The sequence below is a fragment of the Nesoenas mayeri genome, assembly GCF_963082525.1.
Source record: "Nesoenas mayeri genome assembly, chromosome: 11".
NCBI classification, from domain to species: domain Eukaryota; kingdom Metazoa; phylum Chordata; class Aves; order Columbiformes; family Columbidae; genus Nesoenas; species Nesoenas mayeri.
Window position 1 is genome coordinate 4,675,512 of NC_137563.1, and position 59,926 is coordinate 4,735,437.

Genomic DNA, 59,926 nt, shown 5'->3' on the forward strand with positions numbered 1-59,926 from the left:
GGAAGTTTACTGATCAAGTCAATTTGATTAACAATAGCTGCTCAACATTGGTAGTCACCTAAATTACTTTAATTCACACCACTATATTTCTATGACTTTTTCCTTTTGTAGAAACACTGACAATGTTTCCTTACAATATGACTATAATAGCACTGTCTTGTCATTTAAGTATCAGAGGCAAAACTTCCAGTACAAAACAGTATATAAGAATGGACAGTGGGTGGATAAACATGTTCCATAATTTCAAAGCACAGTGAAAATGTGTCATAGTTGCACCAGGAACCCATGGTGCATGTGCTACATTGAAAGATATGACATTCAGCATGTTCTCAGAGATAAGCTTAGCTGCATTCATATAAACGTAGAGAATTTTTGTACCATGCTTAGTAGAGCTGTCATATTTATAAAGAAAAATATCTTACTGTAAGTGATGTCCAAAATGTGCCACATACATAGTCAATTCTTTCCAACTACAAAAGAAAGGACATTTTCTTCCTTTCCTATTATTCAATGGTAGACTTTCTCACAGTGTCAACTACTCAGATATGCTGCATAATAATTATTTTATTCATATGTATGAAAGAAGATCTCTTAGAATCTTCATCATACATATCTACTTTGAACATTAAGATTGAATTTAATTGGGATTTTCAGATATATTCTTAGACAATCCAACAACAAAATGAATATGCCTTTATTTGCTTCTATCACTTCTCACCAAGGGCAATTGCTCAATACTGTGCAATAGCTACAATTCAGAATATTTTCTTTGCCACAGTGACTCTCTTTGCTTTCCACACCCACACCAGCCCCCAGAACCTACTGTGCGTAAAAGCAGTGCAGTAGTATTCAAGGAGGATTAAAGGACTAAGATCAAGTACTTCCTAAATACTGCTGCCAGAACTGTGGTTTTAACAGAGCAAAAATAATGAACTTGCCTTTTCCAAGTGCTGTTCAAAAGGTATATTTATGCATCCAAAACCCATCCAGAGTTAGAAAGATCGCGCTCTACACTTTGCACAGTACTTTTAAAGCGCACCCGTAAGGCAGTTTGACCTACAGAAGGTGCAGAAGAACTGATCCATGATTCCTCCACCTCCCATATCAGGCTCCTTAAAGCTTTAGGCCAGAATTCTGGTATCTGGCTTTTTAAAGGATAATTCAATACACTGAACTTTAAGGCTGTGAAAACACACATCCTAATAAACCTGATGGTCAGTGTCAGACTGAAATTCAAAGATCCGATTTTCACTGAAACATCTGAAGGAAACTCCAAATGCTGTGTGCTCATTTCTGAATCTTCATGACTTAGTTCGTGGAACCTTTAATGATCTTTTCATCCCTTTTGAACATAACTACAAAGGCAACGGCATGTGAACTGAACAAGGGTTTGCTTGAACAATAGCTGCAGAGGCACACACCTTTTCTCAGCAGTAATTTAGCATTTACATTTCAAATCTATTTTGCCTAGCCCTGGCAAAACTGAGCCTCTGGGGGTCCTATCCACAGATACTCAGAATTCATAGTAGTCAGCCAGAGATATTCCAGACAGGAAGAACATCATCTCCCCAGTGTCAGTCAGTACTTTGTTCAGAGGGAAAGATGAGGAAACAAGACAGAAGGCTGCTGAAAACACAGATGCTCACATTTCTTCCCCTGGAAACAGAATAAAGTATTCCTTTCTTTTTATCATAAATCACAGATTTTCCTTATTGCTTTGCTTTAGACTTTCAATCAGCACCAATGACTGTAAAGAACCACATGCTCAAGCAAATCTAAATTACCTGGTGGAAAAGCCTCACCTTTCTCTCCTTGCCCTGTCTGATTGATTTCATGATTACTGGAGAATTTGCTGCATCACACATTCGGTTTGTATTATAAACTGGTCTAAAGTAGCTCATGTCACCCATCCAACTTTTGTTTCCATATTCAAATTCAAGCTCCCACTCCCTCTGTCAGCATCACCAATTTATCTATGAGTTCTTACCAAACAACTGTGCCACATCATATGTTGCAGAATTGTTCTGGATTTTCACCAGCTTAGTTTAAAATTCAGCCCTCAGTCTGAGCATAATTCAGCTAGAAGGAGATATAGTAATACATCATTTTTTCTGCCTCACTTGGAGGCATTAACTGTTTGTCACATTGAGTCTTGACATATTGATTTCTTTACCTCCACTATAAAAATGAAGCATCTGCTCCATGGGGCTGCCCAAGTCATTTTGTGATCCTTGTGCTTTCTTGGTGGGGAAAATTTTTGGGAAAGAACATGTCATATCAATAGAGTGGCTGAGCAGCCCTTGCCCACTTTCAGCAGTGATTTTTTTAAAAGCCTGATGGGATCCATGAACCATAAGCCTCAGACACTATGAAAAGCAGCAGGACTGAAGAGGAAGCCTTGGCTTTCAACACATGAGGAGCCAATTTTTGTCAGGAAAGTGTATCCCATTACTAGAAGTCCAAATAGTGATAAATCACAACTACTTGAAGCCATGAAACTTGGATAAACCAAACCAAAAAGAATGAACTCTGAAAAAATAAACACTGCATTCTTCTTGTTTTGCAGATTCTTCAGGATTCATTCTTTAAAACTTAAATCTATGAGCATGTGAGAGAATTTTAGAAAAAAACTTGAGATCCTTGCATAGAAACCTCACTGGAGCTTCAAAAAACATCACTGCATATGAAAATCATACAAGCTTAAAACTTAGATAACCCCTATATTTAGAAGCATAATTTTACAAAATATTGATATTTATTTGTTTTGTTTGTTACAGTTTCACATGCCTGTCTTGGTGTCTTACAGACATTGCAAATGCTTCCTAGGAAGAGAAATGGATGGATTTTCTACTGACCCCATCTGCAAAACACCAGAAAATATTGTTTTCTGAATCGTATCCATTTTTGTGAGCTGGACACAAAAGGCAGCCGGAAAGGAAATACATAAAGCTAATCCAATCCTTGCTCAGCTGCAAAAGTATTCAGAAAGATCTCTCCTTTCTCTTTTCAGGTGCTGTGTTTGCTCAGCACACCGAAGATGACTGGCATTATATTCTCTGTCACACCATTGCAGCATTTACAGTTCTCATCTTCATGTTCACTGTGGGTATTTTCTGGAAAGAAGCAGATTCTCTTGTTCAGAAAACACCTGCTGTCACTTCATATCATTCTCCTTCTGCCAGATGTTAGTAATGAGATCTTTTAAGAGCTGCCTGGAGAATGGGAACAGGTTGGTAATAGCAAGGAAAAAAACCCAAGCGTAACCCATAATTGTATCTGTAAAGGAGTTTCTCCCCAGCTGCCTTCTGCTTTGGGTCTTGATCCCAGATCTGTGGAAGTCAATAAGGAGACTCCCACTGACTTTGGATCAGAAACTAAGAGACTTCTGTGAAAGGTATATCGAGAATATTTTGGTAATCTACAGCTTCTTGCATTTGCAAAAGTTACTCTGCTTGTGGTGCAGAAAAACAGAAGTGCAAGAGATCCTGACCTTGCAAACACTCGCCTTTGTGCGCAACCCTCTCCTGAGTAAACAGGCAGCCTTTCATCACTGGCTCTATTTGCCTAAGTCCTTGCACATACATTAAAGATTTATAGCGGGACCATTATAGACAATGAAGTTATGTACCATCCTGTTGTTTTCTAATAGTGGCTTGATTTAAATTAGACGTGGAACAAAGGAAATAACATTTTAAAAGAGGAATGAAAGCATAATACAAGCACAAATAAAATTTGGTTACAGATGGAATATCTTATGAAGAAATACTGCACCTAGGGAAAATGTTTTGTGTAGTGCTCCATAGCCTGGGATTTGATTTAAATTGCCCTTTAGACATCCTTAGATCTCAAAATGTAGCCCACCGGACAAAACCAAAACCAGCAAGGGAGTGTCCTTTTTTTTTAAAGCATTTACTTAATATGATCCTTATAAAACTGAGATTTTCCTAAAAAATAGTATAGTAAGTGCATAAAAATGAAGCAATATGTCTGAAAAAAATAAAAACAAAAGCCCTTAATGGATCAAGATCTGGAAAGGAAATGAAAGCAGCATATATTCTATGGGAAAGTTTCCTTAAACAGTATGTAGCACTACAGCATTTGCTCTTTTTAAAAGAAAATGCAATGTGTCACCTGAACGGGTGCCAGCTGGATACACCTCTCTCTTTTGACCAAAGCAGCTTCATTTCCAGCTTACTGGACGGGACCTGTACAGCCCACACTCACCCAAATGGCTGATATTAGTATTTGTTTCCAAAACTACCCTCTGATACCACGACTTATTCAAAAGGATACTGTCTAGCTGTTAGGAAGCACAACGCATGCAGAAACCATCCCCGTCCATGAGAGCAAGAGGTTGAATAACAGTAAAATGCAGAGAGGGCGTTTTATATATAGCTGTGCACACACATGCAAACCTTAGGGTTCATCTTTGGGGTTTCCACCAGCTGCCCATTAAAAGGGCTGCTATGAAGGACTCAAGACCCCCTGCAGCCCACAAACAACAATTTTTGTAGCTTTTATCCACAGTATGAAAGAAATATCCTGAGATTTTTAATAAAACAAAGAACACAAAATTTTACCATTCTTTTTTTTCTCTTCCCTCTTTGAGGTTCCTGCCTTGAGCTGTTAGACCTGGAGAAACAGCACATTAGGAGCATTGCTCCCTACCCCTGCCTGCAGGTGAGGGAAGCACAGATTAAATACAGCAGAGATTGGGCTAAAACATGTCACCTGAGTCAACAGAACAGCTTTATTTTGGTTCCCCTGCAGCTATGATCTTGCTCTAAAAGTGAAGTTATGTTTTGAGGTGATATTTAATCAGACACTTGTAAGAAAACACCTGAACTGACTGCTAGGCTATTCTGGGTTAGTGCTAAAGCATAAATGTACCAAGCATGGAACAAACTCTTCAGTGATATTTCCCTGGGTTCCAAGTATCTGGATCTGATATATGTGTAGTGGCTGAGACCTATCAGCCTCCACATCACACCATTTGTATACAAGAGAATTACCATTACTATTGTAGCAATCTGATCCCATGGATTCAAAATTGAAATGTGTATGTACACACGCTGCCCTCAAAACCATTTATATACGCTCCAGCAACTTCACTGGGCAGTGTGGTTACAGATAAACTCTTCTTAGTTAAAATTCACCGAGGTTACAGTTTAAAACTGAGTTTGTGAAGTTGTTTATATAAGGGAACCACAGATGCAATCAGCCAGGCTGAGCTTTTTTATTAAGTCTGTGATTTAGTGGTTTAAATTTACTTGGTTTTCTGAGATGGACTAAAAGCACATGGACAGTCTATCATTCTGTCTTAGCTGACAAGGGGTAACTTCTAAAGACACATTACCTCACTTGCTTACTGTCTTGAAAATATAATCCTACCATGTTCCAAGTATTATGCTAATAAAATGTTTGCTACCCTACCTGCAGTTATTGCTGGTTTATGTGTTATGTGACAGTAATAACTGAAAGACATCAACATGAACTATGCTAGATATAGCTCTACCACAGCTTTGAGAGCCACTTTTTCAGGTGAACGAGGTAAAGAGAAACTTTTCATCTCCAGGAAACATAAGACTTTCTAGTGCACTTCAAATCCTTGGCCAACTGGAAGCAAACGCTATAGCAAACTGCTGTAGAGTCCATTTGGAAGCTGACTGTAGCACAGGAATCTAAAGAAATAAATTTGGCATCCAAAAGGAGGTTTTTTGGAGTCAACACTTTCTAAGCAGAGGACACAGAGAGACTTGGCAAGGTTGGTGCATATATTATTGACATTTTGTGTCACAAAGGGGTAATCCAAGATCTAACTCTAAGCCAGCTGGGTTTACAGTGGTCTTGAAGCCCACCCTTCTCAGGTGTGTGACTTTGCAATGCTGGTGAGACTGTCAGAAAACACATACAAAAAAAACCCAAACAAAACAAACACCACCAACAAACCCCAAAACAAACAACAACACCACCCAAAACCAAACCAACCAACACCATCCCCCCCAAAACAAACAACACAACCATAAAACCAGCCCACAACCACCCACCTGCTTTTGCACTAACATGGGATTCTCTACTTTCCCTCCTACCTGCTACCAAAGATAAAGCTTTTATGTGGATAGTTGTCAGAGAATTAGCATGGGAGTGTTGAGGAAGGGAATAATTGTGCCTGCTTTAGGTTGTTCAAATTGAAACACTTTTCTAAAGGAATCATTAAAAAATGGAAATCAATGATGGTTGGCATCATACTCAGAACGTTCCCTTGGGACACTGAAGTGCAGAAATGCTTTGCTGATATTTTGGACAGAGTGCAAAAGAATTTTCCAAGTTGTTTTCCACCTCACAGCAAGAAAAATATTGCATTTTCTTATTTATATTATTTGTAGCTTAAGCAAGCATCTGCAAAATATTAATGCCTATAGCAGTTTTTTAAAATTAATAACAGAGAAGGAAATAACACTGGCACTTTTAGCAGAATTTTATCTCTGGGGTTTGATAAGAAGAGGATACTCTGTATAAACAGAGTCTTGTTTCCTTATTTGCCTAGGGATCACAACAGTTGTCTTTAGCTCTCTTTTCTCCTGACAAATCATTCCTGTAATCTCCTTATGCTCCCACATTAAAACCTTTGGCTAAATTGAGAGGTCACTTAACTGACAGCTTAATAGTTAATAATTAGGATACATAACAGGAGGCAATGGAGCAGGTCATAAAAAAAGAAAGAAAAACAACAGGAATCTGTACTAACTCACATACTACTTTTTATTCCTCTTTTTAAAACAAAACCTCTGTTTCTTGCTATGCTCGCTTGCTTCCTTCCTCCCCTTGGAGATTACATCTGCTTACACTGATTTCATGAAATGTAAAGCAGTTTACGCTACCGTTAGGTCTCTTCTGAGGAGATACTTGATATTAATATTTAACAGTGGTGAGGATGTGAACCCCATGCAGAACTGCACGACCAGAGGGTGCTGAGAGTCTGTGCACACCCAGGATAGCAAAGTACCAAGGCAGAGATTTCAGATGGGCCAAGTGACCTTGTTTTCAGTTTATTTTGGGGAATCCTACTTGACTCAAAACATCTTTTCAAGTGCAAGGCAGATGATCTTACAAAACCTTAACTGAGAAATCACACAACAGGTAATTCTAGGTAACTCCTCAGAAATGGGGACACACAAGATGGGGTCGCTGTTTAGATGGGACAGAAGTGACTGCGGGTGACAGCAGTGGCTTGTCTGAAGCACTGACCAGGGAGGGTGTCCTGGGCACCCTCAGACACCCAAGAAGAAGCAGGTCCCACCAGGTGCTCACCTTGGGGCACAGACAGCTGTGAGGGGATGGAGAAACCGCTGGAAGCAGCATTCAGCTACAGGGGAAAAAAAAGTCAATAAATGATTTTTCGTGACAACTGGGGCAATGCAATGCATAGAGTCCAGCTATTTTCACTCCAGGGAAGCCAACTATGGAATAATTTCCCAAAGACTATCACGCAACACAAGTGCCTGATCATCCCAAAGAACTGTTGCAGAATTATTCTCTCTTCTTACAAAGGATATTCAGTGCAAATTGTTCTACTATGGCATTACTATCACACCCGATTAGAACCTCAAGGAAATAATCACCACCCCAAATTCTTGTTTCAGTCAGAGTTGTGATCCCACAGGCAGAGAAATTCTGGGAACCTCTTGAAGGGCTTGGCCATCGCTGTTTTTCTGGGCAAAGATCATGGACAGGAACCAATGCAATTAGTATGGCATTTCAAATCTGTTTTCTGCAAGAACCCGACCTGGCCTCTAAACAGATAGTATGGAGAACAAAACCAAAGAAGTCTGTGGGTTTTTTTTTAAAAAAAAAAAGGTTAAAAAACATTAAGTATTTTGTCTTTTGCTAGGAACAAAATATCTTTTCTTAATAGATACCAATTACTAGAGCTTTTTTGTTTTAAATCTTGTCTCCTTCTAGCAGAGCAAACCCAGGATTGCCGCACCCTGGAGCAAGAGAGGAAGGGGCTGCATTGGCAGGAATGCTTCTGAAGCACCAAACCTCTGCCCTTACATCTTCCTCACTTTTTCCCCCCTCTTCATCACCTGATCCAACATAGTTTCTTGCCCATCCAATGTCCAGAAAATTTATTTTGATTAAGAAAAGAGAAGTTTCTCCACCAGCTCTATTAAACTCGCTAGCTTTCCTGAGAGAAGAGTGCACAGTATAGATGTATATGGTTGCCGACAGACAATTTTATCACACAACTGCCCAATAGCACTTTTCTGAAATATCTGGAAGTTCGGCTGTGCAGAGAAAGTCAGCATTTTTTAGAGCAGTTTAAGCCATAAAACATAGTAGTAACTGTCAGGGGAAAATAAGAATAGCTGTTCCTTCAAAATCTGAGTGATTAGACTAATTTCCAACCTTTCCTCTATATGATCTATTATTTAATATCTCACCTTACTTCATAACAGCAAACAACATCTTTCAATTCTAAATTTTTGGTTTTCCTCCATTATTGATGCTTTTCTTTCCAAAATAAGAGATTCTTGCAAAATGCTTCTGTAAGAGAGTTCAGAAACCAGGAACAGCTGCAAACAAGTGCCACGTCACTGCTGCTATTTAGCATTTTTCTCACCTTGGAATCCAAATCAAAGAGAATTTTAAAGCAAGGAATAAAATTAGAAGACCAAATATGTCAGGTTGAGGAAAGCCAGATCTGATCCAGTACTGGCTTGGATAAGCGAAATAAGAATTAAGCTATTTTTTCAAGGTTTTTTCCTCTATTTATATTACCATGAAATAAAAATCAGTAAATGCTCCAACTACAACCTCATGCCAGAGAAAAAAGGAGGGGGACAGCCAAATTTCTACAATTCTTTGGCTTTTGTCATATGACATACAGACTATTTCTTTTTTCCCCACTTGATCTCTTTGTAATATTATCTTAATGAGTTTCCCCCCCCTTATAGGAAGAACTGACTACAAAGATTGAACTCCATTTCTAAACAGAGTTTATGGGCAAATTTTTCTGATTTCTATTCTTTTGGTTCCTTCTGGTCGTGTTAGCTTTGTTTTTCCTTTTTCCACACAGCTCTGGCTAATATAACCTGTCATTCAGTGAGCCCATAAACAAAATGTCATTCAGGGTATTAAATAACTAGTAAAGTTCTTGTGAAAACACTTTTAGCAAGCGAGAATGCACTTGAATGAATAGTAGCCACATCTTCAAAACAGTAAGGAAAATTATGCAAATCTCTTTTTTAGATCTCAGTAACTTTCTGAGAAGCTGCTGTTTAAAAACATGACAGTAGCACGAGCACAGAACATAAAATCTGGGGTCATGTACTTTAATTCCTTCGCAAATATGCAGTATTTGCTTTTACAGCAGAACAGCTACAGGGACTCTGAAGGGGTGCTGGAAAAATCACTGCTCCATAAACTACTTGCTGATTACTGTTTAGAAAAAGAATAAAAGCACTTTTTCAATAGATTACAAGAAAAAAAACCATACAGAGTTCTCCTTTGCAAGAGGAAGGAATGATGAGCAGAAGGCCTCAAGAAAGTTCTTCTATGTGAGGAAAGATTTGTATATAATCAACTTCTTTTTGCCAAATAGTTGTTTCTGACATATTTCCATGCAAGCCAATGTTGTCTTCCCTACTTAAGTGGCATGGCAGTAATTAATACATTTATTATTCATTACATGACAAAGTACTTTAAATGCCTCAGCATTTCTGAACAGCAATCAAATCTCAGCAATACAACCCCCTTCTCTCCTAATTTACTGTATTAACAGCCAAATATTCAAGTTTGCAGCTTAAACTTCCTGAATGCTGGAAGGGGGAGGTTAATTTTCTTCAGCATGTGTTGCAGGTGAGGTAGGACAGGAGGGCTGGTGTTGGCAGAACAGGAGCTCATCTTGCTGAAGCATAAGACCAAACATTTCCAGGCAGTATGGGGAATCTCTTAGGTATCCATAGTCAAATCCTTAAAAAAGCACCTTTCTCTTATTTAAAAAAAAAGGGGAGGTGTAGAGGAGGAAAGGAGGGGTGAGTTTGGCCTTATATACAGCTCAGTTCTCCCGTATCTATATTTTAAAATAGGATTTATAAAATTCATCAAACTCAGAGCAGGTGAAATGTGGAAAAAGACATTTCAAAAATAAAGGGAAATCCATAGATAGATGCTCTAGTATCTGTGTGCATTGTTTTGTGTGAGGGGTTGGGTTCTTTTTAATATACACAGAAAAAATAAGAAAGGAAGGAGAAATCAAGACGACTTACTATTGTGGCTTCCTCTGCTCGCTGTTCAGAAGCAAGTCCTCCCATTGCTGACTTAACTAGCCACAGGGTCCTAGCTTACATTTGCATGACCGAGAGCTCTGCATAACATTTCCCTGAGTGCCACTGCATGCCGGAGTATATGGAAGATGATTTATGGATTTCATTGTTTATGGGGTTAATCGAGGACAGAATTATGCATAGTTCACTGTGTCACAAATAATTCCTTGAGGTTATAAAGTCTGCACAGTGCTGTCTTACCATAGGTTTATGCCAGCATAAAAATCAAAATAACAGGAAGTGAACTGCTGAAGCAGAATGCATAGGGAACATAGCAAAGCACATAGTGCTATGGGAGTTGCATTTATCTATAAGTGAACCATATCAGCCATGGAGAAGAACCAAGTTTTATTCTCAGTGCTTCCAGTGAAACGCTCACGGATCCCGTTATTGTCAGTAAGCTCAGCATTTGGCAAACTGTATGTACAAATAGAGTCCTGCAATGCTTAGGGCACAGGCAAATGAATCTGAAAGCTAAATAGCTTTTCTTCTTAAAAGATCAGCACTTGAAACATCTAACATCAGTTACCAATATTGTGTCCTGTTAAATACAAACAGACAAATAATTAATTTATCTAAAAGCAGGCTGAAATACAGTGGACAAGCAGGCTGAAATACAGTGAACAGTAAGAGTGGGATACTCTTTAAATAGCAGGGAGATGACTGCTGCTATTCCTGCAGAGCATTAGAGGCACTATAGATATGATCCTATGTGACTGAAGCTGGCAGTAACATCTCACTGAGGTGCAAAATAAGGCTGAAAGTGAATATGCAAGTCCATTGGTATTGATGCTATTTGCTGCATGCCTGGCAAATAAGAATAAGGAACTCCATGTTTTTAAAGGATGATTCCCAGCTTGTACTGTCATCAAAGCCCTGACAGTGACAGAACTGCCATTCATGAATTTCAGCACATCCCAGGAGCTAAGGCTGGTTTTATAATGTGTTAACATCACTGCAGTTTGAAACTTAAAATGGAACACAAATCTACTTGTAACTCTGGCCAAAGCCTTATTCCAAGGAGTTCTCTTTCTGGTATATTAACTCCTGTTTTCATGGTTGCGTAATAAGATCAGGTGTTGAAAAAACTAGCTGGTGTTTGGGGCAAATGCTGCTGAAGTGGTCATATGAGGTTGAGGTCTCAGTGAATGTGGGATAGGATTTAGTTCTAAAATGGAAAAGTCCAACATTTGTAAATTAAATGCTCTGGAAAGATTCTGTGCAGGAAAAAAAAGCCTTCCAATATAGATTTCTATCTACTTGGTCCAAGTCTGCAGCTTTTCAACATTTCTGCAAGCAGTAATGCTGTCCTGCAAGACAAACACCCATTGATTTGAGTTTCTAATGACTGCTAGGTCAGGATTGCTGTATATTAACTTAATTTCTCTGACCTTCCTTCCAGTTAATACTCAGGATGACAAACTTCCATTTTACCAGCTGTGTGGATGTTAGTATGAAGCACATATAATGTCAAATGCTTTGTATTAATTTACTAAACAAGTTATTTCCAGCCATTTTGTTTGCATATATGCCTAGTCAGCATAGATTTATGATTTTCTTTCAACTCAGCCTGATATCATTTGTCACATGGACTTGAATTAATGCAAACACATTGACCTACTGGAAGGAGATCATTACTGCTTCTTGAAATATGAGAAAATAACCTGAATTCTAGGGAGGATTTCAGAGAAATGTATTAATTTTTAGAGTCAGAAAGGTCCTCACTACTTGTAATTAGCAATGCTTCAATTTTCTGCCTTAACATTCAATACTAGTGGTGGAGATTGGAAAGAGAAGTACCACATCAATACAAAGACAGCAGTGTACAGGGTATTCTATAACAAGTGCTATCCAGCAAACTATGCAGATACTTACAGCATGAATTCAAGCCCAGCAGTATTAGTTGGACTTAGGTTAAAAGTCAAAGGCATAGGAACAGATTGGCTCCCAAATCCTGCCTAAGAACCCCTGTTCTCATTAAAGTCTATGAGAATTTAAGAACCCAAATGCAATTAGGTATCTTGGTCTTACTGCTTTACTTTTCAGGGCTGCCCTAAGCACATATTTAAAGTTAGGCACGTGCTTAAACTCTTATGTGAAAATTGCATTCAGATAAGCGATCTAAAATTAAAATGTCAGCCTGAACCGTTGTATACTTGCAAATCAAATTTATTTTGACAACAAGTTAACATAAGACACAGCAGAGACATAGCCTAGAGCTAGAGGGATTGTATGATTTAATGCTCTGCAATTAAAAAACAAAGCCCTGAGATGCTGCCTTTCAAATGTGCGCCTTAAAGTTCTGCCAGGATTCTGTTGTCTGCCTGCATGCCAGTGACCTGGAGCAGTCACCATGCTATTTTGTGGAAAACTATTTAGTAAATCAAAGATTTATTAAGTTTGTTTGCAGAAGGCAGAATAAAACACTTGGGTCATACTGCCATGATGATTATGCTATTATTTTTTCTTTTTTTAATTAATATTGAACAACCTGTACTGCAGCCAACTTCAAGACACTTCAGAAGTGCACTTCTCATTCTCTGGCTGGAGCACAAAAGCCTTCATTCTAGACAAGGATAAGATAAATAATATTGTCATTCCAGGAGCCTACAGAAAGCCACTTTTCCTAGAAACTTCCACGCACAGGCAGAAGAAACAGGCTCTTGATTTTACTGTCTCACCTGAAGAGGTGAGATATTAACTTTTTTTTCCCCTTTCTGAAAAATTAAATATAAGCCAACCTTGCATCAGAGCGGATGGAGTCCTAGGTCTGAAGATCCCAGAGAGAAATTCCTACCTCCATGCCTCTGTAACTCAATGTGCTGTCCACCAGGATAAAGCCAGACATGGCCTTCCTCACCCTGCTGACCTGGGATAAATGATTCTTTCCACCTGTCTATCCAAAACCACCCATCACTCTTCTCTTCCTGATAGACCCACTGTAGTTTACCAGCACAACTGCCCTCGTGGTCACTCCCAGACCTGCTCTGTGTTATTAAAGGGGAAGTTTTTTAACACTTTTGACAGAGGTAAAACAACACAGAATTTTATACCAGAGATTGGCATTGGAGTAGAGGGAAAGGAAAGAAAGTAAAGAGCAGCTGGACACAATACCCTCAGCTCAGCATGTCTGACCACCAACCTCTACCTTGTTCTTGCAGCTGAACTTCATACAACCACTGGAAGAGACTTCTTCAGCTCTCATGGGAGACAGCTGGGATTTTGGTGCTAAAAACCCCCAATATATTGCTGTTATCCCACCATTGAGGCCAGTGGGCAGAGGCCTGTGACTGTCAGTACTGAGTGACAGTATCTGAACTGTGGAAAACCATATTAGTTGGAAGCTGCCTGACCCAAAGAAAAGAGATGTAGATAACAGCAAACCCATCCTGGTGCATTGGTATAACACTATGTTGTGTTAAATCCTTAATAGAAACAGTCTTCAGAAGCTATTTTAATAAATTAAGAACAGTTGGATCCTTTAGCACATGGTTACTATTGTCTACTTATTATGTATTTAAAATGCAATTATGGACAAGAAGAATAATGTTCATTTCCTCTTGACCTCTTTTTACTCAAGTGAATTAAATCTACTTTCTCATCTGCATTCAAAGTCCCAGCTGCTTCCTGACTGAAACAGATCCTGTAGGCTTTTTATATCCAGTAGCGATGCAGCGATGCCATATGTAAGACAAGGGTTTGTGGGGGAGCTGGGATGTCTCCTGGCTCCTGAATTATCAGACTGTTCCAAGTCCCACTGCAGAATCATTCCCAGGATGGTGATTCATGAGGCAGGAAAGAACATAGATCCAGTTCCCAAGCTGAGCTTTCAGAGTTAGAAAAGCAATCTTGCTTCTCAAGCTTTAAAAGAAAAAAGTTATAAGTGTCACTTTCTGTAATAGAGCAGATCTTTGAAATTATTAGTTTCCCAACAGACAAAGCGTAAAGTGAAAACTGTGAATGCATAGTAAAGGAATTTTCTTATATATAAATAGCAAACATTCACACTTCCACTGGAAGAAGAAAATTTGCAGGAGGAACAAGTAACTACACTTTGAAATGGCTTCACACATGGTTTCCACAACTGAGAAAGCACATCTGAAATTCAGGACAACACAAGAACTCGAGAAAACACAAATGCTCCTATTTCTTAAATTATATTGATGCAAGTTGGTTGCTACCATAATGAGTTTTGTCAGAAGACCTTAAATAGAAAGGAATGGAGGGGAGTCCCTGCAACACAAACCAGCTGGTACATGTACCACAGTGGTGTGTGGTAAGGATGTCCCTAATTTCTTAAAAGCAGGTCTTCATTCATTGTTAAACACCGCTCATTTGATGCACAGATATGCGTAGGCTAATTAGATTGCTAATACAGTTTCAAGGTTATATTGATAAGAAACCTAGCAAACACTTTAGCTGGTATCCACTGCAGTAGGTCACCAAGGAAAAAAACCCAACAACAAAACTCACACCCACAAAAACAACCAAACAACCCACCCCAAACAAACACACACACACCAAACCCACCACCCCAGTATAGCATTCAGGAAACTACTTCATAAGCTTAGAGAAGTTTTAAGTTGGGACAAAACAGCCTATCAGATTTAAGGCTTCTGTGAAGACTTGTTGCTTTAAACTATACCTTCATTAGATGCCAAAGGAGTAATTTGAACACCATTCTTTGTGGTCAAGCTTAGGTTTTTATGCTGCTATTATAATATACAAATACTTCCTACTAGAAGTTGCACATAAATAGCCATGTCAAATACCAGATAATTGCCAGCATTTATTTTTCAAAGTCATACTTCTGCTTGGACTTCCCTTTGAGAATATGAGGGTTTTTATTAGTTGGCAGAGAAGGGGAAGTGATACCAAGAGGAATTGGGCTTGGGAATCCAGAGTTCCAGTTGCAGCATCCTTTTTGGCAGAAAGGATTCCCTCAGACAAAGCTCAGCGGAGTTTCCTGAGACTGCTCAGCTCTCAGACCTGGTTTTAGTGAGGCCTCAGAAGATGTCGTGATGGTGCTTTCAGACAGATGGACTCACCACCAATGCACAAAACCCACCACCTTGCTCACTGCATAGTCAGTAGTGAGTCAGTGTGGCACTTGTGGGAGAAAAAAAAGCTGAGGGAGAGAAGGGCTAAAGTTTGTGCTTGTCATAGTGCTGCATCATATGGGAAATGCCAAGTGTAGGCTGTCAGCCTATATGGCCCCCTAGTTTATTATAGGTAGCTTGGAGACACAGACTTTACTCAGTCTGAACTTCACATGGGGCCTTTCTCTCCTCTAACCTGACCAACCACATGTCCATGTGAACAATGCACCCTATATCTCAGGACATCATTGCCCTTTCTTTTCATGCTCATCAGGGACATTTGCCAGAAAGATGACGACATTTGTCAGGCATTTGTGTTTTGTTTAGCCAAAAAATACTGGGTAAAAGTGAAGCAATCAGAAGTTTCTAGCTGCACACAGTCTGCCTGGTTGAGTCAATGCAGTTTTTATGAGGCATTTTATTACTAATAGAATTTTTCTAGAAAAATCAACCTGCCTACTGCCATACCAATGTTTGCAAAACTAATTTAATTCAAGGGTGCTCGCAGTCAGGTAAATGCAAGGCAAACATTATTCTCTGTTAGGGAAAAGTCATTCAAAGAGAGGTACCTAGTAATGTGCAGATCATATTTTAACATGCCTATACAGTGCTATTTTCTAGCTTAGCACTGCATATCTCTGCTTTTGAATGATTTGCAATTGCACTGTTCACTCAACCCAAGAAAGCTGCCCTGGGCAGCTCTACCATGTGAGCCCCATTATTTACCTGGGGCATCACCACAGGGTTGTGACCTTGGTAACATTACATACATCAGGCTGTTTGGGAGCAGCCTCTCCAACCTCCTTCCCACACTCTGTCCTCTTTATCAACCAGCTAATACATGTCTTTCCTATTTTGAGTCTTGGTGTATTTATAAGAACTAAATTTTATGGCAGTTTCGGGCTATTTTCTATTGTTGTCCGCCCTCAAAGCTGCAGGTGCAGTTTGGGTAGCCAGGTAAACGGATAGAGATGCTGGACTGAATCACAATTTGCAAAGTAGGCTTGAGCAGGTCACTGTCAGGTACTGATCTGACCTACAGACTGTGGGGCCATGCTGGAGGTTTCAGTTATTAAAGGAGCTTCCTTGTATCTTTGCCTAATATATTCCCCTTAGTTCTTAATAGTTACTTTCAGTTTATTCAGAAGAGGTCATATGGTTTTATTTGCCTTCTTTTAGAAGTGTTAACTTTTAAACTCTGCTAAACTTGAGGTCTGTGCTTCCCCACTATAGGTGACTCAATCCTGCTCTGGGTAGCCAACCTGAAGCAAAACAAGGCTCCTTGCCTTGTCCTACTCTAGGAAATCCCAGTGGCCTGTGTTGGCTCCCACCACAGAAACCTGAGCATCTTGCACACTTTTGCATCCCAGGCTGTACACACAGAGGTCTCATTTTTGCCTCAGTACCAAAAATAATACAGGATTTTTTAATAAATAGGAAACTATTTTTCCCTCAGCCACTGCAGACAGGTAATTCTTAGTGTTAATCTGCAACGACAAGGAAGATGCTAATGGGATTTGTTATTTTTGTGAATAAGCTAATGTCAGAAATACTGCAAAGCTGATGAAAACCATTTGCCCTTGTTCATCTTCTAAAGGAAGACCTATGCTGAGCCACGATGGAATTATAAATGCTCTTTCTGCCACTTCGCTTTCTCCCTCTTATCAATCAAAACCTCGTTTTAAGAAACCTGACTGTTATTGGCACAAGAGCAGGAACAGCTTCTGAACCCAACATTGATGAAACAGCACCAGGCAGAACTGCAGCAGAGCAACAGAAAAGCAAGTGCTGGTTTTGAGCTGAATGTCTTGTCCTTCCAGATGCTCCCAAACTCAGCTGTGGAACATTGAACCTGTGGGAGATCTGGAGTAATTCCTTACCATAATGCACAGCAACAGGACAGCTAGAAGACCTTGCAGAGCAAACAATCCAAGCGGAAGGAAAGAACAGTCAGAAAATCCCCAACTAACCAAAACCAGAGAAAAATACACAAAAAAAATTCAGATCTGCATTTGTACATATATAAAAATTTGCCTTAAAAAAGTCTAGTTCTGTAATGAGGTATGAATGCAGTTCAGCTAGTTCCTACCCTGGCATAAATCTTAACATAAAAGTACACCAAACAAGGCAGGAAAACTTAGTTAATCCTAATGGCATCCTCATGTTTTGCTCATTGTATAGTTTTAATGATGATTGGCTGGATGCTCTGTACCAAGTTACATGTGTGTAGAGATGATGCTCAAAGGTAATTCCATGTTTTTCAGGACACACAGATTTGGGGATGTAATTTCTATCTGTTAGATATGTACTTGTTTCTGGCCCAAAGTCAAGTGTTCTGTAAGACAACTGTTCTCCATTGCCTGCACTTGCAATTAACTCAGTCTCAAAAAACACAGATGTAAAATGAGCCTGTGATAATAAACAAACAACTACCAGTCAGGGGACAGGCAGAGACCCACAGGGACACATCTCACCTTATTATTCATAGGACTGAGCTGTTGGAGCTTAGCTTCCTTTCATGCATGAAAAGCTTTTGAGGAATGTCATTATCAGGCTGAATATGTAAATGTAAAGAGACAGAATTAACCAAGAAGCAAAGACCAGTGCCTGGTTTTAAAAGCATTAGAGCTACATTACTTAGAGATAGAAATAGAGATTGAATCTGAAATAGGATCAGACCTTTAATTTTTTCTCTTTAGTTTTCAATGAGGAGTTTCCAGCAGTCGGCCTGAAATCCTTAGCAATCAAAGAAATTAGAAAATAAGAAACCTGTTGGCTGGGTCAGATCAATGGTCCATCCAGCCCAGTGCTCTGTCTCTGGCAGTGTCAAGAATTGATGCCCATTATGGATATCACGTAGGCCTGGCCACACTTGCCAGTCTGTCCTCCAACATCCACATCTGCTGTGTTAGGGATGTTTTATGGAAGACTTTGCTTAGTGCCTTTAGTACCCTGTTGTCCATAACCCATCCAACCCCTTCTGAGCCTGCTGGTACTTCACAGTCCCCTGTGGCAGCAAGTTTCAGAAAGTCATGACCTCCTGAATAAAGAAGTACTTTTATCTGTTTCAAGCTCATTTCCTACTAGTTCCATTGAATGCACCCAGGTTTCCCTATTTTGGAAACTGGTGATTTTTTTTTTCATAACTAGGAGAAAACCATTTCCCCACCCACAAAATATGATTTTGTACAGCTCATATTATTCCTCAGCCACCATTTTCCCAAACTGAACAGTCTCCTCTTCTTCAGGCACTGGTAAAGCAACTAATCATTCCTTTAACATTTTTAATTGTTCTAAAGAGAACTCTCTAATAGAAGGTACCTATTCCTCAGCACACTGAACTGCTTTCAAATTGCAGTGACCCTAGTCCACTGGAAACCAAAATAATAAAGATGGCTAGAAGGAAAAAAACAGCATTTAGGCTTGGGACATTTGAGCACATTCAGTAATTGGTGTGGTCCTTGCAAAGGAGAAAAGACCTTCCAAACTGCTGAGTCAGTTCAGGCAAGCCCTCATCACTCCCTGTACATTAGATTCACTTAAAAGTGTTCCTTGTGGCTAATGGTGCATTAATAAGGTACTGGCTGTATAGGAGCGTTGGGTGCTGTGCCAGAAACACGGTCTGTTATAAACTGAACATGTACAAAGGCTCTGGCAGTCTGATTCCCAGTGACCCACTGACAAGCTACTGATGTAGCTGAAGATGTGGAGATGGAATGTAATTGCACACAATCTTTTTAATCAAGGACTACACTTCCAATAATCTGCTGCAGTGACAAAGAAAACAACATCAGGCTGTAACACATGTCTGGAATCAAAGCTCCTTTCAATATAGTCTTAATTAAGGCTCTGAGTACAAGTTTTATAGAATACTCAATGGGCTTTCGGCTGAGGAATGGACCTTTCTTGATGTGATGGAATGGCTGCACATGTACTTCAAGTATAATCAGAATCAAGCACGTACAAACACAGGTAGAACTCAGGCCATGGGCTGTACTTGGTAATACCATCAATACAGACAGGGATGAGAGGGAAGGAGGGAATGAAAAGGCATTAATCACCCTCAAAACCCCAAGCCCGAACAAAGCTCTGGACAAAGCCTTCGCTAGCACAGATCAGAGCTGCTTCAGGGATGCTGCATTACAGCCAAGCTGGCAGCAGCCCCCCAGGGCTGGGGTGCCTGAGGACCACAAAATTGGAGGTGATCCAGGGAGCACACCCCAGGGACAGGAATGATGACCAAGGTAAGAGCCACCGGGTGACTTTTCACCACTCAGTCAGTCTTCAGTGTCAGGCTGTGCTGGTGGTCACTAAATCAGTATTCTGCCCACTTGACACCATCAAAGCCCATTCAGAAAGTTAATTACCAATCTCAGAGATGGCTGTTCTCTGTCTTTGATTAAACCCAAACTATTTCACGCCCATCCATCTGGAACTTCTCAAAAACATTCTGCAGTTAAAAGATATCAGAAGTTTATTCTGTCATCCCTCTATATAACCACATTATAGCATAACAACCTGCCACAAAGGTCAAGCAACTTTAACAGCATTTGCCAGCTAGCCTCAATGCCAAAAATATAGTCTTGAGCACATGTGATTTACTAGTACAGATACAGTCCACATGTTCTGTGAAGGACAAGAGACAGAGACCATGAACAGCTGGGACTTAGACTCAGGATCATGACTGATTCTCGCTCTTCTAAGCAATGGGCCATTTATCCTTTCACCCAGCCTTGCTCGATGATACACAGAATTTAGAGGCTGCTCTATTTGTTATCTACCTGCAGAGCTGGAGACTAGAGTTCAATTATCCTTAAATTCTTATCAGGATCCTTCAGTCTTGCCGGTGCTGTCATGGAAACATAATGCATGTCCTGCCTCAAGGTTTTGGTTCATTTGTAATAAAAATCGTCTGGCCTCTCTCTGAAGGAAAATGCAATCCATCCCCACTGGGAGACAGTTGAAAATATAGTTTATCTGGATGCCAACTGGATCCTCATCATAAAGAAGCTTTTTGTTCTGTACATGAGTACTGCACAAAGAAAGGGGCTCTGAAAAAGGGGAAGGTTTTCTGTAATGTTGAATTGTTTGCCTGGTTGCAGTTATTCCAGATGGTGCTCCAGGCACTCAGCATCACTGAACACAGCCAATTTTCATTCTCCCAGTTCTTATAATTGTAATAGAAAAAACTATTCTCTTGAGAAAACAGGGAAAAACTAGTAATGATATTTCCACTTTTCCTTTTAGCAAATTATAACCAAAACGAGTTAACATGCTGCAACAACTCTGGTTTTCCAGCTGAGAGGGTGAGGAGCAGTGAGCTCCTCGGGATGTCTCACATAGCACAAAGCACTTCTCCCTCAAACAGCCCTCACCCAAAGTCATTTCAGATCACCTGAGGCTTCTAACTTCTCGTTCCAGAGTTTCACATTTTTTTCTCCAAGTCCTCATACCAGTGAAGAGAGAGAAATCTGTTTAAGTAGGGTTGTTTTTGCCAACATTTTCTACGGGTTTCTCACCCTTACCCAACATAATCTCAGGGCTTTAGGGCTGTTCCTCCTGTAGTTCCATTTTTCCCCAGTGACCTGGCAACAGATGCTGAAGAGTACCTAATGTCATGTCCCACTTTGCAGTCAAATCCATATTCCTACACAGGAACACCTCTATATCCCACGGCTTATTCATTCTGTCTTTAAGACTCTTTTTGCAAGATTTTTTTCAGTATAAAGATAAAATGTAGTTCACATCTCTGATTTACATAACCATAAAGAAATAGCACAATAAATTCCATGCATGAGCACAAGCTATAAATGTCCATCTTCACAGCCCCCTGCAAACTAAACCAGTTCTGAAAAGGAACAAACATGAGCAGTGTCTTTGATGGGGGCCCAGTGTGAACCTTGTATCATTTTGTTTTGAACCAAGTCACACTCTGTACTTCATGCTTTATTTTTGCTTTACATTTATTTGATCAAATCCCTCTTCCCACAAGTTTCTCAAGTACCCAAGAAAAGTTTATATTAAAAAAGCTTATTAATTAATTATCAATATGGATTCATTAATACCTGCATACACAAAACCTACATCTTCTATTATAGCGAAGCTACCTGTAACTATTTCTTTTTTCTCTTTTGCATCTGACTTACTAAATCAATACTTTCTTGACTAGGAGTTTCCTTCATTAGTGAGAATCTGACTTCTCAATTTAAATAAGCAGTTCAGAAATGACACAGGGACACACAATGTCTCCATGCCAATGTTTGTGGCAGTTCTACAGGTGTAACCCAGCTGTTTTGGTAAGCATTCCTCCACAATAGTTTTCCTCCAATGTCAAAATGTTGATAACACCTCAACCTGATCCAGGCCCTTGTAGCTTTTCGAGAGGAAAGGGAAGAAGATGAGAAGTATCCTGCAAGTTAGAAAATACTGGACACCACCACCAGAAGGTAGGTGTTAATATAAAAAGGAGTTGCTGTTTTACCTTGAAGTCCACCTTTAGTTTTTGTATTAAAAACAAACAAAAACCCCACCACAAACAAACGAAACCAAAACAAAAGCAAACAAAACAAAACCAAAACATTTCAGAGCAGTCATGGAAAAAATGATGTTTTTCTTTTTTGCCTCCCTATCAGCTTTGCTGCAGTGAAAAATTTCCACATTGATTTGCTTACAGTTCTCCTGGCTAACAGCCACGGTTTAATTTATAAAATAACTGACAGGACCAACAGGCTTGTTTGTCTCCTTCCATTGGATTTAAACAGCAGAGAGCTTAAACAGCACATATTCTGTTAAATTGAGTTCATATCATATCTATTCAGACCTTATAAGCCTTGGCTTAAAAGCCAAATCCATTTGTTTCTCTAAGACTCCTTGGTGTTTGCCACCCACCACAGTGAAGGGGGATGCACATGCTTATCACTGAGTGATAAGAGAAGCAGCTTCAGATTCCTTATCAAAATAAGTATTGACTGAAGGAAGTTCGTGACTTACCTGCCCTTGCCCAGTGGCAACTCATGATGTCCACCACCGATTCTACTCTGCTTTTTTACCTCCAAACTACCACTTCCAGTCTCTGAATAAGTTCTCTAGATGTTCTCAGGCCCTTGCTTCAGTGAAGTTTAATCAAAGATTATCCATGCAAGTTGAACTTTGGGAGGCTGGAGGCACTTTTTTCTCCAGAACCCAACTGTCCATCTGTTCACTCCACAGCTCTAAAGATCAACCTTCTCTCAAGCATAACCTCCTTTTTCCTCCTCCCCCTGCCCCGTTTTGTTAACAAGTAATACCACATGCTCCTCAAGTGAGCGAGAAATGATTATTTGATTTAGGATGCTCTCAAATTACAAGCAGCCCACAGTTATTTTAAGTGTATCTCGCATCTTTTTCTCAATGAAGATTAATGTTATTCTTGCCATGGGGTTATGTAAGAAGGAAACATTTTTGCAACAGCAATTTTTAGCACTTTCTCTGGATTGATTTATATGTTTATTTGGGTTTGACTTTTTGGGAACCTATAAATGATGTCTTTATTCTTCAGAGGAAATACTGACATCCAGTAATTTATGACTGGCTAAAGGCGAGTGTGTTGAGGAAAGATTGTCTCTTGACCATAACTGAGGGGGCTAGATTGAATAAATGAGTTTTCATAAACTAAGCTGAGCATAAAGATTGAAGTCAATATGTAAAGCAAGCAAAAACCCCCAAACTGATAGGCTAAACAGTGGGTTAAAAACAAAGATTAAACCTGCCTGTGTGCTACAGGTACATAGAAGAAATAACGCTCATAGGAAGCTGGAGTTACTGAAATACAGTATTGATTTTATTCTGAAAGAACTGTAAGCATAAAGGACAATTAATTTTTAAATGAAGGTAGCGGTCATATTATTGCTCTCTGGATATAGAAAGAAGCTCATCTGTCTACATCTATCTACAGCATTTGACTCTGTGCACAGAGGCAGTGAGTTTTTAATCAAAACTAGGTTGTTAAGAATATTACAGCATGATTAAGTGTCCAGTCTTGTCTTTTATAGATTTGAACTTCAAATTGAAGGCGAGTTCATCTGACACACACACAAAATACATTCCCAAAGCAGCACTTGACCTTCCTTCATCTCCATTCCCTCACCCAAGCAACACCCTGTCCTGCCACATCCCCTCACCTGGACTTGGGGTCACCTGTGGCTGGTTCCCCTCTCCAACCTTCACAACCTATATCTTAAAACTCCTTTCTGTACCAACACCTGGGAGTAACCATCTCTACAGGCATCCTGAAAACAAGCAGGCAGGTTCCTACCACCTCACAGCTTCAACTACCACAACCTATTCTCCTCCAGCATGGACAAGCATCTCCCACCACCACTGCAGAGCTCAGCTCCTGCTCTTTTTCTAAATTGAACAGGGAAATGGGTTTGTCATCCAGCACGATTTAAGGGTTTGTCTGGTTGAAATTATTTTGGATGAGCATTAAAAAAAGTAATCCCAAATCAGACTAGAAAAACTCCGGGTAAGTAGTTTTAAAGTCCTGGTGTATCAGTTCAGATCAATTAAATAGTTCTGTTTAAGCAACTGAAATATTTCACTTTGATTCTGGCCATCTTTTGTGAAAAAAAGGAGAAAGAAAAAAACAAACCAACCCCAACCCACAACAAAAACTAGGTAAAGAGACAGACTGCTGAGGAGCATCATTTCAGACCTGGCTGATCTTTCACTATGTGTTAAAAAGAAAAAAAATGGGGATTTTCCTTGTTTAAGAAGAAATAATGGCATGATGACTTTGAGCTCTAACATTGCTCTTTGTATCATAATTTTACTTCTAGGGAATGTCTGACAAATCCATCTTGCATAGGACTGCATTCGATTGCCTCAGGCTGTCACTGGAGCAATTCCCAACCGCTTAATGAATCTGTAACTCCCACATCCTGCCTGATGAGCAACGGTGAATTTTCTTCTGTTTTTGCAGAACACAGGGGTGAGGAGAACTGCTTCCAGGTCTGGGTGGACATGAACCTGAGTGGAGCCTGAACACCATTAAAGCCACGCTGACTAACAAGAATCTAAAAATATGACTACAGTCAGGATTTCAACTCCACAATGCTGCTATGCCGGGATGTGACAGGCTTCCTACCCAGGTCTGGAAGGTGGGGATCTGCTTGTATATATGAAATCTCATAGTTTCCCATCCCTCCCCTTCCTGCACATCTGTTGTTTTGGGAAAAGAGTACAGAAGAAAAAAATACAATTTTAAATGTATTGTATGGGTTGAGATGAGTGGAAACATAATTAACCAGTATAGGAACTAGTAAGGTTTAGACCAGCTCTCTGCAATATATGTAGTATATTATTACTTTATATTTAAAGCAACAGTGTCAAGATTGTCAGGTTTGGAAAAAAAACCAAACAAACAAACCTATGTATTTTAAAGTATGTTTTGTAGGTAAGAATAATGAAGTTTGGCTGCACTGATGAGCACAAGCACTATATAGAGTCTGTAACAGAGCTGGTATACTAAAGAGGGTGCTAACATATCTCCACCTGCTTGTGTACATCATAAAAAAAATGAATATATCCTCTCTTCTGTGGCAACCTTTTGTGAAAAGAGCACTGGGAAACACAAAACAAACCTCAGAGCAAAGACCAAATGCTCGGGACAGATTATTTGTTGAGGTACTGAAGTTCTTTATCCCCAGACCATGGCCCATGACTGTTTTGCACATCACTGTCAGGCTGCAGATTTTCCCAACTGCAAGAATGGTTGGACAAGCACAACCCAGCGAGACCAGGGCACCAAAACTAGATGATGCTGATCCCTCAGGTGCTGAGATACAGTCGCTGCCCAGCGCACACCATCACTTTTGGTACTGAAATACACTGCCCATCACAAACCAGCTCAGATCCATCCCCAGGATACCGAGGCTGCTTGTGGCACCCATCTATTCTCAGAGCAGTTAGAGAGGGAGAGACTGTATTAAAACACGTGGAGATTTACAGAAAAGTGTGCACTCAAGACTGCTAAATTTAATCATCTGAACCAGGGATTGCCTTTCATTTGGCTTTGTTTAAACCAAATTACCTTTTTGAACAAATCTGAAGAAATTTAAAAAATACAATTCTACAGCTGGGTGCTGACAAGCTGGAAAAAAGTAATTTTTGTACCATTCAGCTACTCAGAGAAAACTTGATCATTCAAGTGTGAACCTTTATAACTGTTTTTGCTAATCTTTCCCCCCTGCCCGGGCACCCATATGCTGTCAACATCAGCTATGCTGGTAAATTAGAGTAAAGCAAAGCCAACCAGTCTGGAGCTGGAGCAAGAGTTTGTTTCAGTAGCACTGATGGATTTCACAAGCCAGACTGAGATTTCCAAAACCATTCTGCTAAGGCACACAGCACATCCCCATTGGCTGAGACAGATGGTAGGATGTGAAGGTAGGGTCTCCTCCAGCATGGACCAAATCTGCTTCAACCTATATGATGCTTCCACACTCCCCCCAAGCCTGGCTGTACCACTGGGCTCCAAGGAAATGAACAGGGAGGTTGACACACTGTCCAAGGAATCAGTAAATAAGTGGAACAAGTTTTTCAGCTGTGGAAGACCACAGGTACCTTGCAGATAGGGGTGAGTGACATGCAGCTGTTGTACCCTCGCTCATGTAAGCACATCATTGCTGTACAGGAGATTCAGCTGTCTGTGCTGGGAGACACAAGACGCATTGGATATTCATACAGAAACAAGCTTGTTCCCTCCCTGTGCGCTGCTGTATCTGCAGGCAGATCCCCATCTGCAGCAGTGCTAAAGGGTTTTTAAATAATCAAACAGCATATCCACGGTAAAAGCCAGGAGCTGGACTTTCTCAAGAGGAATCAGCCCTGGTGAATACATGCAAATAACTCCTTTCACATTTGGGTACCATCTCTTGCTGGTGCCCAGATGCCTGATCTAGAACAGTGGTATGTTCCAACAATAATAAATTCACCTGGAAACAACTGCCTCAGACACAACCCCATTCCAACACCAAGACCCATTCAGCAGTAATAACTGTCTCTACACTGCCAAGCTGGCTGAAAGGCAATTGCAATAACTAACAGTGCAGAAAATGAACAAATGTGTTTTGACGTCTAATCCACTATGCGACTCGGATGAGCATAAGCATGATGTTGGTGCTGTTCTGACCAGCTGGAACCATGGAGGAGGTTTCCTTCTCTGACAGTGCTGGTGTACAATCAGATTCAGGTGAGCGGTCAAGCTGTGAGCAATGAGAACAACTGGGAGAGTCTGGCCTTTCTGGCCAGCCCCAAGAGATATATTCTCCATCATTAATGACAATGCAGAATAGTAGTCACAGCATAGAAACACTATCAATTCATGAGAAAAGCAGAAGGAGGTAAGGCCTGTGAATTATTCAGCCTCAATATGCTTTTTGGAAAAAATAATTATATTCCCACTGAAAATGCTGACTTTTTGGGAAAATGGATCAGCCTATGAAACCATTCGATTCAAGCTGTCACTGTAATTTCCTGTGCAAACTCCAGCTCAGATGCCATGCTCTTTCACTCTGCTCGCTGGGTAAAGCTTTCTGTCTGACACATCCTTCCATAATATGTTTTTCCCTTCCAGTAGAAGGGACTGCATGACAGCTCAGGTGTTTCATAGGAAACATCATCCAGCCACAGTCCTGCGGGCAGAGGCAAGCAAGAGGATGCAGCACTTGAACCACAACACCCGTGGCATTGTGTGATGGCATTTTGAAGAGAAAAATCTCCAAGGAATGGAGCTCTACTTAAAAACTCACATCACTTGCTGAGTAAATGATTCGTCCTTCAGAAGAAAGTACATTTGATTTAAAATGCAGTTTTCCATCAAAGATCAGTACCGATGGAAATTACCAGGTAGTTCTGATATTCTGTAGGAGGCAACAGTGTGAAACAACACCACATGGTACGATAGCCAGAATGTCAGGAGGGAAATATCAAATCCATCTTGGTTGGATGTTCACAAGGGTACTTCAGGAGGGACTGCGCTATTTTAGTAGTTTTGATAGCATTTTTTAAATTCTACTCCACAAAAAACCCAAAAAACTACTATCTACCCTTCATACTCAGCCTTGCTCACATGGTCTTGACTCTTTCACCAAATGAAGTTATAAACTGTAATGTAAGATCTTGTGGTTTGTGAAATAGAATGATAAGAGTCTTCTGGGAATAAAAGACCTTTGATCAGGCTGGGTGAGCATTACAAGCCTGACCCCACTTCTCAGTGATTTCTTCATGAGCCCAAACTCACTGGTCCACCCTGAGGATCTGACTGGTGAATACACACGATGTCTGCTTTGTTTAATTCACTTTGTGTCGTCAGCTTCTCTTTCATCTCCCTACTGCAGGATGGGCTGTTGCAGTAACTTCTGTGCTTTCAGGAAATTAAAAAGAATCTGCTGTCCTTGTGCTTAAAATAGACTAGAGGGCGCAGCTGATTTATACTTGACTTGTAGGATCTAGGAGGTGGTGGAATTGGAAAACCATTTGAAAAGGAGTAAATTATGAGATGGAGAAGTGTAACCTTTTATTTTAAAAGGTCCTCAGTTCACTCTGAGAAAAATTCTCAGGGCATAAGAGTTCAGGAGTCCCTGGGACACCCACTCACTGGCTCAACACGATGCTGCAAGAACATGATGCTCTATCCTGATGTGAACTGCCAGCAGCATCCGCTCACTGGAAATGTAACCAGGCAAACTTAGCTATGTAGATAAACCTGCTTCTCAGATTTCCTCACTGCATTAATGCAGTTATAGGGGGCACCTGGGCTACTTAATACCCATGTTTAACCCAATTCTCCCTATGCTTCAAGTTCTTCTTTTTCCCATCTCTCCCTTCTCCAAATAAAGCAGGGATTGATTCTCAGATTGATTATTGCATTTGATGGAAATGACTTCTTGTTGTTGTTCTTTGTTTTAAAGAGGCTGCTCTTGTACAGTAGTAATCATCAATGCTTCTACCTCTTACCCTGACCAAAGGTGGATATTAGGAAAATTTCCCCTGCCCCTGGGCAGAGACTTGATTCCATGAGTCAGGTCAGTTCCTCTCCAACATCATCATATAAAGCAGCTAAAGAACTATCCAGAGGAAAACTTGCACAGGCAGAAGAGAGACAATACCTACTGAAGCCATTTTGGTTGTGGATTCAGATGATGAGGTCAGAAGAGACTTTTAGCTATGCAGACATCTGCATCAAATGAGATAATCCTTGTACTAAACACAATCACCTGTACCTCTCTGGGAGATAAAACATCCACTTTAAAAATGATATTGCTCTTAAAAAACTTCTTTTGCCTGAAGAACCTATGAGTACCAGAGATTAAATGTTATGGAAAATAAGTACACATAATTTTCACTTTGCTTTGTGCCAGCAAGAGAGACAGAATATTTGGACAGAGAAGAAAATTGAGATGGAAATAGTCTGCTCTGCCATTTGTCTGCTCCTTTACACTAGCAGAGGAGAGGAAATATTTTTATAATTGGGAAATGCAGAGACAAGAACAGCGTCTGTACCTCTTAAGAGATTATGTTTCAAGTGGATTGTGTTCATTCACCACTGCTTCTCTTTTCTTTGTTAACATCTCTTTTTATTATCTAATGTTTTAGCAAGAAGCATTCATGGGCTGAATTAAGGTGGAGATAAGGTTTCTCCTGTTCACAGTTCTCCCTGTTACCTTAGCTGTGACATTTCCCAGCAGGTTTATTCCCCTCCAAGAATGTATCACATAGATCTTTCTGTTTCCAGTTCTACCCTCAAGTTTCCCCATAATCAGAAGCAGCAATCACTCCTCTGACAGTGGCACCATGTTTGTTTTGCAGGTGGTTGATGATGTTAGGAGTAAAGAGAAACCCAGATGAAGAGCGACATAAGCAATGGAGGTACCAACCCCCGAGCCTGTGTACGTTGATGTGGACAAGGGACTGACATTGGCATGTTTCGTCTTCCTCTGCCTCTTCTTGATTGTGATGATTATTCGCTGTGCAAAAGTCATCATGGACCCTTACAGTGCCATCCCTACGTCTACATGGGAGGAGCAGCATCTAGATGACTGAGAGGACTTTACTAGGCAGGGCCACAAAATGCTGCAATCCAGGAGGCCTCTTCCCACCGGGAAAGCAAACACACAAAAAGCCATTTTCAGATATGCAGGGTAATGGCAATATCTCTAAGAGCACACGGTGTGAGTGATTCTTGCTCAACAGATCAGGATATCAGCAAGCCATTCAGGCAGCCCAATTTAATACTATGCAGCAACCCTTATTTTACTGAAACCAGTTATCATTAACTCAAGTAGCACAAGACTTCCCAGACTTTTCACATTATAACTCTTGGTCTAGCACAGTTCATCCTCCTTTTACTGTCTCCCGCAAAATCAGGGTAACCATCAGAATTCGGTAAAGCAACAAGAACATTTTGTCCTTTCTGAAAATGGATTGCTCCAAATATTTTCCTCAGATATTATATTTCTGTTTTGAAAAAGGCCCAGGTTTTACAGTTTCGTATCCTAGAGCATCGGTAAGTAGCAGCTCTAAAGCACCCTGGTTGAATAGGGTAATATGAGCAGATTAATTCCCGACTCCCTTGTTTTTGGATACACACTTCCTACCACAAAACAGTCATATTTCCCCATGATCAGGATACAGAAGCTCTCAAACTGTGGTTCCCAGGGGCATCATGCACTACTGATGACCCTGTAGCACCACCTCACTCTATCCTACTCATGCTAACACCAGGCATTTTATCATCTGCCACGGTTCCATGGATTAGCCAGAAGCATCAGACCATCTACAATGAGCTTGGTAGCCACCAGAAGTCCAAGGAGAAGATCTTGGACAGCACTGGTTTCAAGTATCTAGAACTTGCTGTGATTTTCAAAGGGTGATTCCACATGCAACTTTATCCATTGTTCATTTCAGGTTCAATTCAGTGGGGTGAGACACAAATAGAATGGCAAAGACAATAAGCAAGGAGACATTGATCCTAGTTTTGTCCCTCATATTCCTAAGCATAACAGTTACAGTAACATACAATAATAAGCATTCTACCTCAGAGATATTCAGCACCTTTAAAGGAATTTTCCCACAAATGTGTAAGGTGAAGAGCTGTACATTTCCTTCTCTGAGTTCATGAAGACAACCATTTTGCAAGAAAGCTTTTGTGAACATGAGAGCTTTAGAAACGTGTTATTTTCCATCTGAACAGTGGGGATTGAGGGATTCCTATGTCCTCTATTCCCCCTACGGTTTGCTCACAGCTGCCTTTTTTAGTGACTACATGCTTGGCTTAAGGGATTTTAAGGAGTTGCTGAAGCAATATGGAATAAGTACTGCAATCACAAGCAAAACATGCAGACAAGACTTAAAAGCACAAATCTGCAAGAAGAGCATTTAACTAGTTCTCCTCTTCCTCAACATCCTACCATCCATTCCCAAAGGTCTAGGAAGGAATCAGGACATAGACATTGAAGGTTACCATTCTCAGTTCTGACGGATTTGTTTGACGATCACACAAGTCACTTTATGTGCCTCAGTCTGCTCATTGGTGAAATGGGTACAACAATATTAAGTTGTCACACAATGTTTTTTCTGTCTTATAATACCAGAAAGCACTTGGAGAGCTTTACATAAAGACACAGAAATAAGGTGTTGATTCACAACTCTTCCTGTGAAACTAATAGGGAAGGTCTGAATCTTAGTATACAGCCAGGGAAGTTCTCTCCAGGCAGAGGACTTGTCCAGACCTCCATTTACTCTCTCATTAAGACTGTAGCATCTTGAGTCATGCCAAATAGCTCCTGGCTTTGTTACATATTCCACTGATTTCTGAGGACAGTCTGGATGTAAGGTGCTCAGCACTGTGATTACAGAGTTCCCAAAATAGCAGGCTATGAGGCACGTGGAGATTTTTGCATAAATCTTTTGCACTGCACAAATTTCACTAATCTCTGTTGTAGGAGATCTCATTCAGGAGGCAGGAGATTTGAGGACTGGCTTTAATCCTCCTATTCTCTACCAAGAGACCTCCACTGCTTCAATTACCCACTGCAGATTGCTCATCAGGCTATTATTTAGCCTCAGTTCCTGCTAGCCAGCTAATCACCAGTAACAGGACTTTTCCAAGCGTGAATGTTAATGTTCACCATACTTTGAGAAAACACATTACTCTCTCTTATTCATGAGTGTGTCTGTACCACACAAATGGGTGCCCTAGCTCAAAGGAGATTGCTTCTGTCCCCTGGGCTAAAGTTTTAAACCCATTTTTTATCACCACATCTCATATCCCACCTTGACACTAGTGGGGCTACTTACAGAATAAACAAAAAAAAATCCCAAATAAATCTATTTCCAAACCAGAGATGCTTTCACTTTGCAGATTACCTGGCTGCATTCACAGCTGATGCAGAGCAAGACCAGAGCCTGTCATCACTTTCCCAATGTCAATACCGCACTCAGTGTATATCTGCATGCAGAATTCTCTTTGTCACGCGTCGCTGATAAGCCCCTGTTCAGCTAAGGACTTACGCACACGCTTAAGTTTAAGCCTCCGAGCATCCTGCCTGACTACGCAGAGATCAGGGCCACTCGTGTGCCTGTCCTTGGCAGGGTCAGCAGCGCACAACCCTTGCAAGAGCAAAGCCTATGTGAGAACAAAGGGTTACGAATGCTGGGGAAGCAAACGAACAATTTTTCTTTGCAAGAATGTTTGCCACTACTTTTTTCTCTGTTTGTCCAACTGTACAAACCATCTTATGGATTTTCCTGATGATGCTAAAGGAAAGATCCCTATGGGTAGCTTTATTTTATAATGAAAAGGTACTTAACTTTCTGGCATAGCCTGTCAAGTCCATCCTGCTGTTGACAAAAAGGGTCTCTTTAAGCATCTACATATTCATGTCAAACCTTTTCAGATGACTGTGTAAAAGTCAATGCAATTGTTTTTATATAGATATTGTAAACGCATTCTAATTTCTGCCTTCTCCCACTGGTTACAATCACACAACGTCAGCACTCTTTAACCAAAAGCAATACTAAACATCATGCCAAAAGCAGAAATGTTATCCTCCTTGCATTCAGAGTTGGGACTTGCCCACCCAAGGTGCATCACTGCAGCATCCCAGTGCCCATCCTGCAAGCCCTGGCAGCAAAGCCACCCACACAGCCCATGGATGGTCCATTTTAGTAGGGGCTGCATTGCTGGGCTTGCTAGTAATTTCAGCTGCATGCAACAAGTGCCTCTGCTAGTTTGTTTCTTTTAATCATTATGCCATACTACCAGCAATTGCACTCAGAGGAAATAATTCAAACTTGTGGCAAATATATTTATCTAATGCAATAAACAGCTTCAACATGAGAAGCCTTCTTGTTGTGTCTCTTGTGGTCCACTTCTAGTTGCCAGGATCTCTTAAAAGCCACCCACAACACAAGAACGTGATTTTCAAGAAAGATATACATTCTGAGAGCCCTCCTTGGAGGGTGACAGCAGAGAACCGCTCCCTGTGTAGCGACACCACTACAGGCTCCCAGGAGCTCAGGACAGAGCTGATGGAGCTCTGAGGTTCCTGGGGCTCTGCTGGGAGGTCGGGTCCTCCTAAAGAGCAGTTTCAGGTTACTCCCTCGATCAGGAAGAGCACAGAGCTGAGCAGAGCCGCAGTTCAGCGGGGGACTGCAGCATGCTGTGTTCCAGCAATTCCTTATCAGCAACGAATTGCACACCAAAAGAAATACGGAGATCAGAATCCCTCCTGCTAGCAACTGAAAATGAAGAGTGTGGAGCAGCTGTGGGGTTTCTTTGAAGAAGCTACAGAGTATGGGATGTGCTGAGTAACAAGTGCCCAGGGAACTACTCCTCTTGAAAAAGATGAAGAGATAAATTGCTAATTCTTTCATCTTGTAAGAAAACTCTGTTGCCTGAAAGCTGGGCATTTTATATATGTGCTTGCCCCTGCAGTGAGTCCTCTGGCACAAGGACCTTTTTGCCTGAAACCCAGTTTGCCACATAGCCAAAACCTCGCTGATAAATCATTAACCATGCCCTAGTCAGAAGCAGAGGCTGCAGTCTTTATGCAGCTACTATGGCTAATGTAAGTACGCCTGAACTGAAGCCAGCAGTGCCTGAGCTCAGGTAGGCACCCTGGAGAACTGCAGGCATCAAGATTTTTCCTGATAAAAAAAAATATGGACTAATGCCAGTCAGGGAACTGCATGAGCAATGCTGCTGCAGCCTGGGCTGCCCAAAGGTGTCCCCAGCTTGTTGGGTCATTACAGGTCTCAGTGGGTAACCCCAGCCCATGTTACCAGAGCTCAGAAGTCAAGTCAGCTCAGGACTTTGATGGGGAAAATGCTGTGCTCAGACTCTGCCAATCTCCAGGGCACACACAGGGAGGGTGGTGAGGACAGACTTCATGTTTCTAATGGGTTCACTTTAGCAGCCCATGCCCCAGAGAAAAGAGTGCATAAGAGATTATGGCAGTGACTTGAAGACAGCTCCAAACTAAACTCCCATGGAGCCAGTCACCTGCAGCTTAGCTCCCAGTGATAACTGAGCCTACAAAGCCTTGAGCTTCTCCACCTGGAGATAGCCAAGGACAGCAGCGACACCATGACCTGCATGTGAACTGAGAATTACTGCTGGGGGGCAAGAACACAGCCCAAAAGTGCAGCCACCCCTGCAGATCAACATGGCAATGCATGGAGTGACATCCATGTGCCAACACCAGACACCCCAACCATCAGCACACCATTGCAATGGCTTTGGCTGAGCTGCCCATGATGGGAAAATTAAATGCAGGCTGGAAAACTTAAATTCACCTTCTCCCCTTCCTTACCCTTTCTGTCTCTGACCTCATCAACCCAGATTTGCCAGGCTTCAAACCACTTGTCTTAGCTGCCTCATGGTTTTACATCTCAGGTGATTTGATTTAAATAAATGATATTAAATCCCTAATTTTAACCTTGTCTTAACATCGCAATGGGAATTCTTTATTTCAGTCAACATTCTTTTGTATTTACATTTTTTTATAAAACTGGTTTTGTTAAAAATGGTTGACACCCTTTGACCACTATTCCCTCTTGATAACCAGGAGGAAAACACTGCTCACACATACATTTTTAAAGCAATACACTGTTTAAGATTCCATTTGCATTTATTCTCGGGGTTCAATTAAATTGACAACGGCATTAAGATATGTTGAATGATACACTTCTTAGTTACAAAACTCCATGTTTTGTACTGGGACTTGGCCAGGCAGCTCCCAGAAGGAAACCAGAAATCAATCAAAAGTGTATTAAAATTGCATTCAGTGCACTGAAGCCATAAGAAAAGCAAAGTTTTGTGAAACGTATTTTATATTTCAGACAAATTGGATTTCTCAGGCAGCAGCTGCATTGCCTCTGAAGAACAAACAAAGTACCTGGTATGGGCAAGTGGGCAGCAGAACTGGGCAGCCCACCAGCCCCCAAAGACAACCCCAGAGCCACCCAGGATCAGAGTCCCAGGACATGGCAGCTCCAGGGCATCCACCATTCTGCAGGGCAGTGGAGATGCAGGTCCTCAGCCTTGAAGCACACCTGCCCTGGCTCCAGCAACAGCAAAGAGGGGGCCAAAAACCCCTGCTTGCCCTTGTAGCTCCCAACCAGGTCCTTAATATTCACTGGCAAAGGTGTCGATCCTACAAGCCAACCCAACAGGTGCTCAGCTGCCTCCAGGGTCTTCTGCTCCTGCAGTATTTCCCTTAAACATTAACCATATCTACCCCAGCCCCGTTACAGCTGCCAATTAGACAATATAGAGCAAACAGAGTAAAAATTAGAAAGCACAGGTCTGTAATTAAAACTTCACCAAAAACCACAGACGTGCAACAGAGAAAGCCTTGAGGTGAAGATGTTCTTGGAGATGAGGGGACATGAGGAGGAACAGCTCACGGCAGATTGGTGTGGGGCAGCACTTCAGTGTGTCCTCAGCGACTTCCAAAGCCTTCAATCAATTTTTAAATTCCAAAAAATATCTCTTTCTTTCTCCCTAAGCAGTAACTATGTGGGCATCCTAAATAGAGGCACCAATCAAGCCTGAGAAATGACCTCCTGCCTTACGGCCTAAAGCCAAAACCAGTACGAATATCACCTACCAGCTCTGTCCCCCTTAACAAGGTCACTACCTTGACCCTGGATAGCTACTGAAAAAGATGTTTTACTTTGAGTTATTACCACCTGGTTAATGAAAGAATAATGAATATTGCTGACTGAAACATTTCCATCAAAACTGATTTTTTTTCCCATGATATCACATCCATTTCTAATTAGAATCACCGCAGAAAACTATTTTTGGTGAAAGATGCCAGCATTTCACACAGAAAATCTATTGTTTCCCTTAAATGCTGAAATATGCTTTAAGGGCTTTATTCCATCCTTTTCTTTTGACACTTAATTATACCAACAGTGCTATTATAAATTATAGCCAGCTTATTCATGGCATGCCAACAAGACGATGCCTCGATCTATAAGAAAACAGACCTCAAACAGAGGGTGCCCTTAGTTTCCTTACTAACAAAATAACAAAAACAGATGAAATATTATCAGGCAGCATGATTCACTGGAGGTATGACCCTCCCAATAAGGCAGCACAACACAGAAGTACCTCCTGCATCCCTCCAAGACCCTCCATCCAATATTTCAGCATTACTTACCCCAGGATTGTTGCGCTCCAGCACGGGTCACTACTGGGAACTGCTGAACTCTACTGAACATGAAACACCCAGTTAGCAAGAAGGATGCTCCAGGCAAGCTTAAGAGCTGTGGTTTCTATTTAGACACACATTTTCCTTTCCTCTGGTCAGGGAAGAAAGGTCTCTCTTCCAACACAACTTTCCATGGCTCTGAACAAGATATCTCTGGTGGCTGACCCAGCAGAAGGGTTTTAATTTTCCTCCAGGCTTCTGAAGATCCAAGGAGGAATTTCTTCTCCTATGCCCAGGTCACAAACCTGGTGCTATGACAGGGCGGAGGAAAAGGAGCTCTGGGATTGGTTTTTATTCCTTTTTCATTTTTGCTGGAACTCAGGTTATAAGAAAACTAAGGAAGACATTTAAATCAAATTAACATTGGTAATCTCTAGAAGCAGAGAGAGCAACGCTCAAACTTAATTGCAACAAAAGCCTCCAGAAGCAGAGAGTAAGCTCTTTACAAAGAGGATCAACCCAATTGAAACAGCACTTCAAAATAAACTTTTTGAAGCACCAAGTGCACATGCTGAACTGAGAACATCCAAACTGAAGCACCCTTCTGCTCCAAGAACCTCATCTTCTTATCCCTGCTCACCTTCATTTCTGTTCTGCAAACACCTACCCCCAAAGCAGGGGAAAAAGCTCAATGACCTTCAATTTAAAGGCCAAGGGTGCAAAGTGGCCCCAGCTGTCCCAGTGAAGGTGGAGCAAGCAGAAGGTGCCCAAAACACCTGGGTGTTTCCCAAAACTTGCATTGGAGGCTGTTCCCTCTCCAGGCAGTGGGTGCAGCTGTACTGCTGCAAGTTCTAGGGAAAAGCAATGCTAATTTAGGACAGCACTGCAGGTTGCAGTATAGATGTATTTTCCCCTTCATTTTCCCCTTGACACAGGATACCCTGGCAGGGCTGAGGACCAGAAGTGCTGGTGGCTCTGAGCTTGCTGTGCCCAGCTATGGGACCCACCCAAACAAAGCCCATGACCTTATCCTGAAGGTGAAAAGAAAGTGGCCTTGGGCATAAAAAAAAGTTTATCTCCTTTTTTAGCATCTCGCAGCTTTTTGGCCCCCATCCATGCAGCAGATGTCTCTGAGCTCTGTCCTGAGCAAGGTTTTGGACTTTGTCCAGCCCACCTCTGAAACCTGCTCTCAGAGCTGTAGCTGAGCTCTTTTCCACCTTCTGGGAACCTGGGACTTCCCATATGTCCCCAGGCTGGAGTAGCTCAGCTCTGTCACCTTGGATTCACAGGGGGGACCTTTCCACCTCCCACCCATGCTCAGTACAATGCAGAGGTGCTTGGCCAGACACTGGGGGTTGTGGCCCCACAATGGGACATTTGGCCACAGCAGATGGAAAGGGGCTGGGGCTGGGGCTGTCAGCCTGCCTCTTGTCAGGATTTGTGCCTGGGTTTCTCTGTCATGGCAGGGTTTGGTTTTAGCAGGGTTCTCAGCACCACCGACCTTCCTGCCTGTCCAAGCAAGGAGCCCAATTTCCACTTGTTGGCAGCAACTGCAGTGTCAGGTTGTCTCTTTGGGAGAGGAACTCGTTACCCATGTACAGGACTCACCTTCCCTTTGCACAAAGTGAGGGGAGAGCACCATGGATTGAACAGTTACTATAAGTATTCCTGCACCCAGAAAGCGTTGACACTGTGGTCCTTCCTGCCTGCAAAATGTCATGAGTCAAGGTCAAACCCAACGACTAATGATACGCTGCCCAACATCAGCTCTTGTCTCGCTGTAGCTGCGCCCTTATCCTCAGACATTGCATTTCCAACACATCAGATACAGCAAGGTGCAATATGGGTGTTGCTTCTGCGGAGAAATTCCTCCACTGGATAAATGCTTTCTATGTCCTCCTGCTGCTACCAGGAGAAAAGCCAGGCTGTGCTCAGAGGAACCGCATGAGTTATTTCGAAATCCAAGAGGGAAGGTGTCAACTGTGGTTGTGCTTTAATGTCAAAAGAGAGCACAAAGCATTCTATAAATTGACAACCAAGTCAGAGTACATTAAATAAATGTCTGCCTATTAACTCAGCTCTGAGTTTCCACAAGAGCCTGAAGGGGAAATAGCTTTTCCTTGATAAACAACAATGAGCCACTGTTTTCCTGGCCAGGTCATCCCTCCCAGTGAGAGCGGAATGTCTTAGGCTAAAAATTTAAATTGATTTGGGGATGATCCTCCAAGCATAATTCTTTAAAGGGACTATTATTACTGCACACTGGAATAGAGCCCGTTTCAGTTAACATGCCCCATTAGCAGTGATTTATCTGCATTGCCATATTCTTTCATTAATCTTCATTTCAAATACATTTTTCTCTCCTGTGTGGCCAAGAGGTTCAGGCTCCCGACAATGACATGAAACACCCACGTGGCTCACACCAGCAAAACTACCCAGCAGACCTCGAGAGGAGCAACAGGGCAGCCACGGAAAAGCAGCCACCTGTGCTCATCCTGCTGTCGCTGCACGGAGCCGGCAGCCTCATCAGGCTCTTCACTTTGAGGACCAAGCAAATATTTAACAAGTTCCCTTTGCATTGTACCAGAGTTCATTATCCAGTCTCCTGAGCTCCTTCAGTCAGTAATATCCCTCTAATTGATGTGATTTGGCTCTTGGCCATAGAGTTTAATTGATTTGTAGGCCAGCGGGAGACGGCAGATGCCCTTTACACTTGAGAAAAGTGGCATGTGGCTTTGTTTACCGCTGGCTGCAAGGGGATGCCAAGGCAAGAGGTGCCTTGTAGGAGTGCGGGAAGCGGGGTCTGCCTCCTCCCTGTCCTCTTCCCACAGCCCCTGTGAGGTGACCCGGTGTGACTGCCTGCGGATCACGCCAGCCATGAAGTTCACCCTCCCTCCTTGACCCCAGGGAAGCTGGTGCACAGGGTGAGAGAAATCATAGAATCATTTGGGTTGGAAGAGGCCCTTAAGATCATCGAGTCCAACCATAAACCTGATTCTGGCACTAAACCATGTCCCTAAGAACCTCATCTGTATGTCTTTTAAACACCTCCAGGGATGGTGACTCCACCACTTCCCTGGGCAGTCAATTTCAATGCATGACAACCCTTTCCATGAAGAATTTTTCCCTATTATCCAATGTAAACCTTCCCTGGCACAACTTGAAGACATTTCCTCTTGTCTTATCACTGGATATTTGGGAGAAGAGACCAACACCTTCCATGCTACAATGGGGAAACCCTTCTCTAAAAGCAGGGCAAGGTCACAGGGTATCTCCACTCTCTCTTCTGAGGGGTGTCCCAGCATCAGGTCTGGCATCGATCTCTGTTCTGGGTCACTGCCTCTGCCAGTGTTGGGGCAGGAGGAGCAGGGACATCCCACATGTTCCCAGGGCAAGGGGATGGTGGCAGATTTGGGCTGCACCCTGCTGGGGTTTGTTTCCAGGAGCTCATCGGTGCTGCACTGTAAGGGCTGAACTCCAAATCCTGCACAGATTTTCTTTCCAAGATACAAGAGTTTAGTGCTGACTCTTCTTGGTCACCATTATTTATTTGTTGGTGGGTTGGGTGTTTTTGTACAGTACGATTTTTGTTTTCGCTATTTTAAAGGGTTGTTAGTTGGTCCAGTACTTTTTTGTTTTGCTTTTCTGTTCCTTTCAGTCGTACTATCACATTCGCAAATTGCTTTGTTACAGATTAGTTTAGGGCATAATCATGTAACTCTCTTTAACTTAGGATGGTCTACAAGATTTTACTATCCATATGCAATTCGCCTTCAGGGTTTTACCTTCAGTGTATTAACACTGAAAAAAGGAGGTCAGCATGCAGTCTCAGCTGTTACCATCAACATAGCGCTCTAAATGCACAACTGTACTTGAAAGCCTCTTTTCATCATTACGAAAAAATATTAATAAAAGAGAAGAGTTAAGATTCTCACTTTCCATTTTGGTAATCTTATTTTGAGAGTTTTAAGCAAGCATTGAAATCCTTTTCTTATCACACCAGAGAGCCACATTCATCTTTAAAATATTTATTGATCGTTAAAAATAATAAGATTCCAATCACTCCTATAAAAAATAATAAATCTGAATAAAGGAGCATGACTGTTAGAGATGGGGGGAGAGATCCTCTTCCTCAGATGTCGCCTTACTCCGGTCATCATGGATCTGACAGGGCTGGAAGGATTTTTCCGGAGCACTGGCCGAATCCCACACGGAAGCCATTGCCCTGGCAGTAACCTGGGCCCAGAAAACAACAGACAGCTTGTTCTGTAAGGACAGCAGGACTTTACCAAGGGTCAAAGCGAATAAAGGCATAAAGAGACCAAAAACTAGTGGAAACATTTCAGAAATGAAATGAGGGGTAAAAAAACAGAACACCTGGAAGAGTTCAAGTAGCCCAGGAATAGAAAAGTAGAGAAAAGAAGCACAAAATGTTAAACACAGCAATATGTGAGTTCGGTGAATTGATCAAAGAGCAAACAAGATGTGCAATATTTCTGTTTTCAAACCTAATCTGCAGCATCATCAATCTAACTGGCAAGCTGATTCGCTGCCTGGCCCAGCCTTGCAATTAATAAAGTAAATCTGAATTCTCTTTCTGCAGCATTAGGACTGCTCTTGGGACATCGGGACTCCTATAGCCAGAAAGATGATCATTAAACCTCTTCAAACAGCAGGACCTACCCTTGCAGAGCCTGTTTCTCTCGCTAAAATCAAGTAGTTTATTTCCATGAGAAGCTCAGCATCTGACTCAAAATACTCATTTATCCTCTGTTATATAAAGAGGCATTGAAAGTCTGCTGACTGCTGCTGAAGTTACCAGGCTGTGACAACATCTCTAGCTGCAGGACCATCCAATCTGTCCCTGCTCCTGCATGGTGGGACAGATGACATTAGGACGGAGGTACCGCAGAGCCTCTTGCTGCCATGGACCAGCCGAGCTGCTCCAGAAACAGCATCCCTGAGCAAAGCTGCGGATGGACGAGGGGAGGGGACACAGCCAGAGGCTTCAGGTCCATCTGGGAAGACTATTCTGGGAAGAAACAGCTGAGGAGACCTACTGTAGCTCTCCGCCAACAACAGCTGATCAAAGGAAGGACACAAGTGGCATATGCTGTATTTTAAGGACCGATTTCATAATTAGAGATGGATTTTCTTAAAATAATGGAATACATCATCTTTGCTGCATGTGATAAAACCCAGATGCCTTTGAGAAGCCTAGAGGGAGCTGAACAGAACAGACTTTAGCCTCAATTCCCACCCTTAGCAGGGATCAGTGGCAACCTCTGCTGAGCGAGAGAACGGATGGGTTCAGGCAGCCAAAGTTACTGTAGTATGAGGACGGACCTTACCAGCTCCAACCCATAGGGCAGCTTGCATAGCCAGGCTGAAACAACATTTTTCCAAGGCCAGCAGTGTCTGTAAGTGCTAACTGCCTACCCACAGCCACCACCCCAGTATCTGCCAGGTAATTCTCATTCCTAAGCTTTACTTGAGTAAGGCACTTGCTTTGAGGCTCAGCTCAGTTTCCACTTGTCTCATCAGGCTTCATCGCCAGCTCTCCTTTGAGCGCTGGCTTATTATTTCAGTCCAGTTTAGTTATCCCTGCTGTCAACTACAATTTAGAGCGGTACCAAGCAGCAGCACATTTAACAAAGCGAGCTCTGTGCTGCCAGAGCAGCGGCCTGAGCAGAGTGCAAGGAGCGACAGAGAGGATTTTACAACGTCTGCAGCAAACCTTCCTTTGCAAGGCTCTCTCCCCGAGATGCACTGCTTGGGAAAGATATATTTCTCTCATTTTATTGTGTTTGGGTCCTGAAATAGTTCCCACAAGGGGAGTGAGAACAAAATGTTGAAATAGGAGACTAGCAATTATGGTTTGGGTGCTTCGGAAGAGCTAACGGCACAGCCTCGGGGGAGGATGCAATAGCAGCAGTCCTGCCTCAAGGGTGTCTTAAGGCACTGGACTTGCTATATATCACTAAATAGGAGCAGGTCCCAAACTGTCCCAGCAGAGCCCCAGCTCTAACAAATAGCGTGATGCCCTGATCACTACAACCACAAACTGTTGCTGGTGTAAAATAGCACAGCAGAGTGATTAACATGAGACTGTCCCACTGGGGCAACAGTGCCTTCATCCAGGTTAACACCACCACCATCGTGCCATCTTTAAGGATAAAAGACATCAAAGATTTAAAGTATTTATTTAAAGGCAACTTGTTCTGGGCATGAAGAACAATATGGGTCACAGTCTGGTCTCATTTGTCACCTAGCTGGTCACCTTGTGCCAGGTTGCCAAACTGCAAGGTGCTCATTGCCAATAAGGATGTCAGCATGTAACCCTAAAGGGACATTCGGAATACCTGACTGTACCCTAAGTTAGGGCTCCTGGCACAGTTACTGGAGGGACATCTGCACCTCTGGAGGGCAATGAATTGCTGGAGGAGTGTCTCTGCACAGAATGTATGGGAGCCTATGGAGAGCAGCGTCAGATGCCTACATGTTGCAGCATGAGTTGTTGCTGGGCTGTTGGAAGGCAGAAGGATGTCAGAGTTATTGGGGACTCCTTGGTTTCATCATCCACCGTTCCCTCCAGTACATCTAAATCTCTAGCACATCTAAATCTCCAGTTGTCTCAGCATCTTCCTCTGCAAAACTGTCAGAATCTCACAGAAACGTGATTTTCAAAGCTATTGCAGACTGCCAGATGGGAGGCACGAAGGCTGTGGCTGCAGCACTAGCAAAACTACTTATACAGCCATCACTGGGAGATCAAAATATATCCGCATATGCGTAATATTTTTTTCATCACGGGCAAGTTCTTGGGTTTTGTTAAAAAGCTTTCTGAAAAAAAATGAGAAATTTTAGAATGTTTTGGCAAAAGTCCTACAAGTCCTGGTTGGATTGAGCAGGCACAGGTATGCGAACACAGACCAGCATCACACTGCCGTGTCCTTCAGGTTGCTGCATAGCCATCAGTCACATTTTCTCTGCCTTAAGTCATATTTTTAAGTGTTTTCGCATCGCTTGAACCATTTTGCTCTTGTGCAGACTATCCCTGATCACATCAGCACAATGGAGGTGCTCAGAGCCAGGTGTGGCACTGGCTGGGTCTCAACTGATGTTCAACATCCCATAAGATATTCTCTAAAAACAGAGTATGTGACACAGCAAAGACATATGCAGGCTTGAATCAAAAGTTTCTCAGGCTTGAATCAAAAGTTTCTCATGGATGTTTTGCCAAATATTTGTCACATTAAAGGCATAAGGGGTTGACAGGATGAGAGGAAAGGGAATAACAGATCTTTTTGCACTGGTCTTTGGATTAAAAAGAAGTAGGAGTAGGATTTAGATCGCAAATCATGACGGTAGATTTTAATTAATAAAATATTTAGTTTCTCAAGGTGAAAATTAAAACTATGACCTAGCATGAAGCAGCTCTGAAGCGCAGCCCTTTTCAGAGGGCAACTTGTTAGCTGTGTTAGCAGGCTTCGTGCTGTTTCCTACATATTTGATTTGCAACACACTTCACTCAATACGCACATTTTGGTTTGTTTTTTTTTTTCAAAATAACGTTTTGCAGCATTTGCCAAGCTCTGTTCCAAATGCAGACTTGGACTGTGTGGTGGCAACAAATCAATTAATTTTAGTTGTAATGTATTTCTTGCCCATAAAAGTGAAAAGCTCTCCATTCCCTTAGCTTTCACGCCCAGTCATAGTGAGATTATCAATTACTTAGCAAAGCAAATAATCTAATTCAGAAAGCATTTATTGCAGGGAAACTTCTATCCACCTGCTTCTGCCTCCTGACAGGTAGGATGGAAACAACTGTGCTTGCGCAGCAGGTACAGAACAGCCCATCTCCCCGCCAGGCGCTCACACTGGGATCAATCTATGGAAACACGTCCTTGCTGCTGTATAAGAGCAGATTTTTGGCCATTACCTGTCAAAATGATTTCGTCTCCATCCCGCAGGAATTTACGAGACTGTCCCCTGCCGAGAGGGATTTCTTTCGTTCCATTCCAGGACAGCTCCAGCATGGAGCCAAAGCTCTCCAGCTCCTGCAGCAACAGTCCATAAACAAATAAACAGCTGTTTAGTACCTGTCCGACTATTAAGCTACTTTCTGCTGGAAGTACAGGCACAAGTATGTTAACTCTATAGAACAGAGTTTTGCTGTTGCTTGAATTCATTGATACATTACATTAACTTATTTTCCTGCCTTTGCATCTTACTTGCTTGTTCGCTGTCAGGAGCCGTGCTTCCAGCCATTATCTGGTGTGTTTAACATAGTGCTAAAACCTAAAAAGCAGTTTAATCTGCTACAGAGAGAACGGAAACAAATCAAGGGCACTTCTGCAAACACGGTGCTTTTATGTTGTCACGTTTCGCAGTTTTATTTACATTTTGTTCTCCAGAAGAGCAAAGCTGGCAAATGTTTGTAAGTCTTTAATGTCAATCTGCAGTACAATAGTTTAGATGAAGGAAAAAAACACTTCAGAAATGCTTAAGATTGAAGTACAGGTATCCCAGCTTGGGAACAACTTACTGTCTTCCAGAGCAGGATTTAAATCTGACTTTTCAGAAAGTGCTGGTACCTTACCCACATATTGCAACAACTGTGCATGTGGCAGTACAGGCAGAATAACAGCTTGTGAAATTAGCTCCAAATATATAGCATTAGAGAAATGAAAAGTTATACCCATGCACCTTTTACATGCTCCTCAGAAACAAAAAACCTGCATTTCACAGAGTATAAATGGGCTGTGTGGATTCTTGTGTGCAGAAATTAATTTGTATCTGTAGTAAAATAGTTCTTAGGAAAAGGAACACAGAAAACCAGAAACCGATAACAACATACCCACCACTTCTCAGTGCAATTTTGGGGCTACAAAAGCATTAACTCAAAGTACAGATATTTTCATAGCTGCTCACATCAAACAGGGCTTAGACACAAAGCCCTGCCCAGTCGGTTTTGGATTGGTGACCAGTTCTCAGCGACTGTCGTTATTTGAACACTTACGGGTCCACTGATGGTGCCAGAGGCCAGGAGATCTCCCGGTCTGAGGTTGCACCCGTTGATGGAATGATGAGCCAGCTGCTGTTTCATGGTCCAGTACATGTGCTGGAGGAAGGAGAAGAGGAGGCTAAAGCAATGAAGGCCAATCCTCGCAGGCATGTCATTAGCCTATGCAGAACATACTGCATTCTCGGGATGATGCTGGTAAGACTGTCCCTAAAGAAAAGTTTCCTCACTTAATGAGGAACCACTGCTACTTAGTGCTGCATTCACAGTATTTACTGTGGCCTGGCTGTTTGCCTCCTAAATGATGACCAAGAGCTGTTGTGTGCATATAAAACACATACTTTAACATGCAATTTAGTCACGTAAAATTTCTCTCCTTTCAGCTGGATGTCATCCCTCATCCTATTCTTCCTCTTTAATGCCAGCACTGCTGACCCAGTATCCATGATTAAGTCCAGTATTTTAATGAGTTTATAGCAAAATCTCCTTATTACTGATTTGCTGACTACTGATTTACTGATTAAGGTAATTACTATGCAAAGAACCAAATGTGAATATGAAATTGATTGAGAAATCCTGCAGCTGGTACATATACCTCCTGCCTTATGATCCCTTCAGTCAGCCTGCAGGGGCAGAGGGACAGACAGGGGCTGGGGACAGACTGGGGCTTGCACCTCAGCACATTGAGAGGCAATTCCTTTGCTTGCGAGTCATCTGCTCTCATTGCTCTCTGCAGAATTAGCACATGATTTACAATGCTCTGAGCATACTAAACTGAGCAGTGGGAAGAGCTGCCACCTTCTTCAGTGCTCAAGCTTTCAGGTATTTCCATCTCCGCAGAGGGATGAACTGTCACCACCCTCCACTCTTCTCTGTCTGTCCCCTACACAAACACGCCAGGCTTGATCTCCAGCTGATGAAAAGTCAGCGTTTGAAATTGCCTAAGGCTGGAGCTGATGGCATCAGCAAGATTTCAAACAAATGAAAGATAGTGGAGCTTTACCTTGAAATTGGATCTGCATATGGTGGTTGGCATGCTCATTCCTTCTCCTGCGGAAAATAAAATATAAGAAGCAGGGAAGCAAATTGTTTGTGTTGGATGAATAACTTTGGAGTCTTTTGACTTTACAGATGAATGGAGACTTCTTTTATCGTTGTAATCGCTAGCAGGAAACAAGCAACAACATTTTCTATATCGATATGAAGGCCAGCATTTCACAGAAAACAAGTGTGTGTGGGTGGCACTGGGGTAGTATCAAGGTGCCCATTTCCCACTCTCTGCTCTCCTAAAGGAGCAGCACCTGGACCTACTGGGCAGCTGGGTCATGAACTGGGTTAACATCTGTATCTCTTGTCAATCTCATCTTTCCATACCCAGGCAGGCAGACCCCACAGGGACCCTCCTCATCACGAACCGATCACCTGGGAGACATTCCCTCCTCAACAAATTGCTACACAGCCAGCGGAGAGCACGAAGAGCTTTGCCTCCTTCTCTGATGGAGATAATATGGGCAAAGAAAGAAAAGGAGGATCGCAGAGCCAAGGGTAAAGTGTCTGAAATACATGGTGGCTCTGCATCCCTTAATTGGCAAGTTCAGCTTTATAACCCACTCAGCAGTATCGTACCTTTAATAGCAACGAAGAGCTTGATGTCAAAAGTGTAGGGCTCTTCATCCTGAAGGTAGGGCAGTGGTTTGGGATCCTGAAAGCATATAAAAGGCACCACAGTCTAAACAAACAGACAGGAAGAATTCCACAAGCCATCCCAGTGACTTTTTGTTTAACCAGGCTGTGCTGCACACCCCATTTACTCCACCAGTGCTGCTGCTCAGATCATTGCTTTGCTTGCTCTCATGCACACGCTTTGAAAGATCTTTCTGAGCAGATGTGATATCCATATAATCTGACTCCTTGGTCTGCATGTGGGCTCCAAAAGCCCTCTCCATCATTACGGCGTGGATGTCAATCCAAAACAAACACAGGGCCCACACACCTTTGCTTTGTGCCTGCACAGAGAAGGCAGTTGTGAGCTCTCTGTAGGACTCTTTATTGTCTTTTTCCATTATAACTAAACATAATGCAGACAACTGGAAATGCTTGAACAAAGTGTTTTGGCTCAAGTTCACTCTCTCTGCTGCTTGCTGGATGCCAAGGGCTACCAGACACTAATGAGAAGCTCTCTGATCAGTTTATTTTCCAGATGTTTTTAAGGAGAGCATTTTTCTGCCCTGCTCAAGCAGACAGGATGGCAGCTCAGGGCATGATGTGGCAGTGCCAGTGACATCAATGAGCATTTGAACTCAGATGTCCCAGAATGCCTTCATATGTTTAGAAGCAGGATCACACTTGCAAACTCTATAAAGAACTGGTACAGCTCAGTGATTTCTACTGATGGGACCTACCAGCCCTGCTGAGATTTTTCTAGCCCTGCTTTCTGCTTGTTTCTACACTTTCTCTTGCTAACCTGGACAGGGTTTGGCAGCACGAATGGCATAAGAGCTTCCATGGTGACCACCCAAGGAGAGATGGTTGTGCCAAAGCTCTTGCCCAGGAATGGACCCAGAGGAACATATTCCCATTTCTGGATGTCACGGGCTAGGAAGAGAAAATTCAAAGCAATACTGTTGAATATATCCCAGGAATTGCACAGCTTTCACACCTGTTTAAAGAGTAATATGGACAAGTTATCACCACCCTTTCTAGCCATTGTCCCCAAATCCTGATTTCAATCCATCCCTTTCAGATCCTCAAACTAGTTTTCTTAGACCAGCAAGATTAGTAAGAAAAGTCAGCTATAATTAAAACAAGTCAGGCCACCCCTATATGACCAGTAGTTTACCACTGACCACTTTATTTAACAACCACTTTATTTAATGTTTTTACACCCCGCTAATGGTCCATGCCAGTTGCGGGGCCATTTCAGCCATTGGAATCTATGCATATACTGAGGGATTTGTGATTGCCAAATCCTTTTCCTACTCCTGATACTGAAATCAATCCTCTGTTGGAATCGCCATCCTTAGGGCTGCTCAATCCCTGCCCAGAAGAACTTAGACTGATATTAGCTCGTTCATGACTAAATAAATCTTCATTAGGCAGCAATTTCTGGTTCTACTGATTGATCGAATATGGATTGAGACAGAGCCTGAGAAATGCAGACAGCATTTCATTTTCATCCCTTTCAACCATACCCAGTGGTTTCAATCATGACTATTCTACTATTAAAATATATCATTTGTCCCTGTCTAAGGTTTCCTGTGATGCTGTAACCCCCTCTCCAGGCAGAGTCCCGCGGCACAGATTACCGCTCCAATCGTTCATCAGGACCATCCCAAAGATGTGCTCCTGTGCTCTGCTGATAGGAATTGGCTCCCCATACTTGTTGCCAGGACCTACAAAGAATGCCTGAAATTGAAAAATGGTGATTAAGGAAGTTTTTGAAGTTAACAATTTTCACATGCACAAGCAACAGAGGATGTGTGGGATGGGAATTTGCATCGTTTCCCGTATACAATTAGACATAACCCATGGCCTAACTTCTTCTTTCTTCCCCTCCATGAAACTGGCAGGCTTGAAATACTTAAGAGCACTGTGTTGCTAAGAGACAGTCTTAAACAAGGGTGTGACATTGTCAAAACACAGGCGAAAAAATGGTCCCTCTCAATTACAATCTGGATGCAGAGCAGGTTTGCCCACTGAAGTGACTCTGTTTGCTGCAGACAGTGGCCAGGAAAGTGTTTGAAGTCATCTGAGGGGATGCTGAAGGTGGCTGGAGCCTGTCATGACAGTGGGGAAGAGGAGACAGGTGGAGAAATGTGCCCACTGATAAAACAAGCTCATGAACTGGGTGCCTGCCCTTACTCCCTTAGAACATGTACAGCCTGAGCCCTTGGCAGAGATATCTACAGGGAATCTCGGTTGTCTCTTTCCACCAACAGTATGAAAGATTTTCTTCCAAAGCCTTCACCAGTGTAAATTCACTCTCACAGCTGCCGGCAGTAAAACTCAGGCTGCAAAGCAGACGTATGGCAGGACTTCAGGTACCCACTCTATGGGGCTGCCTCCTACTTTATTGCACTGATCTGCAAAGCATACAACATTAAAGGTTTGCAGTTTATTTTTAGTACCATTTCCCTTTATATTAGACTTCTTTCACTTCTTTTTTGGTTTTTTTACAGGGGAGAGATGGGGAATAAATCATATCAATGATACAAATCATATAAATCATAATGAACAATCCTGTAAAACTCTCCCTTCTGGATCACACTAAGCCACAAGAAGACGCACCTTCCAAGGATGATTTTTACAACACTCACAGCACAGGTTTCATCCTTCCAGCCAGAAAGATAAGGGGTTTGAATTGCATTCCCAAGGACTCACGTCTTCCTCTGCTCTAGACTCAAGGCACAGACAGCCTGTATCACAGTATCACAGTATGTTTGGGATTGGAAGGGACCTCAAAAGGTCATCTAGTCCAATCCCCCTGCTGGAGCAGGAACGCCCAGGTGAGGTCGCACAGGAACATGTCCAGGCGGGTTTTGAATGTCTCCAGAGAAGGAGACTCCACAACCTCCCTGGGCAGCCTGTTCCAGTGTCTGTCACCCTCACTGAGAAGAAGTTTCTTCTCAAATTTAAGTGGAACCTCTTGTGTTCCAGCTTGATCCCATTACCCCTTGTCCTATCATTGTTTGCCACCGAGAAGAGCCTGGCTCCATCCTCGTGGCACTCACCCTTTATATATTTAGAAACATTAATAAGGTCACCCCTCAGTCTCCTCTTCTCCAAACTAAAGAGACCCAGCTCCCTCAGCCTTTCCTCATAAGGGAGATGCTCCGCTCCATCATCTTTGTTGCCCTATGCTGGACCCTTTCCAGCAGTTCCCTGTCCTGCTGGAACTGAGGGGCCCAGAACTGGACACAATATTCCAGGTGTGGTCTCACCAGGGCAGAGTAGAGAGGAAGGAGAACCTCTCTCGATCTACTAACCACCCCGCTTCTAATACACCCCAGGTACCATTGGCTTCCTGGCCACAAGGGCCCAGTGCTGGCTCATGGTCATCCTGCTGTCCACCAGGACCCCCAGGTCCCTTTCCCCTACACTGCTCTCTAATATGTAATTTCCCAACCTATACTGGAACCTGGGGTTGTTCCTGCCCAGATGCAGGACTCTACACTTTCCCTTGTTAAATTTCATTAGGTTATGTACCTCCAAACCCCCAGCATCCACTAAAAGATCCTGGCTACAGCGCAGAGGCAACTGCTAACCAGAGAACAGGCTGTGGTGTCTGATGAAAAGGATGATGCCTGAGTGCTTCCAGACTGCTGCACTGGTGCTCAGTTTTGGCCAGATGAGCTGTTTCCAGCCTGAAAGCTGCATTAGCAAACCACTGAACGAGCTAACGCACCCCGCGACTCCTCAGAAGGGAAGGTTTCTGTCACAGAAATATTTATTGCCAGCAGCTCACGCTGCTCAGAGGGAAACGCAGGGATGGACCTCACGAGACACTCATTTTAGAAGATAAACCTACCTTTTCTCCCCTGTTTCTATTTTGATGTTTGTTTATTAAAGTAGCAGGGGGGAAAAGCCTCATCTTACCATTTCTAACTCAATATCCAGACGCTTACAAGCACCAAACACTGGAGGTTTATCTGTGGATAGAAGAAAGAGTATTTTACGACAGGGAGGCAGGTAGGGAAATAAAGATAACAGCCAGAAGAAACAGAGCAGCTGGTGCTGCCCGGCATGCAAAGACACAATGGACTTAAGTCAGGGCTTTCTCTTGCCCTGACCCCAGGCTGGGCTTTAGACAAGGCATCCTAAGGCATCCTCTCCACTATTCTGTGATGTGGAGGAAAAATAAAAACTAAAAAAATAAGAAGTCATATTAAAAGCCTACCTCACCATTATGGACTCACCATTATCAGGTCTCATTTGCCCCATAGGTCTCCGAATGGGTGTCCCGGACACCACAATGGACGATGCCCGGCCGTGATAACCCACGGGTAAGTGCAGCCTGTGAGAGGACGTCACAGAGCTCAGGTTAGCTGTGTAACCATCGCCATCCAGAGCAGCTTTTTGGGGTGGAAACACCATGGGGGTGTGAGGTACAAGGAGTGAGCTCTGCATAAGTGGCATGGACATTTGCAGCTCACTTGCTTTGATATAAAGATGTGAGCAAACTATAATCCAAAGCCGCGTCTTAATGCACTTTTGTGCCACTGCTCCACTTAATTCCTTGGAGCTTAAGCTCTGCTTTCTTGTCATTCAGCAAACCCCCATTTCTTAAGTAAATCTGTCTTTGTAGCTGAGAGTTGCATTGTAATTGGTGTGGCTGCTATAATGAAATGCAGTGCAGACTGGGCTAAGGTTGGAGAAATGTGGCTTTTAGTTCTCTTATCAAACTCTTGACAGTACAGATTCTCATCCGCCACAGAACTGAAATCAGTATTTTCCTGAAAAACCACTCAGATCTTTGAAAAATTCTGGATAAGTACATATAAGCATACAAAATAACGCTGTGTCAGGGAAAAACCTGAACTACCCACCAGTTAGGCATCAAAGCATTCTCCTTCCCCCTGAACATGATCCCGACGTTTGTGGCATGTTGGCGTGAAGAATAGAAGTCAGTGTAATCTCCTGCGTGGAAAGAAACCCGTAAAATAGGGATGAATGGCAGGAAAATCCCTCACCTGCCAGGGCTAGAGCACAGTGCACACTGCTGGCAATGAAAAGAGCAGAAAAGGAGGCAGTGAGAGCGCTGAGCAGGAGCAAGTAGCAACAATTAGTATTATCAGTGCAGGCATGTAATTAATAGCACAAAGGTGGTGATTGGCACAGTTCACCTATAAAATTATGCATGCAAAACTGGCCTTTTTTTTTTTTTGTAAAAAAAAAAAAAAAAAAAAAAAAAAAAAAAAAAAAAGAAGCCTCCAGCAGAGAAAAGGGGTAAAAAGAGCAGGGACATAACAGAGCAGCTGGTTTCCCATAGACAAGCCGGGTCCCGCTGCTCGTTCCGTTGTCTTGTTTTGCCGGCGGTACCCGGTGGAGGGAATCGGCTCATACGCAGGACATCTGCTGCCCTCTGCTGCCATCCCTGCCAAACAGCTCCCACCCTCGCATTCATGGGAAATCAGAGGGTTTTGGGGGAAAAAACCCCTCAATTTAGGAGGGGGGGGTTTATATTTGCAGGCTCAGTAAGTTATCTCGCAGCCCCAGCAGAGGACACAGTCGGCACTTGCTCTCAGGACAAGCACGAATGATGCACAGGGTAGAGCTGAACTAAGTGTGGTGGAAACCTAAATAACTTGTAGGTGTGTGAGACAGCAAGTTCACATCCCTGCTCCTGTGAGGGTCACACCTCTCAAGCGATTTTGATCAAGTTGTTTTGGGTCCAAATATAATTTTCTGTTAAAAACAGGAAGATGTTTATATATCTATGGACACACTAACTCCAAAACATTCCATGGCCTCACAGGAGTGGAGGTAAGATTTGAGCTGCAGAGTATTAGTCTGGGAGCAGAGACTTGTGCTTATTTATGAGGCTGTGCCAGAGTATCTGCCTTGCAAAACTTTCAAAGATCTGCATTATTTTCTGATGGCAAACGGGGAAAATGTTGGAAACAGAACAAGTGTTTCTTCCCTGGCTCTAGTCACAAAGGCCTTTGGTGATGTCAGTTTGATGACAAGACTTATATGGCACCAGGCAATATCTTCACTGATTTAATGAAAAATGCATCCAGGAATTTTCTGGCTGCCACTGAGCTTCCCCAGGCTTTTATTCTTGTGCAACAGACAGTGCCCACCTTCCATTATATACAATAATCTACTTCTGGCTCCTGCAAAACCCATTCAATGTCACAGCTATGATCTGTCTGTCTGAGCAAGCTGGAAATAAAGCAGCTTCTCCGGAGGAGAGTGAAGGGCAGCACTGAGCAGCCTTTGGCTACGGGAGACTCACCGATGTGGGCTGGCAGGTGCATCGTCGCAGAAGCCTGAGGTACAAATGCTCTAAAACGAAAAATGATGACTTCAGCTCTCAGAAAACTCGCAGCTCTCAAATATTAATAGTTTATAAGCATGTAAGGGGCCCCGTCTCGACTAGCTCCTTCCTTAATTTATTTTGCAAAGACTTGCAGCAAAAAAAAACACTTGCAGAAAAATTAAGACAACTGCACAGGCTGCTGTTAGTGAGAGCGAAAGGAGCAGCCATCAGGGTGTGAGCGGGAGGGGAGGTGATGCTCATGGTGAGCTGGCTGGTTTGCCAAGGGGCACGGAGAGACGCGCGATGCCCGTGCACACAGCCCAGCTGGTCACCGCTGCCTCTGCCGCATGGAAAGGATGGTTTCATGGGATGGGGCTCTCGGGGTGCCCCATTCAAACTGCTGGACATGCTCAGGGAAGATCTGTGTGCCAACCCCTTGCCTGCCTGTGTATGCCTAAATCAACCCAGCAAGACAGGGAGGAACGGCTCCTCTTGCTGCCAGGGCAAGCAGTTGTAGCGCTTAAAGCATCACTCCGGACAAACAAGAAGGTATGTGATTAATGGACACACACATTTTCCATCAGCACAGCATGGAGCAGGGCACAGTCCTCCCCTCCCACCTCTACACCAGTGCACTGCCCCGTATCTGAAACCAATTTGTGACAATGGGGTTGGTTTTAGCAAACTCTGGCTGTTTCTGAGGAGCAATTGGAGGGGTGACCCCTTGCCAGAAGAGGCTCCAGGGCAGTGCTGGGGGAGGTGGCAGAGGTGGGGTGGAGATCCTGGCAGCCACTTTGTCACCAAAGGCCATGATGGAGGGGATGCAAGCCCCCGCCTTCCTGGGCAGCCCAGCTGGACACCCTGCAGAGAGGCAGCAGGTCTGCGTCACCCCAGGGCAGAGCTCAGTGTCCCCAGGGGGAGGGTGACACCCCGGATCTGTGGGCATCTAAAGGACTAATCAGACACATAATTAAAAGAGGGAAGCTCTCAATATACCCAAACCCTGGTTAATTCCCATGTAGGTGGCCACATTCAGACCTTCTATTTTGGCGCCTTGGATCACGGGGTGGCGCAGGGCACAGCTGGAAGGCCACCGTGCCACTGTCCGCTCCCTCACCTTCCCCGCAGCTCCGCGTTGTCCCTCAGGGCCGGCTCGCTGGCCGACAGCAGCTTCTGCAGACGAGCCCTCGCCTCCATCCACGCCGCCCGGCCCAGCCCCATGAAGGCGTTCAGGGTCGGCTGACAGGTGACAGAGGGGCGAGAAGGCAGATAAAAGACCACGTTTGGCTTCCCCTTTGTGTGCGTGGAAGATGTCCTGCGCTTGCACCCCGCGGTTATGCGGCGGGGGCTGCCCAGATCACCCGTCCTCCCCGTTGATCACTCCCCGTGCTCCTGTCCTCACACCACAAATCCTCTGAAGCAGGACCTGCTGCACCCTTGCCATGTGCCCATGTGCCTTAGCAGCTTTGACAACTCAACTAGATGTAACCAGAGGCCATTTGTATTTACCTTCAAAACGCAGCCTCTCTGTCATCAAAATCCCATCTGATTCCTTGCCATGAGGTGCTGAAGGCACAAGGGGGACTGAAGTAATTGTTTACACATTCTGTCAGCCCACTGCATTACCAAAGTCTGATGAAAATGTCCTTTGGACCCCAGATGCCTCTGCTCCCCTTGCTATCACACATGTGATGAGATTACCCTGTAAGCAGAGCCCACCTAACACCACATTTTCAGTTCTTATCTCACCACAAGTTTCTACAAACTCTTAGGGGTGTTTCCAAAGTGTGCGTGGAAATCAGAACAACAGACACTATGATAAATACCTGGTCAAAGACATGCTGATGTTTGGCAAGAGCTGGTCCATTGAACAGATGTTTAATGACACTGAGATCCAAAATCTGGTCTCCAATTGCGACCCCAAGTCTGTGTCTGGGCTGCAAAGCAGCAAGAGGAGAGCGGGAAAGAAGAAGAATTTATGCTTGTACCCAAAAATCCTCTAAAGAGGGCACAGAAGACAGTGACAGAGAGTTTTATTGATCAGGGACAAGGGTCTGGTATTACAGCAATTTGCCATTAAAAGCTAATCAATGAGACTGGCTACTGAAAAACGTGAAGACCCAGAGGCAGAGCATTATTGCAGACTCCCTGCAGCCTTTGAGGGGTGGGAGAGCCTTCTCCTTGTCCCCATCTTTGGGGGGAATGATAGGACAACAAATAGAGGTTTACTTCCATGCTCTCTTCCCCCTGCTCCTCATTAATGACATGCATTTCAGAATAAACTTGTTTAATTGTCAGTCCAGCCCTAAATGCTGATGCTTGTATATCCGAAATATGCTGTGAAGTAGGAAAAAAAAGCTATTCCTCCTTCTACAGATGGAGAACTGAAGCATAGACCTGCCACAGCAGGACTGATCTCATCCTTATAGCCATGTAGCTGGAGAGAAATAGGGATTTCTGCAGCACAGTTCCTCCCCAGCAGACAAAGGGTGCTCTGGACCCCACCGACGATGCTGGGAACGCAGCGCACCTTGCTCAGCCACGTTATTTCTGCAGCACACCGAATGAGGCCGCCATACGTAACCCACCCTCACGCCACGCGAGGCGAACCCCAGCCTGGATCCTCACTACGGGACCAGCTTCCCACATCTACAGGGACATCGCACTGCATTCATGGGACAGATGCAGCCCAGGACACAAAGACCCTGTTCATCTCCGCAGCACCAAGCACGTGCGGAGCCGGCGGTGATGGAGCAGCACGGCCGGGCCCACGGCAGCTCCACCGCAGCTGCACGGGGGGTTATAGAAATGCCGCATATTTCAATTATTCCCGTCTTTAGACAAACTAGTTACAGTCATGATGAAAACCAGCTTAGCAAATGGGAACAGCCAACTATGAAAATCCACACTGTTAAACCTTTAATTTCTAAACAAGATTCCAAAAGTGATAGTAAGTGTTTATTCAGCAAACATTCCTGCAAAAAACTCTAAAGGTCGTGTCAGGTTAATCTGTAACTGGGATAGTCAGGAGTGACATCGACTGCTTTAGCTTGAAATTGTTACAACGCTAGGCCACTTTTAGAACATTATTTTCCTAAATCATTTCTCTATGTCCTTGTCTGCCTTTTCATAGGGTTGGAGTGATGCTTTCTTCAGAGAACACTTACTGTAGAAGGCAGAAAAATAATCCAAACTTGCTAGATAACAGTACACACATCTAGGAAGAGATTAAACAAACCATCTCAGTTTTATCTTTGGAAAATACCACATCAGAAAACACAATCTTCCACTTTATATATATTTTTTTGAAACCTGCATGGATAAGCCAAGACAGCAGAAACCAGGAGATAATCAGGATGTTTCCATGAGCAAGGATAAATAAATCCTCCACTTTTTCCTTCCAAGAAGCAGCTCTTGGCCCGTTTCCCCTTCTCCGAGGTCACATCCCCGGGCTCTGTCCCATCAGGCACTGGGAGGTGTGAGGTTGAAATAAATATATAACGTGGCTTCTTAAGGGTGAAGATGAGATTACACTCAGCCACAAGGAAAATGAAGGATTGAATTAAGAACAAAAAAATATCAGTGTGAACTGTGTCATGTCTCTACTTAAAAGGATTAAATGCAGAATTAATGATGTCACAAACACAGTCAAAACCACACAAAAACTGCTGTATGTATTAGCCATAGTACTTCTTATAAGTATCAACACTTTTGTGCTATCTTAATGTGGTTATTCTGATAACAGCTTCTTTTAAGAGCCGATGCAGCAGCTATGGTTTTGCTGTCTCATCAGGAAGGTCCCGTGAGTGTCTCAGGCTGGGAAGTTCTTCTTTATACCAGGTTGCAGGGAATTCCTGTTGTTATTTGTAGCCTTGGGACAATCGCAACACCCCGAGGACAAAGTTTGCTGTTACTCACCTCCTCCTTAGTGGAGAAAACCCCATATGGGAGATTCTGGAGAGGAAAATCCGAGTCCTTGTCCACCTGTATGAAAGACATGCTGACCACCGAGCAGTCCCTGCTTGCAGACGAGAGCCCCCACGTCCTGAGGAGGAAGATCCTCTCCAGATGTTGTAACCAAGAGCATAGCAGCACCAAATCCCACCCTCCATCCTCAGCCTCAAACCAATCACAGACCCGTCTCCATCCCACCCTCTGCTGAGGGTTAATCAGTGCCAGAGGTCTGCATGAGCCAGCAGCTCTTCACTGCTCCCAGTAACATAGGGACCGGTGGAAAACAACTCTTCCTGCTCCAGAAACTCTCATGTGAACCTGGGGCCCTTCTTCCTATAGTCAGACTCAATCTTAAAGGTCTTTTCCAACCAAAACAATTCTACATGTGCATGACTGCAGGTGGGGGATCTGAGCAGACAGCTCCAAAACCAGGGGTAATTTCTCTTATTTTACTTCCGAGGGGTCATTTACATGCCCGAGAGTATGGGAATGTATCAGATGATTTGGTGAGGAGGTTGGTTAAACGTAAATATGCTCAAGTGACTTGCACCTGTCTGTTCCTTGTAGCAGCGACTTCAGAGATCCCCCAGTAGAGAGGTAACTAAAATACAGCTTGCTCTTTGCAATGCATCCGTAGCCTCTGGCTCTTGTGACATAGCTGTGTATGTGTACACACTGAGCAACGGGGAAACAATCATCCCCACACTGAGCTCTTCCAGCAGGAGCTCAGCAACAATTGGGACATCACACAACTCACACCTGAAATTGCACGGTGTGCTTTTTAGTTTTGAAATGCTGCACCCCATTTGAGTTCTTCTATTTTCTCCAGATAGCTCCAGCGGCTTAAAATGAGACATATTTGTGCAATCAACCACAAAGAGCAGAGAGGCTGGTCCCTCCACTCCCAGTCCCAACTGCCTCTCACCTGCAGCAGAAAATTCACCCATATTCAGGAAAAGTAGAAAGTAATGAGGGTATTCCTTGCAATTAAAACTAAATAGCAAAGACCACCCCTTTTTGATAAAAAGGGTGAGATGCTTGCCCCTGCCAAAGAACTGGTGTCCTGCTCAGCTGCTTTTTTTTGGCAGAGAAGACTCATTAGAAGAAATGCAGCACACTGTGTAGCCAGAGATTCAATGTGAGGTGACACAACACCACTGATGACAGCCCATCTGTGACAGCTCCTCTCAGTGGGGACACGAGTGCACACGATGAAAGGGGATCTTAGTTAAGGACAACACCTAGCACAAACTTCTATATAATTCCCTGTAAAATTCCTGTACCTAAGGTACAAAGCATTACACTGATTGCTGAAAAATGCAGTGCAGGGGGTTCATGCCAAGGTTATGGGAATTGGGTGTAGAGCTGCTTGTTCCAAAACCACCTTGAAAGCTTGTTTCAAATACACACTACGTATCTTGAGAAGACAGATTCACTCAAGTGTTCTGTAGTGCTGCAACTGTGCTGATGTTAAAATATTCATCTCCTAACCTCAAGCTGATGACACAAAACATGAAGCTTCACTACTTACCCAGACTGAGAAGCAGATTGACCACAATGATAACACAGAGCCAACGCCAAAACAGATGACATGCAGTTCTTAAGCATTATGGAAAGGTGGGTTTCCAGTCAAGTTACAAGCTTATACACTAGGACCATATGCTCTTTCAGTATTCTTAGCTCTGATAAATGCACAGGACAGCAGGTTTATTGCTTTGAGAACAACAGGAGTGACAGCAGAAGTGCCCGGTGCTGACCCGCCTCCCCGTTGAGGGCCAGAAGAGTTGTTGCTTCTTAACAGGTGATGGTAAAGGGAATAGGTAAACTCCAAAGGCTTTTATTGTACTTTTTCTTCTTTCAGTCTCTTAAGATACCAGAAAACACAAACAGGATTGGTTTTCCCTCCCATTCTGAAATCTACAGCACCTCCTCTCTGCTGGGCACCGTCAGCTGAATGGTGAGTTGGAGGGGAGGGCACATAAGGGAGAGGAAAAAGATACTTTTAGGAAAAGGAAGAGACCAAAAGCAGGGAAAAGGGAGGATTCAAACTGAGAAGGGAAGGATTACAGAATAGGGAAGCAGCAGCAAAGAGGAAAGCAAACTGAGGAACACCCACAAAGGAGAGGATGCTGCTGCTCTCCCATGCTCTGTGCTGTGGTAAGAGAGTTTAGCAAACGCTCTGAGAAAATACAGGATCTTTGACCCATGAAAAGTCAGATCATTACTGAAATGTGCCAGTAAGAGTTATTTATTCCCTCCTTCACTATAAAAACCATGCGCTTCATAGATCGCGGTTAAGCCATTTTTGCAAGCACAAGATACTTCATTTATTATTGGGTTTTGCAGATTACTGTCTACAGCTATTTGACAGAGGAAGCTCCTTCTGCTGCGTAGCATTTTTGTGCTAAATGTAGTGCTTTATCTACTAATTGCCAGTCACAGCTTTTAAAGAGCATTCCAAATTTTAAAGGATGTAGCCCGGCTTTGATTAAAAATTTAACATTTTAAATAAAGCCATGCAATCTCATTTCTTTCACAAACGCTCCAAAGCAGCAGCAAGCCACCAAGTGAAATTTCAACTGCAGATCAGTATTATCTGGAGAGGAATTAGTTCTACTTTGGCGTACTGTTAAGTGTGGTGATAAGCAGCACTGAAGTTACCACAGCACTACATAAACCACTCAACCTTTAAGTTATATACGTGACCAGGGTGGTTGGATGGTTGAAGCAGACAGACTCCAAGACAGGCAGTCTTAATTAACTCTGAGCATCCTCACAAGACAACAGAAGAACAATTCCTCCTACCTGCAGATCATTGCAAGCCTGTAGATCCGCTA

General features: G+C 42.9%; 2 protein-coding genes across 2 annotated transcripts; one reads left to right on the forward strand and one right to left on the reverse strand.

Annotated features, from left to right (window-relative positions):
* Positions 1–29,329: 29,329 nt before the first annotated feature.
* CTXND1 (cortexin domain containing 1) lies at positions 29,330–29,509 on the forward strand (the record flags this gene model as incomplete). The annotated part of the gene is made up of 1 exon (XM_080351379.1): positions 29,330–29,509. The coding sequence occupies one exon, from the start codon at positions 29,330–29,332 to the stop codon at positions 29,507–29,509; it is 180 nt and encodes a 59-aa protein (XP_080207505.1).
* A 10,776-nt stretch (positions 29,510–40,285) lies between these two features.
* Positions 40,286–57,134, reverse strand: FAH (fumarylacetoacetate hydrolase; the record flags this gene model as incomplete). Its single annotated transcript, XM_080351433.1, has 14 exons — positions 40,286–40,365; positions 44,072–44,189; positions 45,152–45,253; positions 46,158–46,204; positions 46,781–46,856; positions 47,619–47,749; positions 48,460–48,559; positions 50,750–50,802; positions 51,070–51,167; positions 51,700–51,790; positions 53,112–53,161; positions 54,253–54,374; positions 54,962–55,072; positions 57,054–57,134. The coding sequence occupies 14 exons, from the start codon at positions 57,132–57,134 to the stop codon at positions 40,286–40,288; spliced, it is 1,260 nt and encodes a 419-aa protein (XP_080207559.1).
* Positions 57,135–59,926: the final 2,792 nt, after the last annotated feature.